We start from the raw sequence: 68554 nt of genomic DNA, 5'->3' as shown, positions 1-68554 counted from the left end.
GCTGGTGTGTAGTGGCCCCTGAGGGTCAGGGGCTTTCCTTTGCTCCAGGACACGGTGGCCCTGGAAAATGGTCATCGGTCCCTCTGGGGAAGCCCCGAGAGCCACTTGTTGGCCTCACCCATGGCTGAATGGCAGGCTCCGTCCTCACCAGTCCTGGAAGCTGCTGGGAAGAGCCAGGCACCCCCGTTACGGTGACGGGTTGGGGCTTGACCGAAAGTCCTAGAATTGTCCTGCCTGCTGGTTTAGCAGTTGTGCATCAGTTTCATTCCCGGGGTCCCTGCCATCGGTTCAGAAAATTCTGATTCCTCTCCTTCCATGATTATGTGCTCTGCGTCTGTCTCTAGCGTTAAGCACTGACATCTGGTACCGCCCCGCCAGGACCCCTCATCCCCAGGGAGATCGGGTGACCCCGCCCGCTCCACGGCAGCCTCCCCAGTCCGCAGAGGACAGCCACCGAGGGCGCTTTGCCCACGCCTCTCCCCACGCCTCTGTGCGCGGAGCGTCCTGAGCTCAGCTGGAGGGGAGGGGTGCGCAGGCTCACGCAATAGGCCCACCGACACCCCCGTTTCTGGGAGCCCAGGCCTTCCCTCCGCAGCAGCGGGCCTCTTCTTCAGGGTCTCCGTCTCTGTGCTGAAAGTCTCCCCTCCCTCTTCTTCATGTTATCTTTCCCACCAGAGCCTTAACATAAATCCTGGCAGACAATCCCAGCATTTGAGTCACATCTGAGTCTGGTTCTGTTGATTTTCATGTCTTGATTGTGGAGGGTTTGTCCTTCTTTTTTGTGTCTTGTAATTACTTACTGAAAGCCAGACATTGTCTTTAGGGCAGTAGAGACTGAGGTTAGCAGTATTTGTATCTGGAAATGGACATTCCTCCTCTTCTGTTTGGCTGTCATTGCAGGGGTCAGGCAGGCTAGGGGCTGACTGGCTCTGGGTTTTGTGGTTGCCGTGGTTACTTTTAGTGTCCACTGACCTCAACTTCCTCTGGCATCGCCTTGTCCTGAGGGTGGAGGATGGTTTGCTGGAGGGATTTTCTCCACCTTGAATGCCAGGCCTCCCTTGTGCACCTCGGGAAGAGGCTCTCTCCGGCTCTTGCCCCGTACTCCCCTCCCTGTGATGGACCACTCCAGCTTGTTTGTTGGCGCTGACTGTCCTGGAACGGGACATGGCTGGTAGGGCTTGCTGTTGCCCTGGTCCAGGTCCACATTGATGCAGGCCTCATGTCCTTGGGTCACTTGGGGTGGGACTTATTCAGTGATCCTGTTTCCTCTCCAGAGACAGAAGACCTCCAAGGGGCTGGGCCCAGGATGTATTCTGATAATAAGGATAGTGAAATGATACCTTTAAAGGCTTTAAGGTCAGACTTCTTTCCTTTTTAAGACAAATTTTTAATTTAGTTTTGGCTGGGTTGGGTCTTCGTCGCTGCACGCGGGTTTCTCATTGCGGTGGCTTCTCTCCTTGCGGAGCCTGGGCTCTTGGCAGGCGGGCTTCAGAAGTTGCAGCACGTGGGCTCAGTAGCTCTGAGGCATGTGGGATCTTCCCAGACCAGGGATCAAACCCATGTCCCCTGCATTGGCAGGCAGATTCTTAACCTCTGCACCACCAGGGAAGTCCCTAAGCTCAGATTTCTATACTCAGAACACTAACCTTCAAAAATGGAGAGAGTTCTGGTGTGGACAAGACAAAGTAAGCAACTGTCTTAGACTCTGAAAGCTTAATAATAGCAGGCAGGTTAGGGAGAGGACCCAAAACTTAAAGACAAGGAAGCCGAAATCCCAGCTTTCTTTTTTTTTTTTTTTTTTTTTTTTTTTTTTTTTTTTTTTTTGCGGTATGCGGGCCTCTCACTGTTGTGGCCTCTCCCGTTGCGGAGCACAGGCTCCGGACGCACAGGCTCAGCGGCCATGGCTCACGGGCTTAGTTGCTCCGCGGCATGTGGGATCTTCCCGGACCAGGGCACGAACCCGTGTCTCCTGCATCGGCAGGCGGACTCTCAACCACTGCGCCACCAGGGAAGCCCAATCCCAGCTTTCTGATAGGTTTAGGAGAAGTTATGATTTTTTTTTTTTTTTTTTTTTTTTTTTGTGGTATGTGGGCCTCTCACTGTTGTGGCCTCTCCCGTTGCGGGGCACAGGCTCCGGATGCGCAGGCCCAGCGGCCATGGCTCACGGGCCCAGCCGCTCCGCGGCATGTGGGATCTTCCCGGACCGGGGCGCGAACCCGTATCCCTTGCATCGGCAGGCGGATTCTCAACCACTGCGCCACCAGGGAAGCCCGAGAAGTTATGATTTTGAGGTTGTCCGGCTTTTCTTGTTTTTAGACGGGGGTAATGATCCCAGCTTTCTACATCCTAGGCAGAACTCGCCCTCTGTATGATTTTGCTTCTTACAATTTAATGAGGTTTTCTTAAAGACCTAACATGTGCTCAAACTTTGTAAATATTCCACAGGTGATTAAAAATATTACATAAATTTTTCATTGGTTTCCAAATTCTTTCTCTCTCTATGCATTATCATGAGCTTATTGATTATGTCATTCAGATCTTCTATATGCTTACTTAGTCTTTGTCATTGTGACACCTTTCAGAAAGAAGAGGGACCCTCACCCAAAATTTGGTCCAGTTGTCAAGACTGGTGACACACACACACACACACACACACACACGAGGGTATGGAAATGTTCATCCCTCACACAAGGAGGCTTCCTAGGAAGAGCAGTGCAGGCCTCCCAAGCTGGCCTGAAAATGGCTTGAGAGCCAGGGAAGGAGATGCACTTGGGGCTTCTATCATGCTAGGGCAGGGCCATGGTGAGGGTTTCCGCGTGGGCAGGTGCTTGAGTGGTTTGGATTTCCCAGCGGTACCAAAGGAGGCAGCGCCCAGTCTTTATCTGCCTGCTAAGATGTGGGGAAGAAAGAAAAGAGGCAGGGATGAGGCTTTAAAGATGTCAGCTGTTAAACATCAAAAAAAGAGTCAGACCCTATTTGCATTTTTCTACCTGCTTCTTGGTGGCATGGACCCATTACTAATGTAATAGATCTCTCATTGTCCATTTAATGTTTTGCAGTTGGAAATGTATTTCATCTGACATGAAAACTGTTATAAGCTATAGCATTCTTGCCTTTTATTTTTATCCTTTCTCTACTCTACAGTAGAAGAAAACATAGTTGTATTTTTTTTTTGACCCACGTAGGGAGCCACTGTCCTTAAATAGAACAGTTTAATCCATACATATCTAGTATGATGGCTGGTCTTGACTTATTCTTACTATCTTATTTTGTATGCTGTATTCTACTTTCTTGTTGTAGAGCTGGTATAATTCCTTTGCTTGAATCCTTGCTCTGCTGCTTTTAGTAACCAGGTAAACTTGGATGTGAAACTTGTGCCTCAGCTTCCATATCTGTGAAATGGTACAATAATGGTACCTACCTCATTCCATTAATGTTGAAGGTATGAGAGTGCAGGTCATATAAGTGCTACATAAATGTCTTCTGTTATTTCTATTGTTTCCTTTTTTCTGTTTTTATGATGTTGTCAGATTGGTTGAGTTTTGTTGTTGCATTAGTCTTGCAGTGGTTTGAAAGTTATTTCTCCTGTCCTTGGGACAATCCTCTCCCTCTGCTTCTATTTTCTTCTGACCTACCTTCCAGTTCATAATCATCTCTTCCACTGTGTCTAATCTGTTGTTAAACCCATCTACTGAATTCATAGTTTCAGTGATTGTATTTGTTTTCAAATTTCCATTTCTTTATAGATTTCACTTATCTGCTGAAAATTTCCATCTCATAGTCTATTTCCTTGAACACATTAGAATTATTTTAAAATCTAATAATGCCAATATACTGTTCTCCTGTGGATTTATTACTAATATATACATTTTTCTTCCCTTGGTTTTGGATCATTTGTTTTCTGGTTTTCTTTGTGAATTTTTATTCTGTTCTGGATATTGTCTGTGAAGATATTTTATTTAACCTGAGGCCCAGGTGATGCTGCTGTCCTCCAGAGATTTCCTTTGGCTTCAGGCTGGCAATGGAAAGGAGGCAGATCAGCTTGGTGCAATTTGGGAGTGAGCCATGTGGATGCTGGGTTGCAGTCTGGGAGGATTGATCTACACCTCAGCCTCACTCCTTTGCTGTAGGTTTCAGTGTTCCAGCTGAAGGTCTAGGTTATCATCAGAGCCCCCCGACCAGTTCATCTTGCAGTAGGTCCTGCCCAATTATCGTCTCCCCCAGCCTAGGAGACTCAAAAGCTGTGCTCAGTGTCTCAACTTCTTGTGTGCCGCACATATTAGGGACTGCATTGTGTGTCTCCCTCCCTCCCTCTCCCCCTCCCCTGCACACACAGAGGAAAGCCATGCGAGGACACGGGGAGACGGCGGCCATCTACAAGCCAAGGAGAGAGGCCTCAGGAGATACCCATCCTGTCCACACCTTGATCTTGGACTTCCAGCCTCCAGAACTGTGAGAGAATATTTGTTTAAGCTGCCCAGTCTGTGGTATTTTGTTACGGCTGCTGAGCTGACTAAAACATCATACTAATCGCTAAATATCTCAAAAGGAAAACCATGTCCCTTCTTTCTGGGATCTTCGCTCCTCAAGAAAGTCTTCTCTGTTTTGGCAGTCATCGGGTGTCTTCAAACAGATTTTCAAAATATTTTATACAGATTTTCTTGTTGTTCTATAATTTGCTTTTAAAAAAAACCACATAATGTGTGAGCATCTTTTACTGTTATCAACTACTCTTTCTTACACATTTAATAGTGGCATAGCCTTTCATTATATGAATCAACCATAGTTTAATTCCTTCTTGGAACACATTTAGATACTGTATTTCAACAATTCTAATTGGGGTGTCTTGCATCCATAGTTTCATGTGTGTGTTAAATAAAACAATGTTTTATAATTGCTTATGTCCTAGAGTGGATGGTGGATGATGGGTCCAAGCTCTGCCTACCTGAAGTTACACCACAGCCAATAATCGGGGGGGGGGGGGGGTCTGGTTCCCATTGTCCATCTCTGTCCTCGAAGGGACCAGTTCCTGGAGACTCCCCTCTCCAGGAAGCACAGCTCAGCTGGCCACTGTGCCTGGGGGTGCCCTGGTAGAAGCACCACAGTCCAGGGTGAAAGGGACCAAACCCTTGGACCCGGCTGAGATGGAGGTCGGCTCTGACCACAACTTTCAATGGACGGACTTCGTCAGCCTGTGACATGGCAGCTCCATTCTGGGGGGGCCCCCTTCCCCTCTCCTAAATGGTGCCTCTAGCCCAGGAAGTGAATTCTGAAGAGTCAAAATTGGTTTGTGAAATTAAGGCCCGTGAAAACTTGGCCCTGTGGCCTTTCAGTGTTAACAGGAAATGAGCTGAACCCCGTGGGCTAGGTCGCTGTCTCCCCCAGATGCTCAGCCTCCACTGGCTGGGCTCAGAAGGCCCCAAAGGGGGCTGGACAAGGGGGGACATAGGAGCCGCAGAGACTCAGCCTGGCTAAGCGCAGAGTGGGAAGTGGACGGAGTGAGAGAGACTGTCCACCTCCCTGACCCCCTCCTAGAAAAACCCCGTTTAGGCCTCGGTCCACTGGGAGCTCTGCGTGGAGCAGCTGGAGCTTGTGCTGCCTCGCTGAATGAACACGTGCCCTGTGTCCTTAGTGGACAGAGCTGCCCGATGGGTCGGCCTGGTAGGCCTTCTTCCTTCACCCCCACTTCCTCAGGACCTGACACTCGGCTCCTCTGTGAAGGTGAACCGAGCCTTTCCTAGCCCTGGGGTCGTCCCCCGGGCAGCTCTCTCTCACGCACGTCCGTCCGCAGGGGCCACTGGAGGTAGTTCACCTGGCTGGCTTTATTTTCCTTGTTTCCCTGTGAGACGCACACATCACAGAGGAAGCCAGTGGATACACCCGGTCTCAGGTGGTAGAGCTGCGGTAGGCGAGGGGCCAGTTCGGGGGACTGACGGGCCATTCTCAGGCGCCAAGATAATGTGCCAGGCCTGCCCCCGACCCCGCACCTGTAGGGCTGATGGCCTGGCTCTCCGTGCACCCCTGGGGTCCCAGCGCGCCCCACCCACACAGCTCCCCCCTTCCCCCACGACCCTAGCTGCCCTGTGTTCCCCCGGCTCCCAGCGCGCCCCCCGAAGTACGGACGCCTGACCGCGCGGGCCCCACCGGCTGACGCATTTGAAACCGCTAGGAACCTTGGCCGGCCGGGCACGCGCCCGACGTTCGGGAGCGCGCCTCGTGCACGCGCGCCCCACCGCGTGACCCGCGCCGGCCAACCTGCGCGCGGGGGTTTGGGGGCAAACCGCGGCCCCGCGAGCAGCCGCGGCGGGAGAGCGGTGGGCCGAGAGCGTGAGTCGCCCGCTCGGCGCTGCCTGCTGCCCCGCCGCCCGCCGTCCGCCGAGTGCAGCCATGTCCGAGGAGAAGCCCAAGGTAAGGGCAGGCGGGCGCGGGTCTGGCCCCGGACTCGGCCCCCCCTCCCGCGCCGCCCCCGGGCCCCGGGCCCCGCCGCCCTCTGCCGCCGGCCTCCGGGGCCCAGTTCCAGCGGCGCCGCCAGGCCTCCCCGCCTTCCTCCCCCTCCCCTCTCCACTCCCCCCCTCCCCGCACCGCCCAGCTCCGCTGAGCTCCCCTCCCCCGCACGTCCCGCCCTCCGCCCAGGCCCCGCCCCACGGGGCCGCGCCGCCCTCGAGCTCCGCCCCTGCCCGGGCCCCGCCCCCCGGCTCTCTCCGCCCAGACTCCTCCTCCGCGGTCCGAGCTCCACCCCTCCGGTGGGCCGAGTCCCGAAGAGCGGGCGCCTCTCGCCCGGGCCCTGCTGGCTGCGACCCTCTTCCTCCTATGACATCGCCGCCCGTCGTCCCCAGTCCCTCTCTGGGACCGCTTCTCCCCAGGACCCCTTCCCTCGCCGGGACCCTCCTCCACTACGCCTCTTACGCGGGGACCCACGGTCCGGGCCGGCCTGGGCCCTACTGTCCCGCGTGCGCGGGGTCCCCTCCTCAGTCCTCACTGCGGAGCGCCGAGGGGGCGCAGGCTGGGCAGGGGCTCTGAGAGGCCGGACCTGTCTGGACGCACTGCCGCCTCCAGGGTGTGCGCCCACCTCCCGTCGCTGTCACCTGGTGTGCACTCCGCACTCCGGTGCCCTGGACGGCAGTCCTCGCGAAGGCCCGCGGTTGTGCTAACTAGTCTTGAAAACAGGTTTCTGGAGCTCTTCGTCTGCACTCTTGGGGTCTGTCGTTTTGAAGTGGACCATCTGCTGCGCATTGAGTGCTTTGCGTGCAGGCTCCAGCTGACCCCGCTGATGCTGGAGGTTGAGCTGAAGTTGGGGCCCCTGGTCACGGAGCCCCTCCCTGGTCGGGATCACACGGTGGCGCTCCGGTGGAAGCTGCCCTCTCCTGTGAGAAAAAGTCACCCTCCAGGAGCGTCCTCCCTCCAGGTGCAGCTGGAACTGCCTTTGCTTTTCACGCTTGGGGAGGCCAAATGTAAATGCCCTTTCTTTATGATTTCCAGGTGGCCTCCTCTTACTGTAGTTTATAGGCAACGAAATACACACAGTACCATCGCTTCAGTGTGTTTAAACTCAACTCTCGCACGTGGTCAACGTCCAAGGCCCAGTTCGGGAGAATAAACTTGTTTTAACTGCTTCCAAAGCAACTGGATGGTTGCGCCTTATGCCCCACCAGTGCACACTGTGCCTGCCTGGCACTGCTTCCTACCTGGAGCCACTCTTTCCTCTGGGCCTGGAGAGGAGAGGGTAGGAGGTGCACTCCCAGGCCATCTTGGCAGAAAGAAAACCGTGTGGACCAGTTGGGAAAGACGGTTTGCCTCCCCTGGAGAAGCCCAGGCAGGGGACTGACTGACGCTGTGAACTGTGGTTCTGGTTTTTAGGCTCCCCTCCCCTCCCTTCCTCTCTTCTAAGTTCCTTTGTTTATTAGGGATTCACCGGGGGTCTGGGACAGGCCATTTGTTCTTGGTGTCTTTCTCTGCCTGGTCTGCCCTCTTTCTGTTTGTTTTGTGTTCTGGTCCCTGTGTCTCTTTGCTTTGAACACACCCATATTGTTTCATTAAAAAAGCAAATGCATCCTCTATCCACGTGCAAAAGAATGAAGTTGGACCTTTCTTAACGCCGTATGCAGTTGGATCTCTCTTAACGCCGTATGCAAAAATTAAGTCAAGATGGTTCGAGGACTTAAACGTAAGACCTAAAACAATAAAACTTTTAGGAGAAAACATAGGACAAAATCTCCCTGACATTGGACTTGGTGATGATTTCTTGGATATGACACCAAAGGCACAGGTAACATGAAAAAAATAAACTAGAGTCATGAAAATTAAAAAATTTTGTACATCAAAAGACACCGTGAACAGAGTAAAAAGCCAACCCACAGAAGGGGAGAAGGTATTTTCAAATCACTGTCAACCAAACAAAGAACCGCAGAAGGCCGCAGATAAGAAAAGAATTTCTTTGGGGTGTTAAGAATTGCAATTTGGGAGACACAGATTTGGGTAAAACCGAAAGAGCTTTCCGAGGAAGAGAAAGAATCAGGGGCTTTATAATAAAGGCGAAAGCCACGAGGCTGAGCTCTGACGCAAGGAAGGAAATATGTGTCCTTAAGGGATGGCTGTCACGAGTTGTTTTAGGGTCTGGGTCCCACAGGTATCTTGAGTTTCTGGCAGGTGTCCTGGATGCCTTCATCAGGACAGGACGTGGTCACAGGGTCAGATTCCGTCCGGGCTGAGAAGAGCGTAAGGTCTGTCCTCAGTGGCCTCCTGGCTCCATTTGAGAGGCTCTCTGAGCAACACTGACTCCATTTCCTTCCACATCGTATATCTGATAAAGGATCAGTATCCAGAATATATAGAGAACTCCTAAAGCTCAACAGGAAATAAGCAACCTGATTCAGAAATGAGCAAAAAAACTTGAATAGACATTTCTCCGAAGAAGACACCAAATGGCCAAGAAGCCCATGCAAAGATGCTCAACATCACTGATTATCAGGGAAATGCAAATCAAAACTACAGTGAGATATCACCTCACCCATTAGGATTGCTGCTTTTAAAAAACAAAAGAGAAAACAACAAGTGCTGGCGAGGAAAAGTTGGAATTGGTGGTGGGAGTGTAGAATGGTGCAGCTGCCGTGGAAGGGAGTATGGGAATTCCTCAAAAAGTTAAAAGTAGAATTACCATATGATCCAGCAACTGTGCTTCTGGATATAGACCCAAAATGATTGAAAGCAGGGCCTCCAAGAGACATTTGTGCACCCATGTTCATAGCAGCATTACTGACAATAGCTAAACTTGTGGAGGACCCCAAGTGTCAGTTGGTCCATGGATGAAAGGATAAGCAAAACTTGGTCTATGCGAACAACAGCATATCATTCAGGCCTGAAAAGGAAGGAAATCCTTTTAGGATTTCCCAAACACATGCTGCAACAGAGATGAACCTTGAAGACAGTATTATGCTGAGTGACATAAGCCAGTCACAGAAGGACAAATACTGTGTGATTCTACTTACAGGAGGTCCCTGGGGGAGTCAGATTCATAGGGGCAGAAGAACAGTGGGGGCCGGGGGCTGGAGGGGGAGGAGTTAGTGTTCAGTGGGGACAGAGTTTCGGTTTTACAAGATGAAAAGAGTTGTAGAGGTGGATGGTGGCAATGGTTGTATTTTATACCACTGAACTGTACGCTTGAAAATGGTTAAGGGGGTAAATTTTATGTGCGTTTTAACACGATGAATAAATGGAAAAGAAATCTGTAAATGCAAGGTGGTACCCCGGCTTGGATCCTGGAACAGAAAAGGGTATTAGTGGAAAACCTGGTGAAGTACCAAAGAGCTTGCAGTTCCGTGGCCAGCGGTGTGCCAGTGTTGGTTTCTTGGGTGTGATGGGCACTGCGGTATGTGAGGTGTTAACATGGGCGGGGCTGATGTAGGAGTGCACTGTGCGTCGGTATTGCAACTTTTCTGGAAGTGTAAGATCATTCCAAAATAAAACCTTTATTTGAAAAAAGGAAAAGCAACCGCATCCTCAGTCTCTGGGGAGTGATCATGGGGCCGGCCCCTCCTCCATCGGAGGAGGCTCCTTGCCGGAGGCTCGCCTCCTGGGACCACTTCTGGGGCCAGCCGAGCTCGCCTACTGGGGTCTCCAGGGGCCAGCGTGCTGAGCGGCCTCCTTTCCTCCCCGCCTCCGTGAGGCAGGGAGGCGGCGGGGAGTGGGTCCCGGGGGAGGAAGGGGAAGCAGCAAGGAAGGAGCAGAGAGCCTGCGGCGGGTGGACCTGCCGGAGCCTCAGGAAGAGGACGAGAGCATGTGGCTGGACGGCGTACAAACCCGCTTTGGTCTCCATCTAGACCCGTCTGCAGATTGACTCAGGGGTCAGCTTCATCATTTTGCTAAAAAAGAAACAACTCCTGCCTTCCCCAACGGTACTCTCAGGCTGAGCCTCTGCTCTGAACTCGAGCTTCTTGAATCAACTTCCAGTAGTTTCCAGGGGCCAGAGACCCCCGCTACGGGATCATGTCAGGATAGAATATGGCGGTGACCGCGTCCAGGTGGGACTGGTGGCACAGAACGGACTTGGGGGTGCCACCCCCTAGGTGGCGAGCAGGGAAGCTGTGGGCCGTCTGGACCCCAAGCCACTCGCACCCCGCTTTCCCGGCCGGAAACGTCTGTCGTTTGGTCTCATTCATCCGTGTGCGTAAGTATAAATCATCTGTGCATACGTGCGGTTCCTAGTCTCGTAAGAGCGATCTCAGAACAAAGACGGACTTTCTCTCCATTGTTCTCTGGATCTATTGAGCAGATTTTCCCCCTTGAATTGACAGTCTGTGGAAACACCAGATTGGCAGGGCATTTCCTGACTCAGCAAGTAGAACTTAAAAGTAAGTTCTGTGTAGAAATCAAACAATCACACGAGTGACTGAATTGCTGGGGAATTTTAAGAAGTAACTTGGTTTTAATGACTTCAAAAAAGACCAGCAGCCATGCAAACACTTGCCTTTAAAGTGGTGTTTGTGGGGCGCCGGGCTGGAGGCCGAGATTCATGTCTCTTTGCAGGAGGGAGTGAAGACGGAGAACGACCACATCAACCTGAAGGTGGCCGGGCAGGACGGCTCCGTCGTCCAGTTCAAGATCAAGAGGCACACGCCGCTCAGCAAGCTGATGAAGGCCTACTGCGAGCGCCAGGTGTGGGGAGGGGTCCCGGGGCGTGTGCGCGTGCGCCTGTGTGTCTGTGTGTGTGCGCACCCCGCCCCCCCGGAGGCGCTCCCCTCCACCTGCCCCTCCAGGCTGGCCGGTCCCTCCCTCTGCAGCCACCCGCTTGTCCCCGGTCAGGGGTGGATGTCTGGTGAGGTCTTCGCGGCGCCGATGGAATCGTAGTGGTGGCTTCGCCTGGGGTTCCATCCCTCCACCTTTGCGTCTGTGGGGCCACTGCCCTCGACACCGTTCGGTTTCCAGAGGATGATTGATTCTTGCCCTTTGTTTACTACGTTTCACAATAAGGAGCCGATGCTCGTATGCCCTCCCACGGTGACCACACAGACTGACCGGCCGGAGTGTGGAGTGTGTGTTACCTGTGAGCATGACTGTGCCCTCGGGCCCCTCGTGCTCTCTGATGCTTCTGCCCAATCTCTCCCCCAGAGCCTGTCCTTTCAGGTGAGGCAGCTTTCCTCAGGATACTTGGGAAATACCGGACCTTTTTTAGTTTCTGTTCTTGGCTTTGATAAATCCTTGCCTTGGGCTTTTTGTGGTTATTATTAAAAACACCGTAGCAAAGCTCCATGCCTAACTCTCTCTCTCCCCACTTTTCAGACCTTGCTCCTGAGAGGAGATCACTTTCAACTCCAACTTTTTTTTTTCACTTTTCTTGGGTAAATATGCTTTGCGCTTCTATTCACGTTTTTTGATTTTGGAGATTTTCTTCCCCTGTGAAAGGTGGGACTTCGGCTCTGGCCCGCCATCCGCATATCCACCGCCCGCGCTGGCACACAGCTCCTTCCCTGGACTCCAGACCATCGCTCTGGGATCTCCTGCTTCTGTCCTGACTCGGGCAGTGCCAGCCCTGAGCCGCACAGCGGCCTGTGAAGATTTCTGGCTCCTGTCTGAGTCCTGTTTCTCCTGGTCTGGCGGTGGTTGTGTGTGTCATTTTCTCGGGGCCCACTGTTAATTTATGCCCTGAATTTCCCGCCGTGCTGCACCATCCCCCATGTTCCTGGGTCTTTTGCTTTCCCATCGTCCCTCCCAGGGCCCCTCCCTCCCTGCCCCACCTGGACTACTGCTCAGCCGTCATCCCAGAGCCGCCTCCTGTGGATTTTCTGGATTAATCTTCTTCCCCTGTGTTGATGGAGCATATATTCCAGTATCTTGCTCAGAAAGGGTATGAAAAATACTGCACGTCGGAAAGTGATTTGCTTTATAAACCTTCACACTTGAATGTTTGCGTGCACGTAGGTTGCAGTTCATTTTCTTTCCTTGGAGCTACTGCATCATTTTCGTCTAGTTTCCACCACTGGTGTGGAAAGTTCAATGGCATTCTGATTCTCCTCTGTTTGCGGCTTGGTTTATCTCTGGTAGCTTTTGGGACCTTGTTTTCGTGCTTTGAGGCAGTTTTACCATTTACTCTTCTGGGTACATTCTGGGCCTTTTCGGTCTAGAAACTCATTTTAGTTCAGGAACGAGACCTTCTGTTAGCTCTTTGCTAATTTGTGTCCCTCTTCACTGGAATTCCTATCCAGCTTGCGGTTACCTGCTCCACGTGTGTTCAGTCGGATCATTTCCTCCCATCGTGCATTGGGTTTTGTTGTTATTGGTCTCTGTTCTGGGAGGTTTTTTCAACTTCATGTTCCCACTTTTTATGGACGGTCTTGTTTCTGTCATGATTTCTGATTTTTAAAAGTTCTTGTTCTTTCCCATTTTCTGAGGTTCCTTTTTCCCCGGGGGAACTTTCTGTTGTTTTCTGTCTCCCTAAGAGCTTCAGGTGTGTGTATGCATCTGTGTGCACGTGTGTGCACGCGCGCATGTGTACGCGTGCGTGCGGCTGTGTCTGCACGTCTTTGAGTGCGCACACGTGCGCGCGCGCATGTGTACGCGTGCGTGTGCGCGCGGCGGTGTCTGTGCACATCTTTGAGTGCGTGTGTGCGCGCGCGCACGAGTACGCGTGCGTGTGCGCGCGGCTGTGTCTGCACGTCTTTGAGTGCGTGTGTGCTCACGCGCATGAGTACGCGTGCGCACGCGCGCGGCTGTGTCTCTGTGCACATCTTTGAGTGCGTGTGTGCACGCGAATCCCGGCGTCCTCTGATCCTCCCTCACCCTGTGCCCTCCTCGTCCCTTTCTTTCTTCTTTGCTTTGACTCCTCACACTTTGGTCTTTCCTTAACTGTCCCCTCTCCCTGGGTGACGGCTCGTATTTAAGCACAAAGCACTAAAAACCTGGTGAAAAGCTGCACACCTGGTGTGTGGATGGGGCTTGCATGTTGTCGCGGGGTGGCCTGCCCGGGTGGGTGTTCTGTGGGGGTCCCAGTGTTGCAATCTGTGAGTCTTTAAGTCCCCCCGGAGTGGCCCCCAGGCTCCCACCTGTGCCCTGGGAGCACGGTGGCCGGGGGGGAGCAGCTCGGCGGGGCGCTGGGTGTACTTACTGGGCGTCACTCGCCTGCCTCCGCCGGCCACCTGTCACTGCCCCGTTTGTGCCTGTGTCCCCAGCCCAGGGCTCTGAGTCCACCTCTCCAGAACGGGGACCTTCTGCCCATGGGAGGGACAGTGCCCGACCTTGGGGTTGGGGGCCCTGCTTTGGGAGTCGGATATGGACTTAACAGCAGTCACCCCAAATCAGCTGCATCGCTGCCTCTTACACCTGTGTGCCCGGCCCCTGCCCCTCTCGGGGCTCTTGTTGTCCGCCCCCCTGCCCCCCAGCGCACCGCATCCTGACCTTGGGGTCTAGGGTCCACAGCCCTGTAGCTTCCAGCCCCGAGGCGACGCCCTTTGCCTGCTGGCCTGGCCCCTCTCCTGTTTTCTTTGTCCTTGTTTATGACTTTTTTTGTTTCTTTATGTCACATCAGTAGGTTTCAGGAGGGAGCAGAGATGGGTGTTTTAATCCTGTCTGTCGTGATGAACTGGCTGTGCCCCCGACCACGTCCAGCTGTTCCCTCAGGAGGCAGAAGGGCCGCTTCCCAGCGTCAGGCAGGCTGCTCATCACATGCCTCAGGGTCGCCTGACCTATTTCTGAGAATTGTTTAAAGGGGAGGAAGTGCTGGTGCCAACGGTGTCGAAATTCTGCTCAGTGCCTGGAGGGAAGCGAGAGGGATGGATGAGGGCGGAGCCCCAGGAGCTAGAAGGTGCTAGAACAGCAATGTCTGAAAGGTGGTTCTGGGTGATAGAAAACAACAGAAAGTTCCCCCGGGGGAAAAGGAGCCTCAGAAAATGGGAAAGAACAAGAAAGGTTTGACCGGGGGGAAGTGAGACATGAACTAGGTTGCGGCCCCGCTGGTGAGGCTTCGTAGTCAATTGCGTCGTAAATCTGTATATTCAGAAGTCTGGTGTTTCCACATAAATGTGTGATTCTTTTTGAATTAATGTGTTAGCTGAAAATGTTTAACGATGATCGCTTTTTCTTTTCAGGGCTTGTCAATGAGACAGATTCGATTCAGGTTTGATGGGCAACCAATTAATGAAACAGACACCCCAGCACAGGTAGGAAAGCCAGCCCTGTCTATACTTGGGGGCTCCTTCCGGGCTGCGTTTCATAACTGCCATTTGGAGTACTTGCATTTGAGAGTTACCGATTGCTTCTCACGTAGAGAGAATACCTTACATTTTATTTATTTATTTTTACTTTTGGCCGCACCAGGTGGCTTGCGGGATCCTAGTTCCCCAAACCTGGGCCCTCGGCAGTGGAAATGCAGAATCCCAACCACTGGACCACCAGCGAATACCCACCTTACCTTTTATTTTCTTTATTTATCAAAAAAAATTTTTTTTTTGGCCGTGCTCTGCGGCATGTGGGGTCTCAGTTCCCCGACCAGGGATCGAACCTGTGACCCCTGCAGTGGAAGCGTGGAGTCCTAACCACTGGACCGCCAGCGAAGTCCCGACATTTTCTTAATGGCTTTAATTATGAGACCATTTGATTTTGTAATTTTGAGGGTCGGTTTTCCAACGAGGAAAATGTCTTTTGTCGGCCTCTTCTGTGTCGGGAGAAGGAGCGGGAAGGCTAGGCGCCCGGCAGAGGTGGTCCAGAGACAGGGACAAGGCCTGGACCTGCCCGTCCCGCCGCCGTCCGCAGGCTCCGGGCGAGCGGGGCACATGCGGTCTCCACCCACTGGTAGCCTGGATACTGGGTCTGCAACGTTAGCCAGTTTGTACTTTTCAGTAAAACTTTATAGAGACTTGTTTACTTGTTAACAGGACTGAGTGTTTCTGTCAGGTCCAGTCCCCAGTGTTGGCCGTTCCTCTGTTAGGGGAAGCTTGGGGAATAAGCGGGCTTGTTGGGAACGCAGAGCTCAGCCTCCGTCCCCGGGTGCCCACCGAGGGCAGGCTCGGGGCTTAGGCGCCTCAGGGTGGTGTCCCCGGCGCGGGCGGGGGCAGCTCCGAGACCCTGGCGCTCAGCGGGGTGGGGCCCCTTCCTGTGGCATGAGGACACTCACTGCCCCCTCTGTGCCTGCAGCTGGAGATGGAGGATGAAGACACCATCGACGTGTTCCAGCAGCAGACGGGGGGGTCCGGGGCGGCCGGCTGCCTCTGGGGTACAGCCTCTAGAGCCACCATCCCCTCGTGCCACTGCGCTCGTGTTCGCTACTGAACAGTGGAGGTGTGGCCATGCCCACACCAGGGGGGCTCAGACACCGAGGACATTCCCCAGAAGGACTTTGCTCTCGGATGTACGTCAGTGCGGCCGCGGGGATGTCCACGGCTTCCCCCAGCACACCAGCCCGGTACCTCTGTTTGGGCAAAATGCATGGCGAGGGGTTTTGGTTTCATTTTTACTTTCATTTTTGTCTTTTCTCCCTCCTGTGACATTTCCCCCAAACTTGTGGCCCGAGCGCCCACTTTCCGTCTAGGTGGGGCTCTTACCGCAGGTCTTGGCCCCTACCCATTCCAGTCATGGAGAGAACTCACGTCACTGCCTTGGGGGTGTTTCTGTGGGGCGAGTTTTGGGGACACAGTCGGGATGGGAGACAAACTTTCACTTATTGTTTCTTGCTGGCACAGGTTTTCTTTTAACGCTAAATATTACGAGTGTAAGCTTTGTCAGAATATAGTAAAGTTGAAGGGAAAATACTGTAATGTTTCTTAAAAGGTAAGAAGTTCTTCGGGAACGTGGCCCCGTCGCCACCCATGGCCAGCGGCGTTGTTCAGGCGCGGTGAAAATTGGCTTTCCCCCTTTTTCCTTAACGGAGAAGAAAGTAATTCCCACACGTCTCACCTGGTAACAGTGCCGGGGCCTCAGATTTCTTCCACTATTTGCTTCTGATGAATAATGATACTCTGTATATAAAAGAGGAAGATTTTGAGTATTGCCGATTTTGCAATTAACGTTTTTGTGTAAAAGAGCTGCTTCGAAGTGTGGTTACGCGTGAAAGACGGCTCCGGGTTCTGCCCACGGACTGTGCTCTGCTCCCCAAGTTGGTACGGAGTTTACGTGTTACGTGTGATTTCAGTTCTGTGAAGCATTTGGGGTCTGTCCCGGTCAAACTCCGATAGTTGTCCTGTTGCCCTCGTGTGTGGAGCCACCGCCGCCGGATGGCCCGGCCCTGCTCGCTCGGGTCACCTGGGCAGCGCGACCACCGTCATCTCTTGTTGGGCTGGCATCTCGCTGAAGATGTCTGCTTTTCCTTTGCGTTTTGCTCTTCGGGCACAGGTAGGATGTCTGCTGGCTCTGTTGTGTTTATTCCCGTTTGTACATTATTTGTTGTTCTTTACTACCGTCAACAGTAAATATAGTTTGGTATTCTGTCTCTCGGCTTGTATTCAATACCGCGTCCGGAGCTTGGGCATCGTGTCACGTTCCGTATTTGCAGCGACCCTCCAGCGAGGCCACTCAGACATCGATCTAAAGGCCGGCTCACCGCTGCCCCCCTCCTGCGCCCGCGCAGGCTTCCCAGGCGGGTGGCGTCTCCGCCGAGGACACCCCCTCACCCTCAGAACTCTCCTCCTTCCTCTACCGGGCATCCTGGGTGGAGGGTCACCGTCACTCCGGGCTTCTCGATATTTTTGGTGTTTGAGTGTAAGGCTCTTCCTCGGTGCAGTTGACAACCTACTCACTCATCTGTTTGAAACGGAAGCGAGTTGGCACTGATTTGAGAAGTTCCCTGTGTGCCACGCTGTGACAGCACCAGGGTGCGTGAGGTGACGTAAGCACAAGGTGAAAGCTCCAGGGCAGCCGGGCAATGGAGCACTCGATTCACTCAGCAGCAGCAGGAGGTGGATCAAGGCGCAGCCCAGGGATTTGGGTTGTTTGCCAGATGCCGCGGCGGGTGGTGAAGCCCAACAGGGCAGCCCCTGCACTGGTGCCCAGAGGGACACGCCAGGGTGCCTTAGGTTAGGAGGAGCGCTGTTTCCTTGGGAGCCTTAGAACGGTGCTGCCTGACTGAAGAGCGGGCAATGTCCTGGAGGTTGTCTTTTATCTTAGAAATGTATGCAGATTGTGCATTCGGAATAATCTGTTGATACCGATGTTTTAAAAATATTGTTACCTAAACCCAACTCCCAGAATCTTTGGGTTAAATGGATGCTTCAGTAGGAGACAGGCCCTATTGATGCTGTTATTGGTGCCCTGGGTCCCAGCTGGCACTTTCTCAGTTTCGGTACCACAAGTCCCACATCCCAGGACCCCTCAGTTCCAGGCACATGGGCGGTGCCAGCCTGGCTGTGCTGCACAGCACAGGTGGGGAAGCATGTGTTAATATTGGCTCTGCCACAAGACACAGCTTCCATGGAAAGGAACTGCAAAAAGCACATCCTTTTTGTACCTCAGAACTTCAGTTCCCAAAGAAACTAGTTTATTCTGAACTTGCTGGCCTGTCCAGTGGGCCAAAGCCTCTAAGTATTGATATCACACACCTGCTACTCAGAACCCTGGGGGTACCAGGACCGACTGACCGAGCAGAGAGTTGCCAGACTGAGTGAATAAAATACAGGGCGCCCAGCTACACTTGAGTCTCAGAGGAGACGTGTGGAGGGGGCCTGCTTCCCTGAAGGCGAGGCCGTCCCACCAGCCACAGTGAGGTGAGAGCCTTCTGTTATGATGAGCACCTCATATTGGGGTTTTTTTTCACCTGAAACTAATCCTGCTACAAGCTGTGAATACACACCCTGCTCTACAACAGGAAAATGATGTGACAAAGACAGCAGGGGCGCAGACGTGGACGCAGCTAAGAAGATACCCAGCACCTGACAGGCGCTGTTGTCTGAGCGTCTTGGTGTTGATAACAATGCTTTTCATCGCCCACACGTCCTTGAGGCGGCCAAGCGGAGCTTTCCTTTCGTCTCCATGGGAACCACACCCTCTGACCCCTGCCCGGCTTGCGGGGACGGGGTGTGGTTTGATTGCAGAGAGGGCAACTACTTCAACAGGAGAACATGAGTATTTGTGCAAATCCATTACTCTTTGGAACTGCTCTCAAAGTACTGTGTTGTTTTTTATAAATCACCATGGTCATTTGAAAGGACAGTGTCAGACTGAATTTTTGTGACACCTCTACCGCAAAATATGCACCATCGTGAGGTTTGTGCGAATTGTTTAATTTTATTCAACACGACAGATACCTCCTGCCACGTCCAGGTACTGAGGCTGCATCCAGGAACACACGAGAAGAGAACACCCTGCCCTCATGGGACATGTTTCTGGTTACAGGAGACAGACAAGTTGTGTACTGTGCTAGAAAATTGTACAGGACATTACATTGAAATTCTATAGAGGAGTACGTTGGATATGTGCTGTGAAGATAAAACCTTTTCTTTTTCAAAAGGCGCATATATCCTTGCCACAAAGCACTAAAGGTGCTGACTTTCTCTGAAGTAAGAATGGGGTTCTAAGAGGCATAAATAGATCAACAGATAGATCAGTGGGCCAGTCAGCAGAACCACCATGAATGTTACGGAAAAAAAAGAAGACTCGCGCGTCTAGTTATCCGCTGCACATTACTCGGTGGAGAAGCCAGAGCAGCAGCGGGGCGGGGGGAGGGTGGTGTATGGCCTGAGGAAGATGACAGCCCCTTGCTGGCCTCCTGAAGCAGTGGCCTGGGGGACTGCCAAGGGGGCCGTGGGGAAGTCTGGACCCGCTGCCTCTGGGAGCTGCTGGTCAGCAGGCTGGCGGTTGGGAGGGGAGCCCATCCACACCTGGGGTGGGGGAAGGGTCTGGCCGCTGCTCTGCTCCCTCCTCGAGCTCCCAAAGCTCCTCTCTTGGCCGAGTGGAATCCAGAACCACACCGACAACGGCATAAAACCGCCACAATCGCCAATCTCACTTTTTCGAACCTAAAGCGGTGTGAGGGTAGCCACCGGGGCACCAAATGTGTTCCGCGTGGATTCTCGCTCTGACTGCAGCTGGGCCTGAAAGTCGCCTCCTCTGAACTGCACGGGTGACAGCGAGGGAGCCCCGACACGGTCCACGGTGTACTTTCAGCAAATAGTCTGAACGATAACTGCTCATCCGGCCCGCTAGTGGCCAGCCCTGCCCACCGCCCCCCTCGTCCGCCCTCCCCGCCGTCTCCATCCTCTGTCCACGATCCTCCATCCCCGTCCCCGCCGTCGGGGCCGCCCTGAGGCCACGAGGACGGAACAGGCGGTTCACACACACTCTGCGGGCGCTCGCTGCTTCGGGATCTTCTGCAGAGCTCCCTACCGGAACCCGGATCCCCGGAAGCAGCGTTGATCCCACAAAGCGGCTTAGGGCCCGCCCCCGCCCCGCCCACCGCGCACGCGCCCCGCCCCACGCATGCGCTTCGCGTCCCGGAAGGGCTCCTGTGCCCCCGCGGCGACCCGGAAGCAGCCCGGGCGTCGGGCGGGAGGGAGGAGCGCTGAGGAGGCGAGGCCAACGGCGCAGCTGTTGCCCGGAAAATGGCGGGGACGGCGCTCAAGAGGCTGATGGCCGAGTACAAACGTGAGTTCGGGCCCGCGCGCCGCCCCTCGGCCCCCCGTCGGGCCCCGCAACCCCGCCCGCCTGCTGCTGGCGGCCGCCCCCGACGTCCGGGTGCCGGGCGTGGACTCGGTCCGCCTCCGAGCCCGGCCTGTCTGCGCCGTCGGGGCGGGTTTCGTGTGGTCGCCGGGGGCCGCCCGCGACCCCGGGCGGGGAGAAGCTGGCGCGGCGCTGGTCTGGGGACGCTGGGCTCCGGCTCTGCCAGCAACCGGAGGGCTCCCCGACCCAGCCTCGCGAACGCCGGCGGGCCGGGCGGAGGGACAGCTCACCGGCCTAGTGAGAAGTTGCGGGAAGCGCCCTAGGAGGGTAATCGCGTACTGATGAGGCGGAGGCGAAAGGTCAGATTTGGGTTTTCTCTTTGACGAGGGAACAGGGTTTTTGGACAGCGCCGTCTGCCGTTCTTCCCGGGTAGCGTTGCAAAAGCCTCCGTGCTTTCTTGGCCCGCAGAATTTTCTGATGTTTGGGGAAAGCAAACGGAGAAGCGAGAAGCGTGTTCTCCCTTTTACAGCGGAGGCTCCCTTGGAGGAGTCGCTGTGAGAAGCCGGGGATGGATGCCCTTGTGTTTGCTGGGCGCAAGGTGGGAGGGAGCCTGCTGGGGGTTCACACCTGCCTCTGCTTGTTAGTTGTGGACCTTGACTTCGGACGTCGCCTTCTGCCTTTCCCCGTCTGTGAAGATGGTGCTTAGCCAGGTACCTGACAGCTGGCTGTCCGCAGCGTGAGCTGTTCCTGTTGTCGTTACACTGAGGACACTTTCCGAAGAAACTTGAACATAAACTAAAATAACGAATGTCGCAAAGCTAACTGGTAAATACGCACGCAGCTGAATTTCCTAAACCATCTTGGCTGCCCTGCGCAGGGGGTGTCAGTGTTTGGCTAGAGCAAACCAACAGAGTTGCGAATGCAGGCTCATTAAAAGAAATGGTTAGATAACGCCCTGGATAACATTAGATAACCATCTAGCGTTCTCTAAAGTAAGAATGTATATTTAGAGGAGACTTTGCGGGGGCAGAGTGGGGGAAGAGATGTTTCCCCCTGAACAGAGGGTTGGAGATATGGGGGCCGTTGCCTCTGTCTCCTCTTGGGAAACCTGGCTGGGGGTCAGATGTCTGGGAACACGTGCCATTTCCTGCCGTCCTGGTCTGTGTCGCTGCATCTGTTTTAGTTTATTTGACCCTGTTTCTAGACTGCCAGCAGGTACTATTTTCTCATTTCTGTAGAGAAGGACTTTGTTAAACCCCTGCGTGGGGAATTTAAGTGGCTGTTTCAACCCAGTCTTTTCATTGTTGAGCTTGTATTTCCTAATATTTTCCCCTTTTCTGTGCTTACAAAAGTCCCATCCACGATCTCAGCCATGTTGTCAGTTTGTAGTAATAAAATGTAAGTAGCAGTTGACTTCCAAAGCTGTATCACAGAAGTGTATCCTGTGTTTTTATGTCTAAATATACGACATTTCGGAGTGTGTCGCAGACAGAGCTTTACGGTTGTCTCCCTAAGACTCCCGTGCCCGGTTCCTCAGTCAGACGCTGACCTGGGCACCGTGTGAAGGGACTTTGGAGATGTTGCTTACAGGTAACTAACGAGCTGACATTAAGGTGGGGAGAGTGTCCTGGGTTATGGAGGTGGAACCCCATTGTCACGTGAGGCCCCCAGCGCGGGGAGGAGGCAGGAGACCCAGAGCAGGAGGAGCACCCCCTGCCGTGGCTGGGCCAGGAGCTGCGGAACACGGCGGCTTCTCGAATCTGAGAATGACCCCGGCTGACAGCGGTGAGGGCCCTGGAGCCTCGGTCCTGCAGCCGCAAGGAGCAGGATTCTGCCAACCCTCTGAGTGAACTTGGGGTGGCAGCCTTGTGAGGCTCTCGGCAGAGGACCAAGTGGCCTGTGCGGTGCCCGGGCCCTGACACACAGAAACCGCGAGATCATCGGTGAGTGTTGCTCTCAGCCACTGAGCTTGTGGTCATCGTCACATCAGCCGTGGAAAACGACTCCAGTGTGTTGCTGGGGACGTGCAGTATCTTAGGAACATGATAAAATCCCACTTAGTGATTCTTGTCTTTTGTGTCTTAGCATCTGGTTTGCCCTCCTACCACATTTTTAAGGTGGCACATCCAGTAGAAAGGTAGGCTTTACAGAAGCAACTTCTGTGCGGAATGGGTTTAGGTAGATTTGGATGGGGTTCAGGCCCCCTGTCTTGTATCTGGAATAGTCACAGAGCTGCAGAAACTCAGAGGTGGTAGGACCTTGGATATGATTCCATTCAGGCCCCTAATTTTACAAATTTATAGGAAATTGAATAACAGACAAAATGATTTGCCCACGTTCTTACAATCAGAAAAAAAGAAAGATGGGAAAAGAAACGAGGTGTCTTAAACCAATATCTTTTCTCGATGTTTTATCTTCATGCATCGTCCAGCCTTTTCTAGGAGTATCAGAGATGGGCTTAAGTATTAGTTGCCAGGACTCCCGTAACAGAGTAGCACAAGCTAGGGGCTTAACACAACAGAAGTGTATCCTCTCACGGCTCTGGAGGCCGGAAGTCCCAAATCAAGGTGTGGGCAGGGCGGGGCTCCCTGCAGAGGCTCTAGGAAGGATCCTTCCTTGCCTCTGCCAGCTTCTGGGCCTTGCTGGCAGCCCACGGTGCCCCTTGGCTAGTGGAGCAGAACTGCCGTCTCTGCCCCTGTCTTCCCGTGGTCGTCTTCCCTCTTATAAAGACACCAGTCACTGGTTTAGGGCTCATCCTAATCCAGCGTGATCTCGTTTTAACTTGATTACATCTGCACAGCCCCCGTTTCCAAATAAGGTTACTTTCACAGGTTATGGGGGACACTCTTCAGCCCAGTACGGTGTCTAGTAGGAACCCCAAACGTACACGTGTGGCGCCGAGCCGCTTTGCTCCTGCACCGTGGTTGTCCCACAGCCTTACCTGTCTCCGTGGTGGCCTTATTCTTCGAGCTGTTTGGGCTCAAAACCTTAGATTGGTCTTTTGAGGACTCCCTTTCTTCTGTATCCAAGTGTAGCCTGTTGACCTGCCTCCAGACTTTCTTCATTTATCCGGAGTCCAGTGCTGGCTCAGGCCACTCACCTCCGGCCTGCGTAACTGCAGCCCAGTCCTGACGGCGGTCTGCTTCTCTCTTGCCCCGCTTGGCTCTGTTCTCAGCACAGCAGAGTCAGATGGGGTCGCTCTGTCCTCTTGGGGTGCTGGTCCTTCCTTGCCCTGCTCCCCTGGAGACGCCTTCTCTGAACCACCAGACTCAGCCTGGCCTTCCCATTCCTGTCATCCTTCCCTGTCATTAACCCGTTTGAGTTTTTTAAAGCATCCTTTATTGTGAAGTATGTTACGTATGTACAGGATATAAAAGGTGTACTTTCAGATGAAATAGTGAAGTGAACACCTGCACCTGTGACACGGGCGTAAGAAGCAGGGTGTTAGCAGCACTGAGCAGTCTGGGTGGGCTGCTTCCCGCGCCACCAGGAGTCACCACCGCCGAGTTTTGTGTGACTTGTTCTTTTCTTTTTCTTGATAGTTCTATCACTTAATATCCTTCTACACAACATTTTATTTACTTCTGCGTGTGTTTGTACTTAGGGGAAATAGGATTGCACCGCATGTATTCTGCAGATTGAGTCTTCGCTCAGCACTCTTTCTGAGATGCATTTATGTTGAAACATATAGCTGTGTCTATTTTCACTGCTGCATAGTATTTCGTTTTATGAATAAGCCACAACTTGTCCTTTACTGCTGGGCATGTAGGTTATTTCCAGCCTTTGCTTATTATACAGACTGGCTGCTGGGGACAGTTCTGGTGCCTGTGCACAGTGTGACGCAGCCCTGGCACGCTCACGGGTCGGCCTTGTGGACGACGCTTCCCTGTGTGCGTGTTCTGTGCGCGTCGCTGCGGATGTTCACCGACACCTTGGTGTTGTGCGGGCTCTGTTTCCTCCCACCCGCTGGGTGTGACGTGGTTTCTTGTGGTTTTAATTTGTAGATCATGACCAATGAATGAAGGTGAGCATCCTGTCATGCTTTCCCTTTGTGAAACGTCCGTATCTTTTACCAGATTTCCGTAGTGTGCTCTCTCTTTCTTACTGATTTGTAGGAGTTCTTTATAAATTCCCTATCCCTTTTTATATGCCTAATCCTTTGTTGGTTATATGTGTTACAAGTGTTCTATCCCAGTTTGTGCTTTGTCTTTTCAACCTTTGTGGTGTCTTTTTTTCTAGCCACCCTTTAAAAACAGTTTTATTGAGGTGTAATTGACACGCAGTAAGCTGATGTATTGAAGCGTACATTTGATGAGTTTGGATGTACGTGCACACACCTGTGAAGCCATTGCCACAGTCAGGATGCTGAGTAACCACCGCCCCCCAGTCTCCTCCTGCCTCTTTGTAAGCTGGCTTGGCCTTCTCTCTCCTGCGCCCCCAGGACCCAGGCAATGACTGATCTGCCTTGGGTCACTCCAGCAGTTGTTTTGTCCTTTCTTTGTCAGCGGCCCTTCACTCAGCATAATCATGTTGCAGTTCACCCAGCTTGTTGCTTGGGCCGGGAGTCCCTTCAAGACCACAGCTTGTTGCTGCATTCACCTGTTGGTGGACCTTTGGATTGTTTCCAGTTCTTGGCTATTACAAATAAACCTGCTGTGAACGTTTGGGTTAGGGTTAGGGTTAGGGTTAAACCTTTCTTTCCGTGGACGTATTCTTTTGTTTCTGTTGAGGAAGTTCCTGGGTCATATTTGAGGTGTGTGTTTAATTTTTAAGAAGTAGCCAAACTGTTTTCCCAAGTGGTTGTACCATTTTACATCCCCACCAGCCGTGTATCGCGTTCTACTTCCTTGCTGACCCTTGGTATGGTCAGTTTTAAAGTTTTTAGTCATTCTTTTGGGTGTGTAGTGACATGTCATTGTGGTTTTAGTTTGTGTTTTTATATGCATCCATATATCTTTTCTGATAATGTGTCTTGAATCTTTTCCTCAGTTTTAAATCAAGTTTATTGTTTCCTTATTAAGTTGTAAGAGTTCTTTATATAATGCAGGTACAGGTGTTTTGTTGGATATTTTGTAAATATTTTCACTTAGACTGTAGTTTGCTTTTTTAAAAATTGTGGTAAGAAACACATACTGTTGTCCTGTTGCCGTCTGAAGTGTACAGTGCAGTGTTGTGAGCTGTGTGCATGTGGTTGTGTGGCAGGGCTCTGCAGCTCCTTCACTAGGCTGGACGGAAAGACTGTCTCTTGAACGACAGCTCCTGTGGTTTGCCTCGTAATTTTCATAACATTGCCTTTAAAAGAGCAAAGATTTTAAAATTTTCAGTGATATCCAATTGATTGACTTTTAAAACATTTCTTGCTTTCTGTGTTGTGTTTAGAAAATCATTGTCTAACAGAAGATCACTAAGGTTTTCTCCTATGATTTCTTTATACTCTCAGCTGTTACGTTTCAATCTGTGATCCTCGTCAAGTAAAGTTTTGTGTGTGGTATATGAGATAAAGGTCAAGGTTTATTTGCAGATGATTTGCAAACGGCCGTCCAGTTGTTTGGGCACTGTCTTAGTTTGCTTGGGCTGCTGTAACAAAGTACCACAGGCTAAGGAGCTTAAACCACAGAAATTATTTCCTTGCAGTCAGAGATCCAGTTGCAGCAGGGCTGGTCCCTCCTGAAGCATCTCTCCTGGGCGTGTGGACAGCCACCCCCTCCGTGTGTCCTCACAGCGTTTGTCGCTCTGTCCATGTCTGTGCCTAATCTCCTTCTTATAAGGACATCTGTTAGACTGGATTAGGGCCCACCCCGATGACCTCATTTAATTACTTCTTTTTTAAAGACCCTAGTTATACACTCTTCTGCACTTTTTGTCATTTACTATGTCCTGGAGTTCATTCTGTACTAGGACGCAGAGGCGTTCAACATTCCCTTTTACAGCCGCAAAGTGTTCCATCAGTAGATGTATCATAATTTGACTGGTCCCCTATTGATAGACATTTGGGTTGTTTCCAGGTTTTTTTGCTATTACAGAAAGTCCTGAAATGAATAACTTTGCGCATGTGTCTTTTCTTGCCGAGGGGTGGGTTCTGAGAAGTAAGGCTACTGGTCAGGGTTTATATTTACGTTTTGTTCTGCATGGTGTCTATTTTTAAAGCCACTATTTATTTACAGCAGTGTTTTTATTAGCTAATTAACATTCTCAAGGAATCAGTGGCAAAGAATGGTCATTGCAAATTTCTCTGATATTGTTAAGATTTTGTTTCTCTTTTTGAGGTTGTTTTCATCATTAAACATGAAACTATATGGTTGTGGGTGTGTGTTTTAAAAACAAAAAACAAAACAAGGAAACAATGTAATCCAGAAACATTCCCTCCGACTGGAGAACTCGGTTGCTGTAATTCTTTTCTGACCGGCAGGTGCCGCTGTTGACCAAGGATGCCGGTGGGCAGGCTGCTGGAGGTGGCAGTTGTGACCCTGAAGGGAGGGTGTCACGGAGGGGAGTTCCCAGGGGATCTCCGCAAAGGAGAAGTAAGGCCAGCTCTTTCTGGTGTACGTTCCTCCTCGAGGCTCCAGGTGTCCCGCTCCCTTCCCCACCGACCTTCTATCCTCCGCCCCTCTTTAGCACTTTGCAATTCATCCGCCTTAGTCTGGCACTGGGCTTTTTCTCATAGAAGATGAGAAGTTCTGGGGATGCCGTGTACAGCATGGGACTGTAGTAAATAACTCTGTGGTGTGTGTTTGACAGTTGTTAAGAAAGTAGGTCTTAAGAGTTCTCAGCACGAGAAAAAAATCTGTAACTCTCTATGGTGATGGACGTCAGCTAGACGCATTGTGCTGGTCATTTCACAATAGATGCAGTTATGGAATCGCTTTGTTGTACACCTGAACTTAACATAATGTTCCATGTCAGTTATACCTCAGTTAAAAAAAAGAGAGCCCACATTCAACACCACCTGCCCAGCAGGCCTTTGCGGACCACCTGGCCGCGGCTTGCTGTCACTTCGTTGGGTTCTTCCCCGCGCTCCTCAGTCTCTGAAACACCCTTTGTGCTTAGATGTCTCCGTGTTCGCTGCCTGCCTTCCACCACTAGACTGAAGCTCACTGGGCGCAGGACCTTGTCTGTCTCATTCAGCACGACACCCCTGCTGCCTGGAAGAGCTTTGCAGAGAGGAAGTGTAATTGATATTTGTTAGTTGATATGTGATTAGTGGTCGGCTACTTCTGGTCATACTGGCCAAGTGTGGGCGCTCAAGCCATTGCCCTGCGGCTTGTCTGGCTCCTCAGAGCTTCATATATCACCACGAAGCAAGCGTAAAGAGAAAAAGAACACCTGGAATTGAATGATTCTGTGATTAGAATTGTAACTATAACATTATATAGGGGCTTCCCGGGTGGCGCAGTGGTTAAGAATCTGCCTGCCAATGCAGGGGACACGGGTTCGAGCCCTGGTCGGGAAGATCCCACATGCCGCGGAGCAACTAAGCCCGTGCGCCACAAGTACTGAGCCCACGCGCCTAGAGCCCGTGCTCTGCAGCGAGCGAATGAGAAGCCCATGCACCACAATGAAGAGTAGCCCCTGCTCGCTGCAACTAGAGAAAGCCCGCGTGCAGCAACAAAGACCCAACGCAGCCAAAAATAAATAAATAAACAAATAAAAACAAAACAAAAAAACATTATATAGCAGAATAGAGACACATGACCAACTTTTAAACCACCAGTCAGAACAATATTTTCGTGACAATGGAGAAATACTTAGATTGTCCTTGTCTTACAAGATTTAGATTCATCGAGACTCTTCAGCAGTGGTATTGGCGAATTCTCCTCCTTACTCTTGCTTAAGCTACTATCCTTGGTCAGAGCCCATTCTCTGTCCCTTTTGGGAGAGTTGCCACATGTTACAATATAAAACTCCTTAATCACATCCAGTGACATTTCACCTGCTATTTCCCCGTGTTTTTCCAGAAGTTGACACATACGGGGATTGTTATAATTTGTTTTAAGTTGCTCTGCATGTTGGTTGCTACCTAGATTCTGAAGCTAGTCTTCTAAGTCGTGACATCAACAGTTAAAAAAAAAAAATTCTTTGACACGTCTCTTGATGCACATGTGCACATATATCTGTGAGTTTGCCCTCTGGAGAGGGATTTCTAGGTCATAGGAGGTGAGAGCAACCTCATTTTCAAAGTAGTTATACCAATTCACACTCCTTCCAGCATTCTCTTTCTGTGGCTCCATTTCTGTGTGGACACCTCGTAGGGTCAGCCCTCTCAGCTGTGGTCACTGGGCGCTTCTGGTTGGGGTAGTACTCTGCTTGTGGGCCCAGTTTGCATTTCCCCACAATTAATGAGGTTGAACACCTTGTCTTAGGTTTATTGGTCACTTAGATGTCTTGTGTGTGTGTGTGTGTGTGTGTGTGTGTGTGTGTGTGTGTGTGTGTGTGTGTGTGAGAGAGAGAGAGAGAAGTGCCTGTTCAAGGCCTGCTTGTGCTTGATTTTCTTTTGGGTTGTTTATATATTTGTGTTGATTTGTAAGGCATTCTTTCGAAGTTCAGATAGTAGCTCTTTGTTGGCTATATCTGTTGCAGATGTCTTCTTCCTCTCCGGGGCTTACCTTTGCATTCTCTTAAAGGTGCGTTTTATTTTGTTTTGGGTTTTTTTTTAAGGATAATGAAGCTATTTTAGTATTATTTAAAATAAGAACAACCTTTAAACTGTATAAAGTGGGCAATAGGGGAGAAGCACGCCTTCCTGAGAAGGGTCCTCCAAGAAGGGTCTTCTCATGGGCAAAGGCAGGAAGGGTGGGTGGGCAGGAGGGAGTGCAGGCCTGGATGTCAAGCAGTGCTTCCTCGGGGCGGGCTCTGCAGGTAGGAGAGGTGGCTCTGGGGCTTGGCAGCCCCTGGCTGGAGTGGAGGGAGCTGGCCTGGCGGTCGGTGCCAGTGACTCAGGCAGGGGTAGGGCAGGGGTCAGCTGGTTTAAAAGAACTGTGGGTTCGAGTGTCAGGAGGAGGTGGTGGCCAGGCCTTGGCTCTCAGAACTCAAGGGGGATGTCAGGCTGCAGGAGGCCCCGGCCCGGGAGTGCTGATCCGTTCCCATCTCTCCAGCGAGTCTCTGTAACTGTGCCCTGGGCAGGGGGTAGCCTTGCCTTGTCTTTTTTGAATGTTAAAAACAAAAATATCTTTTGACATCAGACTTTTTGTTGTTTCTTTCTTTTTTTTGGCTGCGCCGCTCGGCTTGCGGATTTTGGACGAGGGATAGAACCCGAGCCTGCCTCCCTCCCTCCCCCAAGACCGCCAGGGAGTTCCCAGAAGTTCTTGATTTTAGTGCTCTTAATTTTATCAGTCTTTTCCTTTATGGTTCGTGCTTTTTGGTTATTAACTTTACAGTTAGTTCTGTTTAAGAAGTCTTTAAGAGCATGAAGAGATTCTCTGCATTATCCTCTAGGGGACTTACTGTTTTATAATTCATAAAAAATATTAATTTGAGGCAGTCAGCTTTATTGAAGTAAAATTTACACACTATGAAATCTGTCAACTTCAAGTATACCATTTGTTTTTAATTAATTTATTTTTGGCTTCGTTGGGTCTTTGATGCTGCGCGCGGGTTTTCTCTAGTTGCGGCGAGCAGGGGCTACTCTTCCTCATGGTGCGCGGGCTTCTCATTGCGGTGGCTTCTCTTGTTGCGGAGCACGGGCTGTAGGTGCTCGGGCTTCAGTAGTTGTGACTAGCAACCTCAGTAGTCGTGGCTCACGGGCTTTAGAGCACACGCTCGGTAGTTGTGGCTCACGGGCTTAGTTGCTCCACGGCATGGGCTCTTCCCAGACCAGGGCTCAAACCCGTGTCCCCCGCATTGGCAGGTGGATTCTTAACCACTGTGCCACCAGGGAAGTCCCAAGTATACCATTCTTTGAGCTTTGACACGTGTACGCTGTGTATAGCTGTCAGCACAATTGTGACAGACTGTTTCCATTGCCCTGGAAAGTTCCCTTGTGACTGGCCCCTGGTCTCTGGCAATGTTGGATTTGCTTTCTATTACTATAGCTTGCGTTTAGAATTTCGTATAAATAGACACAGTGTGTAGCCTCTGTGTCAGGTTCCTTCACCCAGCCCAGTGCTTTGAGAATCACCCTTGTTGTCACGTGTGCTGGTGGTTTGCTCCTGCCTGTTGCTGCCTAGTGTTCCTGGTGTGGATGGGTCACCCCTCATTCATTTACCAGTGGATGGATATTTGGGTTGTTTCCACTGTGGAGCTATTGTGAGTCAAGTTGCTGGGAACATTCACATACGAGTCCGTGGGGACGTAAGTTTTAATTTCATTTGTTTGTATTCCATTCCTATTTTCAGGTACCATCCTGTTTCAGGACCCCTGATTTGTGTGTCCAGCCTGCACTACTGTTTAGGGCTCTAGTCTCACATCCAGTTTCCTCTTTGACCGTCCGCACTTAGATGACTTACCAGCATCTTTTTTTTTTTTTGCGGCACGCGGGCCTCTCACTGTTGTGGCCTCTCCCGTTGCGGAGCACAGGCTCCGGACGCGCAGGCTCAGCGGCCACGGCTCACGGGCCCAGCCGCCCCGCGGCGTGTGGGATCTTCCCGGACCGGGGCACGAACCCGTGACCCCCGCATCGGCGGGCGGACTCTCCACCACTGCGCCACCAGGGAAGCCCATAGCATCTTTAACTTGATGTTTTCAGAACTAGACTATTTTCTTCGCTCTGAAACGTGTTTCTCTGGTGGGGTTTTCCAACTCAGTAGCACGTGTTCTCCCTCTGGTTCAAGTTCAACGCGCAACTGCATCCCTGACTCTCCTGGTCCTTAGCTGCCTACAGAGTTCAGCACGTGCTGTCTGTTATGTCTGGTTGCAGCCGTGCAGCCGGTATCAAGGCTCCAGGATTTCTTTGGGCTTCATGCTCGCCGGCTCCGCTGTAGGAGCAGGTGCAGCAGGATCTACCTTAGCAGGTGTTGAACACTGCGTCTGGCGCAGCCGGGGGTCAGATCCCAGAGAGGAACGCAAGAGATCTCAGGATTCTTAATGCAGTAGTACCACTTTGATGGTAAAACCATTATTTGTATCATTTTTATTAACTGAATGTATATACACTTTGTGTTAAGATAAATAGACATTTCTGTTGGGGAAGGGGAAGGAGGTACTTCGCTTTGTCCACAGTCTTTAATCCCTGAGAATCGAGAATAAGAAAATATTACAGACTTACAGCACCAAAGCAAGCTAATGAAAGCACAGTGTAAACCTTTTCTATAAACATCGTAGTCAATCAGGTATTTTCCTGAGCACCCACTTCATGGCAGGTGCTCTGCTAGGTGCTGTGAAGCGGCTCACCGACCACCGAGACAGGGCTCCTGTGTGTGCACAAAGTAGTCGAGAAAACCAGTTTTCATTTCTCTCGGGTAGGCAGTCAGTCGTAGAGTTGCGGGGTCTCAGGGTGAGTACATGTTTGCCAGGGGCAGCCAAAGCATGTTGCATTCCCACTGGCGAGGCGTGAGACCCAGCTGCTGAACTTACCAACGCTGGTATTAGCAGTCTTTAAAATGTTAGCTCTTCTGTTCCAAGTGAAGATACTCTCACCGATAGGGCTGTACAGTGTCTGTCAGTGTCTTAATTTCCTTTCCCTCTGACTCAGCGTGCCGAGCGTCTTCTCATGTGCTCGTTTGCCTCCGTGCCCTCTTTGGTGATGGGTCTGCTGCATTCTCTTGCCCTGCATTTCTCCTTTACGCTCTTTCAGCTGCCACACTCACAGCACTTCTGACGACAGACGCGTGGGGGTTCTCCCACACCTGGCACTTCTGTGACCCCAGCTGGGTGTCCCGCGATTGCACTCAGTTGTGACACTACCTACCTGGAGTTAGTGTGTCGGATCCCACAGCCTCAGGGCCCAGTCCCAGGAGACTGCTGCCGCCCCCCCGCCCCCCCCCATTGCACATCCAGGGCATCGCCTGCGCTTCTGACTGCTCGGCTCTAAGTTGGAGGTTTCCATGACCCCCTCCTCGGGCTTGATTAACCTGCCAGAGCAGCTCACAGAACCCAGAGAAGCATCTGACTTGCGTGATTCCCAGTACGCTGTAAAAGGGTAGAACTCAGGAAGGGCCGGATGGGGGAGACGCAGAGGAGGGCAGGGCTGGCGAGGAGCCCGAGGTCCCTGCTCTCTGGGAGCCTCTCGCCGCCAGCCCTCCCTCCACGTGCTCCGCAGCCGGAAGCTCCCTGACCTTTCGCTGGTGGGGCCGGCGGGGTCGTGTGGAGGCTGCCTCACGCGCCTGCTCACCGGCCACTCCATCTCCAGCCCCTCTCCCTCTGGAGAATGGCGGTGGGCCTGAAACCTTCTAGTGACCGGCAGCCGCCCCCGGAGTGGGGGGTGCTCCTGGTGCTCTTGTCGCTTGGGGATTGACGAGGGGCTTGGGGGCTTTGCTGGGGACTGGGGCAGAGGCTCCCGTGTATATTTTCTACTAGCTCTCACGCCCCTTCTCCCCGTTTCCTTATACACTTTGATTTTTGTACATGGTTTGAGATAGGGAAAAGGGTTTTCTTTTTTCACCCCTGTTCTTCTGTCCTTCACCTCTTTCCTGCGGGGCGACCTTCCTAGCAGATGGAGGACGTCTCTGTGCGTGGCCTGCGCCGGGCGTGCTCACTTCTGTTCCATCGTCTGTTGAGCTTCGTGCTGGTGTCTGCTGCCTACTTACTGCCGCTTTGTAATGAGTTTTGCTCAGCCATGGATGGTCCTCAGTTTACCCTTTTTACAGAATGCCTTGGCTGTTCCGGTCGTTCACACGTTCATGTGTGTTTACCTAGTCAGAGTCAGACAAGAAAGCCTGGTGGGGTTTTGGCTGAGGTTGCGCTCGATCCGTAGCTTCAGTCTGAGGAGGATCGATAACTTGGTAATGTTGAATTTTTAGTCTATGAACATGATACAATCTCCATTTATTAAGGTCTCTTAAAATTTTTTGTTAATGATGTTTTCTATTCTGTTACAGATCTTGCACATCTTTGAAAAGCTAATTTCTGCATGTTTCCCATTATAATTGGTGTCTTTTTTAGACTTTTCTAACTTGCTGATATATAGAAGTACAGTTCAGTTGTATGTATTGACCTTGTATTCAGCAACTTTGGCGAACTCACTTTTTATTATAATTTACCTTTTGACTCTTTTGGACTTTGTAGGTAAGTGGACCATCTGTGAATAATGATGATTTTTTTCTTTTCCGGTCCTTAACGCTTTATGTTTACTTGGCAGGGAATGGTTAGTTTTATGTCTCTTCAGAGAACTAGCTTTTGGTTTTGTTGATCTTCTGTGTGTTTCTCACTGTTTTAGTCATGTCCCGGCCCTGCATTCGGCCCAGAGGGGGAGCCCTTGCCCCTCGACCCCTTGCTCCCGTGGCCGTCCTTCTTGCCGAGTCCTCCTCCATCTCCTGGTGTTCTCCTTGCCAGATTTGCCCGCAGGTGTGGTTTCATTCTGTAGCCTCCCATATATCATACAAAGCGAGGAGGCCAGGAGTGGAAAGGACAGCTTCCAGGTTGGCAAAGCCGTAGAACAACTACTAGCCTTAAATTGCTGAGGAATGCTGCTGCCGATGGTTTCTTCCTGTTTCTGCGCTCAGTCTGCTGTTCTGTGGGACCTCACACGTGAGGGGGCTTGTGGATTTTGTAGTCTGGTGTCGGAGGTCGACAGCCAGCCTATACGGTGCTGACGGACTTGATTATACCAGGCTTTTGAAACCTCGGCACGGCCTCATAGCTCTGCTTTGTCACATTCAGAAAGCTCTGTGCCCACTCTCAAAATGACAGGAAATCCCTTCAGTTAGGAAATAATATACCTTGTTTGATTTATGAGCTTTAATCAAAATAACCAGCCAGGAGTATTTTGGAAAGAGAGTTAACAACACCTTTTGTTTGTTTCTTCATTGTAAGTTGAAAGTGTTGACAGTTCTAAATTTCTGCTTTTTGCTGGTATAAAGAACTATTGACATAGTCTTGATCAGAAATGTAACTGCAGCAGGTGTTCACTTGGGACAAGCAGAATTTTAATTTTCATCTGCTAATATGTATGCCATATAATTTATAGCCTTGTGTACGTTTTAATGTTTTTTGTTAAAATGCAACATAATATTCATTTTTTTCCCTAATGGTTTTACTTTTTAACCTTATAGAATTAACACTGAATCCTCCGGAAGGAATTGTGGCAGGTAAGGTAGTGTGAAGTTCGCCTCTTTATCATTTACTCCTAATTGCCAAAGTTTCCTTCAAAGTAAAGTTGTGGAATTTCTTCTTTTCCTGCAGGCCCCATGAATGAAGAGAATTTTTTTGAATGGGAGGCATTGATCATGTAAGTTAATCATATGTGTTGTTTGGTTTTAAGCCCTTACTGGAAATTAGAGCCCTGAATCACATTCTGCACTGTGAGCGATCAGAAGCATCAATGGGAAAAAAGGCCAAGTGCGCCTCTTTCATTGAGCTTTTCCTCCCCTCCCCTCCCCCCCCCTCCTCCCCCTCCGCTTTCCTCCAGTTCCCGGTTCTTCAGCCCCGGCTGCTGCTCCTTTTCTGTGTCCCTTGTCTGGCCTTCCCACGTCCCTGACTTAGAGATTTGGCTTAGTTCTGAGGTGAGCGCTGTGGTTCCTGACCTCATTCTATAGCAAGATCCTGACTGGATTTCATATTTCACTCACAGTGATGTTGCTTGGAAAGAGCCAAATGGACCCCTGATTCCAGAGTATTCTTTGGCCCTATGACCCAGGCCCTTTTTTTCTCATCTTTCTACCTTAGATGTACAATTCTTGCCATTCTTAGACTGTACTTTTAGCAAAATGTGGTTAGGTAGACTTTAGGAAGTTGAGATTTATAATCCATTTCAGTAGTCTCGTTAGTAAAATGAGAAATGAGCTAGAAAGTTTTCAGGTGGGGTTTTGTTGGGCTGAGGCATGCTCTAGTGGGGACGCCTGGAGGATGTGGGGGGGGGGCGTGTAGTGTCAGCCTCATCAGACTTTCTGCGTTTGCCCCGTGCTTGCACTGCTCCCTGTTGTCTGTGGAGCTTAGATTAATACATGAAAATTGGTGGGAAAATGAGTTTTTTCATAAGCAAGTTGTTTTTAAAATCATTAATAAACACTCTCCAGAGAAAGTACAGCGCACCTAACATTTCCTGATCATTTGTTATACCCTAATTGCTTGGGCCCCTGATACCCATTTTTTTTCTGTGTTTAAATGTTTCTGGCATGACGATGACTTCACAGTCTGTGTTTGTATCTAATACGGCCTTGTGTCTTTCTCCCCCTAAGGCACTTACAAATTGCGGGGTGGGTCTCCCACAGTGGTGTCCTTCGTTTGATGTGACAGGGCATTGTGCCCTCGGGTCGGCTATAGCTTTTTATCTTTAGGGAAACAGTACCCCGCAGGGCAGCTGTCCTGGCTGAGGTGCGCAGATGATTGGACGGCCTTTGTGAGCACGCAGGTCAGCGGCCCCTGGCAGTTTTTCTGTCCCACGGGGGACTATTGAGAAGCCCTTCCAGGGACCCGGAGCCTTCCAGTGTGGTTTTCTTTTAAGGGTTTATTGTTAAGAATCTGTTAGGATAAATATTACTAATTATAGATAACGTAAAATTTAACCAATATTTTGAAAACTTATCTTAAAAAGTAATTAGAACTATTTTTAGGTAGAACACTTTTATGTTTGAATAAGGCTTTTGCGTTAGTATGGAATTCCCCTTCTTCAAGATCTGGTGAGTTTGTGGGTTTTGGTCCTGTTCCAGATCCTTTCACAAGCAAGAGGCCGTTTACAAATGTACTTAAAACATCTATTAAGGAATTAACTGTCCTATTGATTTGTCTCGCTCCGCTGTTTTGGCAGACAGCTGGCTGAGTTTCACTCCTTAGTGATAGGTTTTCTCTCTCATTTTATTCTTTGATCGTTTCCAGAGTTTCTTCCATACTCTGGTGCTTCTGAAAACCACACTTGCCTCCGTTTCTGGGAGTCTGGTGCTGTTGCAGTAGTGCTTACCTACGGAGCCTCAGCTGTGCAATGAAGAGAACATTTTTCAGATGTTCAGGCAACAATTACTGAGTGCCTGTTACATTAGGGCCCTCGTCTGAGGATACAGGCGTGTCCTAGGTGACCCCAAATCTCTACCCTGAAAGAACAAGATTAAGGGACCAGGATGGGGGACACAACAAATTAACCAACAGCAATAAAATCACCACAGCCTGTTCTCTGATTAAAAGGAGACAAGAACTCTAGTGACTCCCGGCCGGGCTTAGGGCAGACCTGTGACCTGTGACCTGTGACCCAGTGGGAGCGGGCTGGGGCTTCTGGTCAGTGACACTGACGGCTGCGGGTGGCTGGCCTGGCTTTATGGTCTTGGGCAGTCACTCTGCCTCTCTGATCTTCACTTATTTGGATCAGTACAGAGCCTCGACACCTTTTTAGACCAGCGGCTTCACTTCCACCTCTTCCAGCTCCAGGGTCTCTGGCCCTTGGCTGTGGCGGGGCAGCTGTGGAGGGTCGACGCAAGCTTCTGCAGGACAGCGGTTTATCCTCCGTGGCTGGAAGAGGCGTGAAGCCCCTGGCGTCTTGCTGCCCCGTTTCTGTCCTGCCCCAGGTTTCTTCAAGCAGCCGCATGGTGACCTCCCTGCCTGGTCTGTGGCCGAGCCGCTGTCCCGTCTCTAGATCAGGGCCCCGAGGCTGTGGTGAGATGAGAAGGCCCTTCCCGTCCCCAACGGTTGGGGACCCTTGGCTGACCCCATCCCCGCATCTCTGCTGGCGCACTTGGGTCCCAGCTGGTTCACACCTGCAGCAGGGAGGATTCCCCCGGCTGCGGCCCCTCCTAGGCTGTGCTTGGCTCATGCTGGGTGCCCGGCCACGGTCACGGCACTGCCCTCTACACCAGGCTTCCTTCTTTACAGAAGCCTGGCTCCTGTCAGCATTGTGCCTGCTCACATAAACCTGAGGTACTACAATAGATGTTTATAATTTGCTCTGTATGTTCCCTGACCCAGCGGTTCCCGCCCGGGGAATGTCTTCGTCAGACATTCTGTTAGGAAAACCTCTGTGTGAGGAAGTTTATGACAACATTCACTGCCGTCATAAAAGAAAGTGGGAACATCATTGTCCAGTATAAGTTACGGGCATCCAATCAGCGGGATGCTGGCAGCACTGCCACGGTTTAGGCAGACGCTGGACGACGGGTCTAGACCAGTGTTGTCACCAGATGTGGCCCTGCCCCCAGGGACTTTGGGCAGTGTCTGGAGACATTGTGGCTGTCACACCGGGTAGCAGGGGGAGATCTCTACTGGCCCCGGGTGGGAGAGCGCTGAGCGCCCCGCCGTGCCCAGGATGCCCGAGGTGGCAGTGGTGCTGAGGCCGAGAGACCCTGGTGTGGCCGGGTGCATTCAATAGCTTTATTGAGATAGAAGTTACATTCAGAGTTTCACCTGTATTAAGTGCACAAGTCAATGATTTTTAGTCAATTAAATTTATAGAGTTTTGCAGTCATCACACTTCTCTTTTAGAGCATTTCCAAACACGTGCTCCTGCCCCTGTGCACTCAGTGCCTACTCCCCCCCCACCACGGGCACCCTCTGATCTGCTCTCTGACTGTTGATTTGCCTTTCCTGGACTTCTGCTGCAAGTGGGATCACACCATACAGCATCTTCGGTGTCTGGCTCCTTTTTCTGGGCGTGGTGTCTTCGAGGTTCCCGGCGCAGCCTGTGGGAGCGGCTCCTTCCCGTCACCTCTGAGCTGTGTCCACCGTGAATGGACCCGCTCACCCGTCGACGGGCATTTGGCTGCTTCCCTCTTCGGCTGTTGTGACGGTGCAGCTGCGAACACGGGGCCTAAGTCTGTGGGGACGGGTTTCCCCCTCCCTCGGCTGGAGGCACAGGAGTGGGCCTCCTGGCGTAAGGTGTCACCATTTTACACTCCCACCCGCAGTGCTGAGTTCTCAGCTCTCCACTTCCTTACCCTCTTGGTGGTATCTGATGCCAGCTGTCCTGTTGGGTGTGAGGTGGGTCTCATTGTGGGTTCGGACTGCATTGCCCTAAAAACTGATGCTGTTGAGCATCTTTTCATGGGCTTAGGAGCCATTCACCTATCTTTTTTGGTGAACTTAAGAACTTTTGCCCTTTTTTTTTTTTGCGGTACGCAGGCCTCTCACTGCTGTGGCCTCTCCCATTGCAGAGCACCGGCTCCGGATGCGCAGGCTCAGCGGCCGTGGCTCACGGGCCCAGCCGCTCCGTGGCATGTGGGATCCTCCCAGATCGGGGCACGAACCCGTGTCCCCTGCATCGGCAGGCGGGCTCTCAACCACTGTGCCACCAGGGAAGCCCTTGCCCATTTTTTAATTGGGTTGTCTTCTTATTTGGTCCTAAGAGTTCTTTATATATTTTGGATACAAAGTCCTTTATCAGATGTATCAATATGATTTTCAGATATTTTCTCCCAGTCTGCAGCTTTCCTTTTCCTTTTCATTTTTCTTTTCTTTATGTTTTAGGCCGAGCTGTGCGGAATGCGGGATCTTAGTTCCCTGACCAGGGATCAAACCCATGCCCCCTGCATTGGGAGCGTGGAGTCTTAACCACTGGACCGTTAGGGAAGTCCCTCCTTTTCATTTTCTTAATGGGGTCTTCTGAAACACAAGGTTTTCATTTCTAATGAAAGGCAGTTCAGCAGTTTTTCCTTGTATAGATTATGCTTTTGGTGTCATATAACCCAAGGTTGAAAAGATTTTCTCCTGTGTTTTCTTCTAGAAGCTTTATATTTATAGCTCTTAAATTTAGGTTTGGGCCCATTTTGGATAATTTTGGAGTATAGCATTAGGTAGGAGCCAGGTTCATTTTTTGGCATGTGGCTGTCCAGTTGTCTTGCACCACTTGTTGAAAAGAAAATCCTTCCTGCATTGAATCGCCTTGGACCTTTGTCGGAATCAATTCCCTAAGTGTGAGGGTTCACTTTGGACTCTGAACCCTGTTCCATTGACCTGTGCTTGACCCTCCGTGAGCACCGCACACCCCGTCACTGCGGCTCGATGGTGAGCTTTGAGGTTGGGGGGCGTTTTGTTCTCCTCTTTCAAGACCTCTTGCCTGTATTCTGGGTCCCTTGCGTCTCCTTTGGAATCTGGGGATCAGCTTGTCCTTTTCTGTGAAGAAACCAGCTGGGATTTGACAGGGATTGTGTTGAGCCTTTAGGTCAGTTTGAGGAATGTTGACAGTTTAACCATCTTGAGTGCTCCAATCCACGTGCCTGGAGTGTCTCCCCACTTATTCAGGCCTTTAAAAATTCCTCTCAGTGATGCCATGATACGTTTTTAATAAAAAACGATCCCGTTTTTGCGGATGAAGGTATGTGAGTGGATGCACTTGGAGGGGAAGCCTGGGAGGGTGACCGGACTCTGTAGTGGCGCCTCAGAGCTGATTCAGGAAGGGGGTAAGGAGGCGTTTGCTTTTTACCTTATTTACTTATGTATTTGAGTATTTCTAACATACATATTCTTTCTAGTTAGAGTCAAAGTTTATGTTGCAGAAGTTATTGTCCATGTCAGAATTCACTATGAAGTTCTTGTAATTGATGAACTTATTTAGTGAACTTTAAATATAGTTCAAATATATTTGAGTTAAAGTTTTCAGAAATTGCTATTGCAAGCAAAAATTAGGGGGTGACCATAGGCTCCTTTCAGACGGATTTAATCATGAAAATAATTATATGGAAGGAAGCCTGTATTTGTTACCACCGTGCTTTCCTGCGATGGAAGACCCCGTCCTTTTCCCCCCTCACGGTTTAACCAGCGCTGGTTCTCTACATCAGCGTTGCTAGGGTGCTTAGCACACAACAAAAGAGGAAAGCGGCTCTTGGGTCCATCCCCAGAGACTCGGCGCTGAGTCAGGGCTGGTGCCAGATGGGTGTAGACACATAGTCCGGCTGAGACCACCAGGCTCCCAAGGAGACAGGCAGCGAGGGCACTGTCTCCGGGACGACGGCTCCCTGCAGCCCATCCTGGCTTTCCTGCAGGTGTAAAGGTCCTGTGAACGGGAACTTCCGGTCAGTTTCTGTGCAGCCTCGCTGCTGGCGGGGTGACCCTCACGCAGCAGGCGCTCCTTCGGTGACTTGGGGGCTTAGAGGCACAGCGGGGCACCCTGGAGCTGGAGTCGTGGCTTCTAGAGCCCCTGGCCTGGGGGCTGTGCTTGCAGCCCACCTGCACTGGGGAGGTGGGGGCTTTGGCAAGAAGCTTCGGCCGAGCTGCGGAGCCAGGGGCGCGGGAAGGAGGCGAGGCAACGCCCCTGCTCTGACGCCAGGCCCCCTCACGCCACCGCCGGGCGCTCCATGTGGGTTCTGCAGCGAGAGAGCAAGGGCAGTGACCCCTCGCCTGGACTGGAGGGTGTTTGTGAAGCAGTGTGCCCTTCTTTTTTATGCTTCAAGCGGTCATGGCTTTGGAGAATAATTGTCCCTTGGTAATCCAGCTGAAGTGTGCGCTAGTGAATGGGTTTACGGTCTCCATTATTTCAAGCCTCGTATGTATGTTTGAGAATTTTGTCTGTGTGCTGTGACAGACTTGAAAAAGAGCAGCGCAAAAACAGCTTCCTCCGCACCTGCCACAGCTGGAGTGACGTGCAGGCCGCGCTCCTGGAACATGCCTGGCGGGCAGACGGCTCACTGACGCCCAGACACACCCAGCTTCCGCGGTGGAGCGCTCTGGCCTCCCTGCCGCCTTCGGTATGCAGGCCGTGCGCTTCTCTTGTCATCTCCGTACAGTTGAAGAGATGAAAGGCAAAGCTCGGTGCTTCACTCGAGCTCAATGCTGAAAGACTAACCAAGCGTACCTCCAGTTTTTATTGGCTCTGCAAGTGACCGACCACCGGTGATGGCACGTGGCTGCAGGTGTTGAGCCAGCGCTGTCCTTTGGGAGGAGTGAGCATTGCTGGGCCCTGGTTGGGCTTAAGCTGTGGGTGCAACTCCCCCAGTGCTGGCTCCCTGGCCTCTCGTTCCCCTAAAGCCGGGAAGTCAGAGTGCACTGTTGCCTTTACAGAGGAGAGCAAGGGCGTTCTGCTTTACTCTTACTTAATACTAGTCTCAGAAAATAAATAAAACACTCACCTCAGAGCTCTGAAATAATTTAGGCCGTTATTTTAATCAATTAAGATAGAAAATAACTTGCAGGCTTTGAAGAGTTTGTAATTGCCTCAGATAAATTTGATTTTTAGGTGAGGCCTTCTTTGGTGAAAGAGGAGTGAGGCTGTTCTGAGTATGACAGGAAAGCTTGTCCAAAAATAACACTAATTATATCTCCCGTCGTGGTCCAGGAATTTACTCGATAGCTTTTTCCATGAAGTCAGTGAGCAGGCCCCCGTGCACGTGGGCTCACCTGTGTGCTGGGCCAAGGCACTGGGCATTCTGGAAGAGAAAGAAGCCCCTGTGTCAAACCAGCAGCAAACCAGAGCATTTGAAAATGGCTGTGATATTTCAGATGTGGGAGCACTTTCGGAAATGTTTGATCTTGCTTCTGAAGCTGTGGACGACCTAGTGGGTTTTGCTTTGTTTTTTTTATTTTAAAGAAGGCTCTATTATGAGAAAGAAAGACCCGAGCAAATATCAAAGTCTTGAGAAAATACCATTTGGCTCAGTCCAAAAACACTTAGCTACCCAGACATTCTTTTCTGTTCTCACTTGGTGGTGCCGGGAATACCAAGGCGCTGCGAGCATTCCTGGTGTGGCCGCAGCCCCGATTCACAGGCTCCCGGGTTAGCAGCCTGAGCTGCCCTCTGCCCTCCGCTGAGCCACCCGGTCCGGGACCTGGCCTGAGTCAGGTGATCCTCGCTGAGGTGACAGCACTGCTTCCTGGCACCTTCCCTCGGAGGGCCAGCGCAGTGGTGTTTATCCTCTACTGTGGGTTGTAGGCTGGAAGAGGGGCAGGGGGGCGCAGGCTCCGCCTGCCGTCGGCGCTGACCCCCTCCAGAGGGAAGGGCTTGGAGGGCGGCTGTGGGGAGCCCCGGCCCCCGAGCTCGCCTCTCCGCGTGGCCGTCCTGTCCCTGCTTCCTGCCGGGGCTCTGGGCGCTGCTGTCCGGGACACTCATCCCTCCACGACAGAGTAGCTCTCCACTCTTGGTTTCCCCAGAAGTAGCAGGGACACAGTTTTCAGAATCCAGATGTGTGTCTTCAATTGAAAAAGACGTGGCTCCACCAAACCTTTGCTGCCTTGTTCTTGTTTGGGCCATTTTACCACCCCCTCCCCACCCCATGATGCAGTTCTGGCCTCCACTGCACTGGTGCCGTCGAAATCCCTAGGCGTTGTCACCAGGTGGAAGTGAAGCCGCCTGCACAGTTTTCTTTGAGAATTTTTTGTCTACTTGAACTGCTGCTGTAGCGCGGGGTCTCGGCCCCTGTGCTGGTCATTGGGGCTCGTGTGTTACGCGCTTGGGGCCTTGCCGTCTCCGCACCCAGAAAGAGAACGGGGTTCGTCTTCGTTGTTGAACTGACCGGTCTTCCCAGAGTGCTTGTCTGGTGTTGCTGTGTGTAGCTGTCATTCAGCAGCTCTGCCTCCTGACAAAAATGTACAGAGGAAAGATGGTGTTAGATTTTAAACTAGATTTTAAACTGCTGTCGTGCATGTTTTATAAAGGACGTTTGTAAGGGGAGGAGGCGTTCCTCTCTCTGTAAAGGTGCGAGCTGGGCTGCTCTCCCTCTCCCTCTCCCTCTCTGGCTGGGCTTCACGTCTTGTCTATTGGTCAAGATAGTGTTAATTTATTTATACATATAGAGCTTTAAAATTTGACAGGACTTTGGAAGTGGTTTGGCCCGTTTCTGCCATTTTCCACATGAGGAGGACGTGAACTCGGGCAGGCAGGCAGGCATGAGCCTGGTGACGGTGAGGACTCAGGTGACCACGTCGTCCCAGGATGCGGCACGAGCCCAGGCGTGCAGGGCAGGGCTTGCGGCTGACGCACACGCGCGTGAGCGTATCATCAGTGATCTGTACGCGCTCTGTACGCGCTCTGTGTCTGTTTCTTGAAGGTTACAAAACCACTTCTCGGGCGCATTTAAAAATTAAAAGCAGCCTTTGAAGTAACAGCTCTTAACCCCTCCTTCGTTAGTACAATAGAATCCTGCTCTAACATGTACCAGGATTTGTATCTTTATCCTAAAATGTAATTGTACCACATAGAAAAACAGAATCCCTGCGATCCTGCAGTGTCGGCTGCAGTTCTTTTCTCTGATCCCGTCATTTTCAGCAGGTGTTGCTGCCCCACTCTCAACCTTATTAATGTGAAAACTGCCTGTGATCTGGTCTTTGTGATTTAAACCTGATTGGAACGGAACAATGACACATTACTTTCCAACCATAAAAAAATACCAATTCATGGTTATTATAATATTTAGATAATCTTTTCATGCACATTTGTAAAGCAGTAGGTATTTCCTTAACTCGTTTCTAAAGTGTGGTAGACATTGAAAAAAATCTACCTTGAAGTTCTGTCTCTGTGTTTTGTATCTTTTAGGGGCCCAGAAGACACGTGTTTTGAGTTTGGGGTTTTTCCTGCCATCCTGAGTTTCCCACTTGATTACCCGTTAAGTCCTCCAAAGATGAGATTTACCTGTGAGATGTTTCATCCCAACAGTAAGTGCTTTTGAAGTAGTTTCGATGGTTCCAGGAGAGGCCTAGAGACCGTGCACATGTGGGCATTCATGGTATACTGCTGTTTTGCTCTGTGTGTGGAATTTTCCATAATACAAAGTTTAAAAATTCATTATGGTCAGAAGAGTTGATTGAGGAAGTCAACAAGTTCAAAGTGATTAACCATAAAATACAACTATGAAGAGGATTGTGGGTAATTAAATAAATGATAAGGGCCTCCCTGGTGGCGCAGTGGTTCGGAATCTGCCTGCCAATGCAGGGGACACGGGTTCGAGCCCTGATCCGGGAAGATCCCAGATGCCGCGGAGCAACTAAGCCCGTGAGCCACAACTACTGAGCCCACGTGCCACAACTACTGAAGCTCAAGCACCTAGAGCCCGTGCTCCGCAACAAGAGAAGCCACCACAATGAGAATCCCGCACACCACAATGAAGAGTAGCCCCCGCTCGACGCAACTAGAGAAAGCCCGCGCACAGCAACAAAGACCCATCGCAGCCAAAAATAAATAAGTAAATAATAAGATTATATTGAAGGTGCATACATTCTTTAGAACGATACCTGTGATGTGGTTTAAAGACAGATACGGCCAATAAACTGACTGAATCATGTGTGTACTAAGAATAGCCTGATAATATTATTATTATTATTTTTTTTTGTGGTACGCGGGCCTCTCACTGTTGTGGCCTCTCCCGTTGCGGAGCACAGGCTCCGGACGCGCAGGCTCAGCGGCCATGGCTCACGGGCCTAGCTGTTCCGCGGCACGTGGGATCTTCCCGGACCAGGGCACGAACCCGTGTCCTCTGCATTGGCAGGCGGACTCTCAACCACTGCGCCACCAAGGAAGCCCCTGATAATATTTTTTTTTTTTTTTTTTTTTTTGCGGTATGCGGGCCTCTCACTGTTGTGGCCTCTCCCGTTGCGGAGCACAGGCTCCGGACGCGCAGGCCCAGCGGCCATGGCTCACGGGCTTAGTTGCTCCGCGGCATGTGGGATCTTCCCGGACCAGGGCACGAACCCGTGTCTCCTGCATCGGCAGGCGGACTCTCAATCACTGCGCCACCAGGGAAGCCCTGATAATATTATTTTTGATGCTCAGGTAATCAATGCAGATAGTTTTTAAATTTGGCCTTACTGTAGGTGGGTATGTGTTACTTTTATTTTGCAAAATTATTTTTGAGAAGAGCCATTTAGTAGGTCTACCAATGTCATAAAAATTGGTCGGTCCATAAATACTTAAAAAAAATAATCCAGCAGATTCCCTGAGAGTTCCTGGGATGGGCTGGTGAGCAGACTGTCAGAGGCGTGGGGCTGCACGGTCAGGAGCTCCCAGTCTGAGGGCAGCGATGGACGCTGGCCAAGGAATCACACAGAGAGATGTGAAACCACATGGGAGGCCAGGGAGGCACCTGCAGGGGTGGTGGTTGAACCCACCACCTGCAGGAGGAGCTGTAGGAGTTACCCAGGGGTCTGTTTGGGGTGGGAGGGGGTCTAGCAGGTGCAGAGGCCCAGTGTGAGGGGGGAGGGGGAGGGGGAGGGGGGAGGGACCAAACCAGTTCAGGCCTTTTGGTCAGCAGTAAGGATCTTTTTTTTTCGGTACGCGGGCCTCTCACTGTCGCGGCCTCTCCCGCTGCGGAGCACAGGCTCCGGACACTCAGGCTCAGCGGCCACGGCTCACGGGCCCAGCCGCTCCGCGGCATGTGAGATCTTCCCGGACCGGGGCACGAACCCGCGTCCCCTGCATCGGCAGGCGGATTCTCAACCACTGCGCCACCAGGGAAGCCCTACATTAAGAATTCTGATGTTTATCCGAGGAGCAGTGGAGACCCGCTGAGGGGCTGGGAGTGAGCGTGAGGGGCTGCGTGACCGGCACGGCCTTTGAAGGGTGACTGTGGTACCGGCTGGAGGTGGAGCGGAGCACGTGCTGGGCCGCTGCCGTGGCCTGGAGGGGAGAGCGCCAGCCGGGCACCAGCGGGAGTTGTTGGCGCTGAAGCACTGTGGCTGGGCGGGGACTCGGGAGGGTTAGGAAGCGATGCTGCGGTGGGGGGGCGGGGTGGCAGGGACACAGCTGCTTTTTGATGTTTCTGGGGTCAGAGGTGTCATCGCGTGGTGCTTTCACCTTGAGGAAGTGACACTGCAGTTGGAAACTCTGTAACACCTCCGCTCTGTCTGTGGCAGAGAGAACTGTCCAGAGCATTCTGGGTGCCCTGGTCCCATGTGTGTGGACTTCAGACGGACATCCTGGTTCTGAGACAGATCGCACATGGTTTCCTAACCCTTCATTGAGAGGTTGCAGTACAGTTTCAAAGCGCAGAAACCACTAGAACAAGGGATGCATGGGGAAAATGAGGGACCAGGTGTAAAAGAAAGGCTGTTTATAACGACTCACATTTCTAAATGGTCACAAAATGCTGAGTTCGTGAGTGAGGGTGAATTACATAAATTTATTTAAAATTGTCTGGTATTCTTATTATAACTTAATAGCCTTACAGTTTTACAAGTGATTCCTGGATATCTGAGCATATACTAAATCTGAGAATTTCCCCAAGTATGTGTAAAAGAAAGATAACAGATGTTTTTGACCTTCTTGACAGGACCAACCCCAGACTTTGAATTGAAAATTTATTTTTCTTGAATCACATCTTGAGGGTCTTGTTAGTGATGCTGTTGATGGGAGATGCATTTAGATTCAGGCACAGCTGATTTCCAGAGAAGACAGGAGGTGGTTTTTCTGTTACAGTAAGTTACCAAGAGAAATCTCGATATCTGTCTCTCTGGATATTTAAGTAATTCCTGTAGCGTTTTTCCCAGCTGTGGCAACATATATTTTACACAGTCCATTTCAGGGATTTAATGGCAGAACGAGGGATATCTAAGAAGCTTTTTATGAAGAGTGTTTTGAAGAGTGCTAATTACATGAGATGTTTTAGTGGAATATCCGGCTGCCAGGTAGCCTTTCATTTATCCCCTTCGGATATAATGCTTTTAAAATCCATATGAAGGTGGAGGCACCCCATGATACTAGAGCTGTTCAGACCGGCCCAGCACCCTGTCGATGCGTGAGTGGTGCCCTTGGAGCCCGGCCGGGCCCACGGGGAGCGCGTGGACATGAGCGTGGCTGTGAACGTGGCGCCGGGGCCGCAGGTTGTGCCGCGTGCAGACAGCTCCATCTCGGTGTCTGCACCGCTTGCGGCCTCTTCTCTGTGGGCCTGACCGAGCGCCCGGTCGGGGGCCCGTTCCCCCGGCTCACTGGGTGTGCTCCGACCCCGCAGTCTACCCTGACGGCAGAGTCTGCATCTCCATCCTGCACGCTCCCGGCGACGACCCCATGGGCTACGAGAGCAGCGCCGAGCGGTGGAGCCCTGTGCAGAGCGTGGAGAAGATCCTCCTGTCGGTGGTGAGCATGCTGGCAGGTAACGCCCGCCCCGCCGCCTCCTCACTCGCTGCAGGTTCACATCCAGAGGTGGAGACCCGACACTTGGTGTCCCTCTCGTTCCTCATTAACCCTTGTCTTATAACGCCCTGTCCGCCGAGAGGAGTCGCTAGAGCACTCTTGCCTTTTCTGCTTCTTCCTGTAATGTTACTCACACACACTTTCCCAAGCGTAAGCTGTGTTTATAATTGCGGATGTAAAGGTGGTCTTGTGTGTATCACATGGTTGGCCATGAGTATCCGTGGGCATTTCCTTCATTCGGTGGGCACTGTATTGCAGACACCGTGTCCTGGGGTGTAAAGCTCAGGTGACACTGACCCCAACCTTAAGGCCCCATGTTCTAAGGGAACTTTCACAGCACCAACTGTCGCAGGCCACTGTGATAAATCCTGAGATCAGGGTACAGGGGCCACTTCCCGCGGCGAGTTTAGAACACGTGGGAGTTAACAAGGTTGGGGGTGGGGCACAGACCCTCTGGGGGCGTCGCCAGGACTGGTATGGCTGGAGCCCGGCTGGGGGCGGGGCGCCCTGTGGACCTGCACTGGCCCGGATCTGATGCTCGCTCGTGGGGCTGTTAGACCACGGATCGCCCTTGCAGCCCATGTGCTTGAAACAGGCGGGGTGGGTCCCAGGCCAAGAGGATGGGGGAGGTTGGGGGGACCTTGGAGACTCCAGCTCTAGGGCTCAGCGTTCTTGGGGGGGGGGCTCCTGCTTCTACCGTCGCTGCGGGGTGGAGGGGTGCTGACTTTGGGGACAGGACTCCAGAGGGAGCAGGACTTGGGGAAGAGTTCGGGGTGTTGGGTGAGTGGCCACCTTGACGGGGGCTCTCCGGGGACTGGCCGTGGGGGTGAGGGGGTGCGCCCTCCAGGTAGACAGGGCTGTGGTGGGAGGGAGCTGAGAGAGGAGCGGCCCGGCAGCCCGGGGGGAGAGGGCGCCCATGAAACGGAGGAGCATCGAACTGAGAGAGCTGGTGGCGAAACAGGAGGCCCGAGGGGGAGGCCCACGGCGGCCGCTTGATCTGCTCGGCTGGTGCCTCCTGAGGGAAGCCGCGTTGGCCGGTGTGGGCCCTTGGGAGGCTCGGGTGGAGGAGCCCTGAGGGTGGGTCTGTCCGCTGCCCTCTCGCCACTGCTTAGCCCCGTCCCTCAGGAGAACGCTCTCGTCTCCACAGAACTTAGGTCCTTGCCCGGAGTTCCACATCCCTCGGCACTTCTGGTTTGTCTCTGGTTACCTCTCTGCGAAGATCAGCGATGTTCTTACAGGGGGCGCGAGGTCTTGCCAGGTCCTTTCTTCTTGAGCCCCTTTCACGTGGAGCTTCTCCTTCTCTTTCAGAGCCCAACGATGAAAGCGGGGCCAACGTGGATGCCTCCAAAATGTGGCGGGATGACCGGGAACAGTTCTACAAGATCGCCAAGCAGATCGTGCAGAAGTCGCTGGGGCTCTGAGCCCGGCCCACACGTGTGCACGGCCGTGTGCCCGCGCATGCGTGCAGGCACACCACCGAGCAGTTTTTGGAGTTTCTCCTCCGAAACACTTAGTGACAGTGACACTCTGTGCTGGTACCAAAAAAGGCACGCTTGCAGAACCACAGCATCTAGTTCTTTTCTACCTTTCCCACCCCAGACCGCCTTCTCTTCTGCAGTGATGGTTTCTGTAGGACGATGACAGCGGGGTGCAGTTGAGGGGCCCATGTGGCCTCGTGCTTGCCGAGGTGGCCCAGGGACACGATGAGAGCCGTCACCACTACCTCTCCAGCGGACGTGCCTGCGGACCCAGCACTTGGTGCGGAGCGGGGAGGGGCGTACGCGCCGGCCCCCAGCGACTAGAGCCAGTGACGCCGCTTCCGAAGACACGGGGCCTTGCAGACCAGGAGGAGGGCAGCGGCCGGCTGTCTCTGGGGGCCCCTCCTGGTTCCCTTGTCCCCCGTGAGGAGGACATGACTTTGTTTCAGTACTTTGTTTTACAAGCAGATTTTTTTTCTTGCAATCTAGTTACATTTTTCATTTGTTGTATGTTACAAATAATCACATTTAGAAATACTTTCAGGAAATAAATCCTTTTTAAAAATGTGGACTAATGAAAAATGGGGCGCATAGAGAAGAAGTTTCCTCCTGGCCGTGAAGACCGGCGTTTCCCCGCTGTTATTGATCGCCGTTCACGCTCGCGTCTCAGTTCCTAGTGCATTTACCAGAGCAGAGGCACGTGAGACCGAGAGTTTAGTCAGCGTGTCTTCTGGGTGTGTCGGAGCTTTTCTTTTCCAGTCTGAAAACTGGAAAGTGCTAAGCGTTTGTACGTGGTTGGCTGCAGCAGGAACTTTAACGATTGGGACAGAACCGTTCTTCGCAACTTGGGAAGGGACGCTCCCGTTAGCGCAGAGCACAGAGGTGTGCTTCTCCCAGACCTGACCGGCGCTTGGGGGGGCGTGGCACGCAGGGTCCCCGGGGCCCCTGGGTCGGTGGGGGGTGCTCAGCTGCGGCTCGTGGTTTTGAGGTGGTCTGCATTCCTCCGGCGTGGGTGGCTCAGCCGCGGGGCCAGGGCTCCGTTTCAAGCAATAACAGATCTGTTGCGTGCAGTTGAATATTTGGCCTGTTTCAAACAGGTTAAATTTAAATAGGAGTTTCTATTTTTGAAATAAGGGACAGTCTACAAGAGGTACAGTACATTCTTCTTTATGTTAGCCTTTCCCTTTCATAATGTGCCCGCGGGCAGGAGTCTGTTTTACTGAAACCTTGCTAATTTCTTGGTGTTAAGTGGTACCTGCTAAAGGGCTTCTGTGGAAACCAGACTCTTTCCTTCTCAGAAGGGAATCATTTAAAAGTTGAAATGCAGGCTTCCCTGGTGGCGCAGTGGTTGGGAGTCCGCCTGCCGATGCAGGGGACGCGGGTTCGTGCCCCGGTCCGGGAGGATCCCACGTGCCGCGGAGCGGCTGGGCCCGTGAGCCGTGGCCGCTGAGCCTGCGCGTCCGGAGCCTGTGCTCCGCAACGGGAGAGGCCACGACAGTGAGAGGCCCGCGTATCACAAAAAAAAAAAAAAAAAAGTTGAAATGCAGTACGAGGACTTGTATTCAGAAGGAGATGTGGGGAAAGGAGAGGTATTGTACCTACATAGTACCTGCGGGCGTGTTGGATGAGACGTAGTCCTCTCCATAGAGAGGAAAAGGTGGGTATGGTGGAGAGTGGGCCTGTGGCCACGTCCGCAGGTGGCCACGGGGGCTCAGGAAATCTGGAGAAGGAAGAGAGGCAGTCTCTTTGCAAAAGAAAGTATTTTTATTCATTCGTATTTATTAAATGAAACAAAAGAGAAGGAGTCCCATGGTGTCCTTATTCTGTGACGGAGTTTATTAATTCCTATGGTAAAATAAAGCTATATTTTCCCCCTGTCCCGGGCAGTGTTTTCTCTGTCATGTTTTAATATAATCGTATGGGAATCCGGTGGCCGGCGGGCAGCAGGGGTGCCCCCCCCCCGCAGGTGGCACGGCTGCCAGGACTCCTGGTACCACCTCCTTCCCGAGACACGTGAGCTTTGGGAAGTTTCGCTCTTTCCTGTTCCTTCTGCCCGCTGGTCTCCCCTGGAATTCCCGGGTGTCCCTGTCGGGGTCGGCAGACGTTTTCACCAGCCTCGGCTGACCCTCGGCCTTTCCTTGAGCTGTGAGTGTGGCCAGCAGACAGCCGTCGGGCGAGGAGAGACCAGCAGGCACGGAGGTGTGCTTCTATCCTGCTCTCGGGGCTCCAGTCTCGTCACGGCTGCTGATGTGAGTCTGCTATGTCCCTCGGCCTCCCTCCCCCAGCACCTTCTGCGCCGTGTCCGGGCCAGGAGCTCCACCCGCCCGCCAGCAGCCTGCCTTCTGCCTTTTGCTCAGGGGTTTCCAGCATACTTATTACTGAAGATCTCCGAGGTGATCGTGAGTTGGGGTCCCCGATACCACCCCCAGGTTCAGTGGTTCCCTGGGAGGGAGGCCTCACAGCTGAGATCTATTACAGCCAAAGGCCCAGGGACTCGAGCGCCACAGGGAACGTGGCGTGGGGAGGGGCACCAGGCGCAGGCCTCCCGCGCACCCCCCAGCGGAGCCACACAGCATGCGCTTGACTCCCCAGCAGGGAGCTCCGAGGGGACCAGCGCCCAGGGTTTTTATCGGGGGCTGGTCATGTGGGCACCCTCTGCCTGGCACCAAGACTCCAGCCCCCCGAGGGAGAGCAGGTGTGCAGCGCACGCCATGCTGTGGTGCAGATCGTTTAGGCCAGTGGGGCACTTCGGTCCCACCACGTGGGACCCCCCTCCCCAGGCGCACGTCCCCAGCTGCCTGACGCTGGAACCGACTCGGTGGAGATGAGAGACCAAGGATACTGTCTTTTGCCGGTGGCTTTTGGAAACCCTGGGTGATGTCCTAAACGAATTGGAACCACAGGAAACACTTGCAGCTTCAGGGCAGAGCAGACTCGGGGGTTCTCACCGGGTTCTCCCTCCTGGACTAGTTCCCACCCGTGAAGCGGCTCCCCGGGGCGACGGGTGGCAGGGAGGTCCCACCCGCAGACCTGGGCACCACCTCGCCCAGCCGGCCCTGCCTGCTTAAGGCCGGTGCCCCCACCCCACGTGTGCCCGCACTGGACCCTCGTTATCCGGGGCAGATGAGACCACCCGAGGTGTGGCCGTGTGGGGTGGGCTGGAGCCTGGCCTTCGCGTCCCGCCCCTGCACCCACTGGGCACCACTGGGAGCCCGGCAGTCTTACAGGGACCCTGAGGCCGGGGAGAGGCACGGAGGGCGTCCTAGCCCTGCTGCGCCGGAGCTGAGGTCACCGGGTTGTGACGGGCCGCCAACCAGTGACCAGCCCCTGCCAACCGGAGCCCAGCAACGGGGGAGGGTGGGCGTGAGCCCTCCACCTGTCCACTCTCCTCCGGGCCACGGGGACGTGCTGGAGCTTCCCTCGGCCAAACCTGGCCCAAGGCCCCCAAGAGCAGAGCCTGAGCCACGGTAGCAGAGGGAGGAGGGGCGGGCCGGGCCCCGGGGCTCAGCGCACCCTGCAGGTGGGGCCCGCAGAGGGGGCCTCGGTACCGGCCTTCTGGGCCAGAGCCTGTGGGTGGTCGAGAGAGTGGTCACAATGCGTACTTGGGCCAGGGCCCCTGGGGGTCTTTGGAACACCTCTGGAGAGAACAGAGCCTGCACTTCAGCGCAGATCTCTGTGTCTCCTCTTACCCTGTCGGCCGGGGCCGCCCCATCGCATCAGGACTCCCCGCTGTGGACGTGCGATCAGGGTGGGCGGGCACAGTTAGGTGCCCGCTGGGCGTTCATCTCGCTGCCGCCCAGGGCCAAGGGGACCACGGAGTGGGGCTGCCAGTCGCCGCAGGGAAGGGAAAGCTCCCCCCACGTCACTGTCTTTCAAAGCAGAAGCGGAGTCCTGCGGCCCCTGTGCCATGAAGCCGGAGGGCTCCCGGTCACCGGAGGACAGGACGGCCCCGGAGAGCCTGCCCCCCGACCCCCTCCCCACGCTGAGATGCAGCCCCCACTCCAGGTAGTTTTCGGGGTGTTGCTCAGACTTCACTTGCTCTGATGATGCCTGCCCCGCCCCTGCCGCCCGCCTGCACCCATGAGCACCCTCTTCCTGTTAATCCGTAAAGTGAGTTGCGTTTCTGGATTTTTCTGTAATTGCACCATCCTGTGTTTGTGAGCGAATCCGGTGTGTTCTTCCTGAAATTGTCTGTTCCACCTGATGGGCAGCGTGTGGCTGGGGGGTTTCTGGCTACACTCACGAGGGGGTGGGTTGGCTTCTCCTCTCTGTCTTGGTTTTGGCATCAGAGTCAGACTGGCCTCGAGGATGGTTTGGGGAGTCTTTGTTCTTTTTTCTTACTGGATCACCTGTTTCTTGAAAGTTTGGTAGGACTTACCTGTTAAACTATCTGGACTTGATGGTTTCTTCGGGGAATTTTATTTTTTTTAACATTTAAGCCATATATAGCATTATATTTAAAGTGGATTTCTTATAGATAGCATGTATTGGGGTCTTGTTTCTATGTTTTTATTATTTTTATCCGGTGTGACAGTCTCTCGTTTAATTAGTATATTTTTGTTTAATAAAGTCATCGAGGTGCTTGGATCTGGTCTACAGCTTTATTTGCTTTCTGTCTGCTCCTCTGGTTGGGGTATTTGTGCCTGTTTTCCTGCTCTCTTTTAGGTTATTTGAATCTTTCTTAGTATTCTATTTAGTTTGTTAGCTTTAATATATATTTATTTGTATTAATCTTCTAACGATTGCTCTAGGGATTACAGTAGACATACCTGACTTTGCACAGTCTATGTTAATAGTTTACCACTGGGCTTCCCTGGTGGCGCAGTGGTTGAGAGTCCGCCTGCCGATGCAGGGGACACGGGTTCGCGCCCCGGTCCGGGAAGATCCCACGTGCCGCGGAGCGGCTGGGCCCGTGAGCCGTGGCTGCTGAGCCTGCGCGTCCGGAGCCTGTGTCCCGCGACGGGAGAGGCCGCAGCGGTGAGAGGCCCGCGTACCGCAAAAAAACAAAACAAAACAAAAAAATAGCACAGAATCAAGGGCTTCCCCGGTGGCGCAGTGGTTGGGAGTCTGCCTGCCGATGCAGGGGACGCGGGTTCGTGCCCCGGTCCGGGAAGATCCCACATGCCGCGCAGCGGCTGGGCCCGTGAGCCGTGGCCGCTGAGCCCGCGCGTCCGGAGCCTGTGCTCCGCGACGGGAGAGGCCACGGCAGTGAGAGGCCCGCGTACCGCAAAAAAATAAAAATAAAAATAGTTTACCACTTTAAGTGACACCCAGAACCCATACAGCCGTGCAGGACCCCCCCATTTGTCATCCGTGTCACATGTGCACGGGGGGGGGGGTCACCCAGACGATATTCCGGTTTTTGCTTTCAGGACTTAGTTATTTTAAAGACTTTCAAGGAGACAAATAACGTATTATCCTTGTTGAGATGTTCACTATTTCTGTTTTCTGCACCTGCCTCTGGGGCCTCATCCCCCTGGTGACATTTTCTGCCTCCAGAACGTCCTCCTCGTTTCTTTCTTCCCAGCCTGTTGGTTTTGCCTCTGTTCCTGGAGACGCTGCACCCCATGTAGGATTCAGACTAGACTCGCCGTCCCCGCTGCCTCTTGGCCTCCACATCCGGTGAGGAGCCGTCGTGGCTGGACTTGCCGTCCCTTGAGCACTCCGTCCCTCTGACGGCTTCCAGGCTCCGGCCTCCGTCTCCGGTTCTCTTAATGGGATGAGTCTGGCGCTGGGCCCCTTTGAGTTCGTCCTGTTTGGGTGTCACGGAGCTTTGTCAGTGGGTAGATTTGTGTGTCTGCCGGATTGGAGCAGTTGTCAGCCATCCCTGCTCCGGGGCACTTTGCTGCACCATCTTCTCTCTCACCCTGGACGCCCGGAGGTTACTTTTAAAGTGTGTTTCACATTAGTTTTTGGCTTTGACCGACCGTCCTCTGTATGAACCCACACTCTGTTCGGGGGCCTCGCACAGACCTTGGTGTCAGGCCCATCCAAAGAGCCAAGGCAGCCAGAACCAGGACCCCCGACGCGGCAAGGCCAGCGTGCAGGTGTGTCTGGCCCGGGGACTGCGGCGGGTGTGGGCAGCGACCCGTGCGCGGAGGGCGCCCGGCGTCCGTGGGGCAGCCCGCCCGGGAGGTGCGGGCCACGGCAGCAGGGCAGGGTTTCCCGCCACAGTGATGGAGCGGTGAGCGATGGGGCGGGTCATGGGGGCAGCGGGGGGCAGCGGGGCTACCTTGGCTGCCAGAAGTTCTGCGTGGATGACGGGAGGAGCCAGCCGTGGCCGGTGCTCTGTCTGGCTGTGTGCAGCCCCCCGAGCTCCCCTGCAGGGTCAGCTGGGGGAGCCAGACCATTCCGGAGGGATGGCTGAGCCGGCAGGTGGCCCGGAGTGGGGCTCTGACCAGGGGTGGGGGTCGGGGAGGCTGAAGTCTCAGGGGAGGAGCCAGGCGGGGCGGCCCTGCATCCCACGGTTTCTAGATTGATCTAGAAAGTTCAGTTGTGCTGCTGAATGGAAGCGGGTGGGAGGGCCGCGGGGGCCAGGACGGAGGAGCTGGGGTGAGGACCCCACTGTAGTGACGGCGCCCAGGGGCCCGCTGGTGACCCGGGTCTTGGCGTCCAGGCTTATGGAGGGAGGGGCCGCGGGGCTGGGCAAGCAGACAGTGCCCGGAGCACACACTCACGTCCAGGTGCCTGGACACCCCGAGGGGCCCTCAGTCCCCTCCCAGGGCAGGGCGGAGGCCTGGCCCCAGCGCCGCCGCCCGGCCCTGCCGCTCCGTGCCGCTGGCATCCCGTCCATCAGATGGCGCCCCGTACCCGGCAGCGCTCCACGTTCGTGGACCAGCTTCTAGTATTTTCATGTACCCTCGAGAGAATGATTAAAAAATAGTTAACCTAATTTAGCCTGATTGTCATAAAGAAATTAGCCACATGAATCACCTGCGATTTGCCAGCCTGCGCACGCCTGGCTCCAGGTGATGGCGGTCGCCGGGGAGACGGCTGCCCGCCGCCGGGGGGAGGGGCCAAGCCTCAACCGGAGACCGGGACCCGCCAAAGCCCCGCCCACCGGCTGCTGACCGTAGGTGGCAGACGAGGTCCCCGGCGCATCGGCATACGCCCGGCCGCCTCGGTGGCCGAGACTGGGGCCGCCGCCCGGAGCCCCGTGGGCTTGCCCGGGCAGTGGCCGGCCCCTCGGCCCAGTGCTCCAGGGAGGGGCGTCCTCTGACGCAGGAGCCTGCGGGGTCTCCACATGTGGCCTGGGTGGCCACTCGTGCCGCGGCCAGGTGGCTGCGGGGCTCCGGGACGGCCGGGGATCTGCAGGGGCTCTCGGCTGCGGGCTCCTCCCCTGCATGGGCCCCCTCCAGGAAGGGAGGGGCTCAGAGCCAGCCGGTGGCGGGGACGGGGGAAGGGGGGCGGGGAGGGGGGTGTCTGCTCATGGGAAGGACGAAGGGGAGACAATAAACCGTGAAGTAAGACACGTCTGTCCCCATCCCGACCAGGAGGTGTCGACGGCAAAGTACGAAAACACAGTTTAGTTGTGGCCGCTTGGGTCTGGGGCCTCAGCTGATGAGCTGGTGACGTCGGATGTGTAATCAACACAGACGCGGTTTATTCCCTCGTTGTTGTGCATTTACCCCATAAAATGTATATTCTTTCCCTCATTTCTACAGAATCACTAATCACGTCATGCTCAAGATTTTCACTAAATTAACATCTATTAGCAGTGTTGCTCTAAAATAGTCTTAAAAGCTGTGATAATGTTCAGAGTACAAAACTTGAATACATTTTCATCAAGTAAGTAAAGTTAAATAGAAAGATAAAAGACAAAGGACTTTTCAGGGTTTTCAAAAAGTTCTCTTCTGAGGTATTATTCAAAGGTACCTATTAAAAGTGAAAGTGCAGGGCTTCCCTGGTGGCGCAGTGGTTGAGAGTCTGCCTGCCGATGCAGGGGACGCGGGTTCGTGCCCCGGTCCGGGAGGATCCCACATGCCACGGAGCGGCTGGGCCCGTGAGCCATAGCCATTGAGCCTGCGCGACCGGAGCCTGTGCTCCACAACGGGAGAGGCCGCGACAGTGAGAGGCCCGCGTACTGCAAAAAAAAAAAGTGAAAGAGCAAATTATAACGGATGATTTGCAAAATACAAATATAATTAGTGATTATAACATGGAAATCAAAATTATTAAAATTAAGCTTTTGAAAATCTAATTCTTTTGAAAATGCAGCTAAATCTTACTGAAGGTGCTTTAAAGGAGCAACTTGCCATCTGAATATCAAGTAGAAGGAGGAGCCAGGTGTCCTTCTGGGCCTGCATCTAGAGGATGCTTCATCACGAGAGACGTCCCTGGGTCTCAGCAGCAAGGGCTGCAAATCCGCGAAGCCCCGAGGACACTGAGACCCATCGCCCATCAGAACGAGAGGAAGCGCTGGGCAGCCAGACCCGCACTGCTCTGTGGCCAGGACTGGACAGGTGAACTCACCTGGTCCTCTCACGCCCGGAGCTGCCTCCCGTCATTCCGGGGCCCAGGCCCAGCTCTGAAGCCGCACTAGCCACAGGCCAGCCCTTCCCGGGATGAGGGCCTGAGACCGGGGCCTGGGTGTGCCCGGCTGCACCTGGCAGTGCTGGGTCCCTCGCGGGTGTCCCCTCCCCGCCTTCAGTGGGTGTGACCTGCAGGTGCCTGACACGTGGGCCGGGACCACCCCCGCCGCCTACCCTTCTGGGATGCGGTCACCTCGCTCACAGCCCACTGGCCAGAAGCAGTCACCCACAGGACTCGGGACAAGGATGGGGCCTCCCGGGCCTGGAAGGATTGGGGGGTGGCCGGTCTTAGGTCAGGACTCTCCTCTCACCCCCTCCCTCCCCTGGAGCCTCTCCCTGCACTTGACCGTGGGCTCACCTGGGGCTTGTGATGTCTGCTGGGGAGGAGCAGACCAGCCAAGATTTCACTCAGCTGTATGCATATTTTTGAACTCTGTTTCCTTTTTTTTTTTTTTTTTTTTTTTTTTTTTGCAGTATGCGGGCCTCTCACTGTTGTGGCCTCTCCCGTCGCGGAGCACAGGCTCCGGACGCGCAGGCGCAGCGGCCACGGCTCACGGGCCCAGCCGCTCCGCGGCACGTGGGATCTTCCCGGACCGGGGCACGAACCCGCATCCCCTGCATCGGCAGGCGGACTCTCAACCACTGCGCCACCAGGGAAGCCCTGTTTCCTTTTAAAGTTTGCAAATGCACATGAGTATGTGTGACTGTCCTGACTCCTGTCCCAGCATTCCGTGCCTGCTGTTCCTCCAGGACAGGGTCCCTGGCTCTGCTGCGTTGAGGCCCACCTCCCTAGACTCCATGCGTTCAGGACTGTGGTCACCCAGAGAGTGCAGCCCTTTGCGGGGTGTCCCGCCTCTTCTCAGGAGCCCGGGGTCCTGCCTTCCAACGTGAGGGCTCAGCCAGGCTGGGCGGCCGACGCCCAGGTTCCCAGGCCCAGCTGAGCCCGGGTTCTCAGGTCCGGGCGCCTTCCTGGTCCCTTCCTTCCCCCCCACCCCCACCCGCGGGCTCCTGCTGTGTCACTCGGCCCTGAATGCACTGGGGGGGGTTTCTCGTACCCCCACCACTGTCTGCCCCAGCATCCCACCTTTCCGTCTAGTCTCTTGTCTGTCTCTATGGAGACACGTGGGGAAGGCATGGTACTGCCACGTGAAACGCACGGGCGGCCGCTTGAACAACGGGCGTTCACTTCTCGTGGGTTGGTGCCCGGAGGCCGAGGCCAGCTGCCTGCACGGCCGGGTCTGGTGAGAAGCCTCTCGCTGGCCGGCAGCCTCCTTGCCGTGTCCTCTCAGGGCAGGAGCGGAAGCTCTGCTCTCCCCCTCTTCTCTCAAGGACACGAATCCCGTTGGGGCCCCACCCTCATGACCTCGGTTGACCTAGCTACATCCCAAAGCTCCCGTCTCCAAACACCATCACACTGGAGCTTCGGTGTGTGAATCTGGGGCACATGACGGCCTCCCGCCCCGTGCAGAGAGCCGGGCCTGGCTTGGATTCCCTGCCCCGTAAGTCTTCATGGAACGAGCCGTCCCCTTTCCCAGCACGCTGCAGTGGAGGCTCCCAGCCCCCTCCCCCTCCCTGGCGTCTGGGCCCTGCAGTGCCCACTGGCCTGGTGCCTCCTTGATGGTGTGAATGTCCCAGCTTCGGGAGCCTCCCGCACCAGGGGGCCCCAGGGAGGGGCGTCCTTCTCTGCGGCTCCTCCTCCGTTTCCCTCGGCCCAGCTTCAAGTCCAGAGCCTTTGTCCTCAAGGCGGAGCCGCGTCTGCTGCTGCAGGGCCTCCCGCATCCCATTCCCCGAGGAGCCGCTCTGCAGCCTGTGACGTAGTGATTGAAACTGACCCCAGGAGGACTCGTCCTGAGGTCAGACCGTGGAGTCCCCATGGAGGGCCTCGCAGAGCTGCCCAGGGGTGGCTGAGAACTTAGCTCAGGAGCAGCCAGACCCGTGTTTGGGCCTGGATCCTTCTCGCTGGAGCTAGAGCCTGGCGCTCAGGGGCTCAACATAAACAGGACCCATGACCGTTGTTACTGTCATTTGTCACCGTCGTCGCCCACTATGGCTCAGGGGGCTGACCTCCCTGGGGTCCTCGAGGGCAGGGGGCCTTGAGTAACAGGCACGTTCTACTAAGCTGCCTTCCAAGGTGCCTCCACCGCCACCTCTGCCCAGAGCACCGGTGTGAGTAGCCCCACCCTCACCCTCGTGTTTACATGTACACACACACACACACACACACACACACACACACACACACAGAGGCGGGCCCACCGCGTGTCCAGACCTGTCGCCAGCCCCTCCTTAGCGATGACCCTCCAGGAGTCAGCTGTGCTCGGAACCTGTCCAGCTGCCTGCCCCACCCGCAGCTGCCCTGCGCACCTGGTCTGCCCTGATCCTATCAAAGCTGGGCCTGCACCCAGCGCTCAGCACCTGCGGCTGGAGGAGACTCACAGGCCTCGGAATCTCGTGGGGCTCTGTCCTTACCGGTTAGACGGCCACACGCGCATGCACAGGCACATGCATACATACATGCCCACACGCAAACGTGCACAGAGATGGCTGGGAATGGGGCGCCCCGGTGAGGCTGGACGGAGCGGCCCGGACGTGGCCCTGTGGGCGGCGTGTCCAGCGTGGCTGTCCCTCCGCAGGTGGTGGGGCCGTCGAGGTCCCAGGAGCCACCCGCGTCGTCTTCAAAGGCCCCTCCTGCTGGTGGGGGACAGGTGGGGCAGGGGGCACGGAAGCCAGGTCAGCTGGAGGCTGTGCCAGGGGCTTGAGGGTGGAGAAGGTGGAGACGGGAGGCGCTCGAGGCTGGTTTTGGAGCATCCACGGGATTTGCCAATGGATCCGCGGAGGAGCACGGACTAGGGACTAAGGCTGCTGGCTGGAGCCGCCGGGCGGTGGGGCAGGGGCAGCGGGGCAGTGTGACAGGTGAGGTGCTTGCTTGGGCCCTGGGCCCCTGCTCCCCTATTTTGGCAATGCCTCCCCGCCGCCAGCACCCTTTGGGAATTACCTTCCTCCATGGCTGCCGTCGGTGGGACGGGGAGCCTGCAATCCATGCCTCAGCCTCTAGGGCCGTGCCTCGGGGGCTGGAGCCCTGAGCCGAGGGTCCCAGGACAGACACACCCCGAGCACGTCCCCCTCAGGACAGACGTCCTGTGGCCCTGTGACCCCGAGCCCTCAACCCACTCCCACCCCCAGGGGCAGATTTTGTTCTTTGCAACCCGAGGAACCCGTCTCCGGGGCCTCTGCAAGTTCACCCCGAGAGCGTGTGACACACGCGTCCTGCCTGAGCTCAGGGGACCACGGCATCCCAGGGAGTGAAACCGCTCAGAGTGTTAGAAAGGGCTGGAGCTTCCACGGGGACGTTCCTGCCTGCGGTGCTCACCTGTGGCTTCTGTGGGGGCCCTGCCCTCGCTCCACTTGTGGGCCGTGGCCCTGGCTCGCCTGTCTGGCGCACGCACGCCTGGCGTTTAGTTCTGCCTGTTGTACGCCGATACCCGCCACCGGGAGCGAGGGGTTAGCCCTGCCTAAAAGCACTCTAGTTTCAGAGCGCAAGAAACCAGCGGGGCGCGTGGTGTTCATTTGTGAGCAAGAGCCTCTGGGCAGATGCTCGTCAGCTGGATGTGCGGAGAGCGGAGCACGGAGGGAACACGGCTCAGCCTCTGTGTCCACAGCCCTGCGTCTGTGTCCATCGCCAGAAACGTAAGAGCTTCCAGCGGGGCCCCTCCTGCCGTCCAGAGCCAGTGAGAGCCGGCTGGCGCCCCAGACCAGGGTCTGAGTCCTAGGGGGAGCGCAGCCAGGCCTCGTGGGGCTCGGGGGGGCCCCAGGAATCCGCCACCTCCTCAGTGACGTGCCAGTGGGGCAGGGACGTCATTCACTCATTCATTTGGTACGAACAGTGTGTTCTGCTCCGCCTGGTGGTGCAGCGGGGGTGAACTGCAAGATTGTCGCACAGATCTTGGAAAGGTTTGGCCAAGTGCTTCACAGCTTTGGGCAGGGGCTGGGTGGCTCACATTATCCCTAGACACAGGCTCCAAAGACCCAGCCGCCAGGCCTCTGGACTTTTTCACTCGAGGCTCGGGTGGCCTCTGGTTGGTGGAAGGGCCCCGTAAGCACGGACACCGCAGGATGCGGCCCCCAACGTGGGGCTGGTTCAGGCAGCCTTGCTTCACGTGGGGTCCCTGGCAGGTGACCGGGGGCAGGGCCAGCGCGGTGCAGGCTGCCCTGGCCGGGTGGGAACTCCTGGGACCAGCCTGAGAGGAGTCAGGGGTCGGCTGGGTCAGCGGCGAGCGTCCTGTGTCTGCAGACGCCTGCTCAGGCTCGGCCGCGTGGGGGGAACAAGAGCCGCCCACCGTGAAGGGGACTGCGATCACCCCGCTCCCCCAGACCCGGTCGACATCTGAGCCTGAGCGCTGGCGCCTGCCTTTCCTGTTCCCCATGTCCCCGTTTAGGGGCTGCAGGCAGTGATCTAGGACATGGCATCGGGTGACAGCTCTCGGTGGTGATGGCGCCTGGCCCAGAGCCCCGGCCTCTGAGCTGAGTGCGCACCGGGCGCCCTGGGCCTCAGGGCAGCCCCGCGGGGAAGCTGCACCGTTGCCATCCTGGGGAATCCCTGGGAAGAGGCAGCCCGAGCGCTGGTTCCACCCGGCCCGGAGCGCCCCCCCCCGCCAAGGCCTTGAGAGGGTCTTCCCGTCTGGGACCCTCCTGGGGCCGCGGGGCCGGGCAGAGCCCACCAGCATCACTGACCCGCTGGATCAACGAGGCCTGTGGTCTCTGGTGCTGGGGCAGCTGTGCTGACGGGAAAGGATCTCACACAGCTCGTGACCTAAGTGACCGTGGACGTGTGGGCGGGTGACAGACAGACGGAATCACGCTGTGGTCCCCAGGGGGCTTTTGTTTAGAGAAAATTCATATAACATACAATTACCCGTTTGTTTTGTTTTGTTTTGTTTTTGCGGTACGCGGGCCTCCCACCGCTGTGGCCTCTCCCGTTGCGGAGCACAGGCTCCGGACGTGCAGGCTCAGCGGCCACGGCTCACGGGCCCAGCCGCTCCGCGGCACGTGGGATCCTCCCGGACCGGGGCACGAACCCGCATCCCCTGCATCGGCAGGCGGACTCTCAACCACTGCGCCACCAGGGAAGCCCGAGTTACCAGTTTTAAAGTGACCGTTCGGCGGCATTCGTACAGACATCACCTCTGTCTGGTCCCCAGAGGTGAGCCCCGCACCCATGAGCCGTCACTCCCCTCCCCTCTCCCGTCTGGCACCCCAGAATCAGCTCTCTGCTGCTGCAGGGCTGCCCTCTGAGCACGTCACAGAAACGGAGCCACACACACACGTGCTCCTGGGGCCTGGCTGCTTTCGCTGAGCGTGGGGTTTTGAAGTCCGGCCGCATTGCAGCCTGGCCTGTGGCTTTTACTGAACAGCGGCCCCAGAGGGAAATCCGTGCCTGGCCGGGCCTCCCGCTGGGGCTGTGGGGGGAGGGCGTGGGGAACTGGGCCTCTGCCTCGTTTCTGACCTTCCTTCCCACGTGCAGGCGCCCTGGCGCCTTCTGCAGCGCAGCCCGCCCTGGCCCACGCCTCCCCGCACCTGAGGGTCTGGGTTCTGGGCCTTTCTGCCCCAGATACAAAACCCCACCCTTCCCCCTCCCGCCTCCGTGTCCCTCCTCCTCTCCACAGCCGCTCCCTGTCTGCACCCAGCAGCCGTCACCTGGAGGCCTGGGCCCCCAGCCTGGGTGGGGCCTGAGAATTTGCATTTCTAAGGAGGACCCAGGTGATGCCCCCAGGGCTGCTCTGGATAGTCCCGACCCCCCCCCACCCCGCCTCTGACACAGGCCTGACTCAGGGCCCGGCAGAGCGGGCCTGTGCGTGGCACGGCCGAGAGCAGGCCTGTCTGACACCCAAAGGGCCGCGCGGAGCCCGGGAGCTGGTTCCTCCACGAAGGGCTCCGCGCTGCCCACGCCCACAGTGTAACCGGAGTCCCATTGTTTTGCTGGGAGAGGCTTTTGTGGTTCGTCCTATCACACTGCTCTGCAGTGGAAGTCGGCCAATCGCAACGCGCATTTGAAAAGTTCTGTGAACGTCAGGCTCACGGTGCTCAATACTTTCTTTCGGATTTTTCTGGATTCTCCCTTAAATTAATCTTAGTACAAAATGCAAAACTCAGCATAAACAATATAATTATATATATATATTTTTTGGCTGCGTTGGGTCCTCGTTGCTGCGCGCGGGCTTTCTCTAGTTGCGGCGAGCGGGGGCTGCTCTTCGTTGTGGTGCGCGGGCTTCTCACTGCGGCGGCTTCTCTTGTTGCGGAGCACGGGCTGTAGGCAAGCAGGCTCAGTAGTTGTGGCACGTGGGCTCAGTAGTTGTGGCGCGCGGGTTTAGTTGCTCCACGGCATGTGGGATCTTCCCAGACCAGGGCTCGAACCCGTGTCCCCTGCATTGGCAGGCGGATTCTCAACTGCTGCGCCACCTGGGAAGTCCTAATTATATCTTTTGACAAAATATTTAAAACCACAGTGGGCATTTTTTGGGGGAAATGCATCTCTTGCTTAGATGGCTGTTTGGGTTTTCTGTGGTTCATGTGTCACTGATTGATAGGATCAAATAAGCCTCAGTGGACATTAACACTGAATTGATGACCACGTCATGGGCCGCTCAGAAGTCCGGGGCTCACGCGGGTACTTTGGTGACTGGCTGAGTGTCTCACGTGAGTTGGGGTTGACATCGCATTGCTGTTAGTTTGAGCCACGTCCAATCAGTAGATGATGGGGCTGGATGGAGAAGTGAAGGTGGCAGTCAGGTGACAGGAGGAAAGGCTGTGTCTGAACAGAAGAGGGTACCTGCCTGAGTCCCTGCTCCGTGACATGTCACCCAAACTTAGCTACTCAAGACAGGCACCCGTTTCCTCTCTGTGTCTGAGGGGCGGGCGGCTGGGCGGTTCTGGCTCAGACATCCCGCGAGGCTGCCGTCCACGCCCACGAAGGCTGCCTCGCACGCAGGGTTATAGCCTTTTCCTGATGGTCGTCAGCTGGGTGCCTGAGTGCCCTGCCTCGTGGCCTCTCCAGCGGGGTGGCCTGGACCACTTGACGTGGCGGCTGGGCTCTGAGAGGGGCTGGGGGGGAGACGGAGAGATGAGGGTTGGAGAGAGGTGGGCAGAGAGAGGGAGAGACTGGGTCGCCCCCGAAGCTCCCGGCCCGCGCCCCCAGGGCCGCCCCACCACCTTGGGGCCACATCTCTGGTCTGGGATCTTCGCTTCCTCCTCTGGGGGGCCGTGCGTGGCACATCCCGCACCCCTCCCCTCTGCCCCGCTAACAGCTGGCAGCTGGCCCTGGGGCCCGTGCCACGCGGGGGGTCGGGCCGGGCTCCGGCAGAGGGCACAGTTCGGGTGCAGATGGTCCTCCTTGCCTCACAGGGGCCGGTGGGGAGGGGAGACTGGCCAGGTCTCCCGGGTCCCAGGCCGGCCCCTGCGGAGGGACGTCGTGGGGCAGCGGCCAGAGGCGGTGCATCCGCCTGGTTCCAGTGCCCGGGGTCGGCGGGGGCGGCGAGCTCCCCTCGCTGGGCCTGCAGCTGCCTGCGTGGTGCAAGGTCCCCTAGTGTCCCCCGGTGGGGCCTGGCGCTCACCGCCCTCGGTGCCGTCCGGGCTCCCGAGCCGCAGGCCCCCCCCTCCTGCGGATCCTCCACGCACCTGCCCCCCGACTTGAGGCCCCTCCGGCTGATGGCCGGGGCACCGCCACCCTCCACCAGGTGCTGCTAGCAGCTTTCTTCTCTGTCCTTGGGCTTCTGTGCGAGTAGTTTGTGAAAGTGTCCCCGGCGGGCCTCGCTGGCTCAGAGGGCTGGCCGCTCTCAGTGCCAAGCTCCCACCGGGGGCACGAGGGCCTCCACCGCAAGGACGGTGGCGCTGGCCCGGCCCTAATCCAACAGCGGGCACCCTTGAGTGGAGCTGTAAGAAGAAAGACCAGGAGAAGCCAGTGATCGGGGCAGAGACGCAGCCACCAGCCTGGACACCGAGGCTGCGGGCACGGCGGGCGTGGAGGTCAGCCGCTCGCACACCTGAGACGGGTCTCGGTCCCCCAGGACAGGGAGCCCACGCTGGCCCCCCGCCTCCCACCCCGGGACACCTGCCGCTCAGGGGGCACGAGACTCTCCAGGGTGGGGAGGAGCCCGCGCCCCGGGTCAGGGCACAAGGCTTCCCAGGCACCGGGCTTTCAGAACTGCTGTCCCGGAGCCTCCCCTAGCGGGTGGAGTGAATGGCCCTGGCGGGGGGGGGGGGGGGGGGGGCTCGGAGGGAGGGGCGCCCTCGGGAATGAGGGCCTCGGAGAGGAGGAGGGGCTGGGCACCCCGGGGGCTGCAGCGACCAGGGCCTGGGCCCCACCTGCAGGGCAAGGGGGCAGGTGTGTGGGCCTGGTCAGGGAGGAGTGGGGCAGCTCAGCGGAGGAAGAAGCGGGGTGTGCCGGGAGCCCGGGGAGGGCACGCGGCCTCTGCCCCCCGGTCCCCCACGCAGCAAGGAGGCCGAGGCCGGGCCGCCGTTCGTGGGAATAACGGAGAGACCGCGTGCGTTCTGGCACACGCGCCCGCCGCCGCCGGGCAGGCTGGGGCCCGGCACCCCCACCTCACTGCCTGGGCCGAGTGACGCCCACGCCTGCCCGGGCAAGAGCACATCGCCGGAGCAGATCGCGATGCAGGACGGAGAGTCCTCAGATGCCCCGAGGTCCACGTCTATTTAAGGCAGAAAACCATCTGCGTTCACCGTCACCGCCCCGAAACCCCTTTAAAACGGCGCCCACGGCGCCCAGGGCAGCATTCGCGCAGCCTGTGTCTTCGGAAGACACGGTTTTAAAAATGTCTTAACGTAACAAGGATACGACGACACCCACACGGAGGCCAAAATACTCTGGTCTGGGGCCAACTGGCCATGAGGCAAATGGCCTGTGGATGGTCACCCTGGACCCCGAGCTTTCTTCTCTCTGGTAGGTCCTTCTGGAGGCCCCCCAAGCCGGGCTTCCCTCCCCAGATCCCAAGGTCCCCGTGGCAGGGAGGGCAGGGCCCCTGCTCTTCAGGTGCCTGGGACACCCAGCCCCAGAGCGGCTCTGACCTCTGTCTGCCGAGGGCAGCTGGGGTCCCGAGAGGGTTGCGGCAGACGCCCCCCAAGGGTGGGAGGCAGAGCACGCCCGTCTCCGTCCTGCTTTGGGGCACCCGGGCCAGCACTGATAGGGAGCGGATGAGTCCCGTGGGGCTCCCCAAAGCCTGGTCCGTTGCGTCCCTGAGTTTGCGCGGACCGGGAAGAGGGCGGGCGGCCGGCGGGCGGCCCCGGGTGCAGGGTGCAGGGTGCAGGGTGGAGGTGCACGCCTCCCCTCCCGGACGGACTCGGGTTGATCCGCATCAAACAGTGGGGCCTTTGTTCCTGCCGCTCTGAGCGTGCACGCAAGGCTTTCTTGCTCCTCAGCGGCCGCTAATTACAGCTCTGCCTGCGTCCCCCCATCCCAGCCTTTGAAGTGGGTGCTGCCCGCCGGCCTCGCACCCCGCAATTGCGGCTTCCCTCCAGGCCCTGCTGCTGGCTGCTCCGTTTTCTTGGTCTTTTCCCCAGGTTGTTGGGAGAAATTACAGTGCAGCTCCGAGTGGAAGGTAAAACCTATGCTTTTATCAGGCTTAGATTAATGTGGGTTAATCTGTAAAGAATTTTAAGAACGGGCTTTGTGTGGCAAGGATGGGCTTGGCCTGGAGGTGGGAACTGGTGCCCCTGGCCAGATGGAAATGACGGCCTGGTGGCCCAGGGTGAGGGAGCAGCCCGGTGGCCTCGGCACCGAGGCTGAGAGGTGAGGCCGGGCCTCCACAGGGCAGATGTGCGACGTCCCTTGTCCTGCCTTTGGGGCACAGCAGTCACAGAAATAGCACAAAGCAGAATGCCCTGGCCACCGGACCACTTCGCATCTGCTCCCTTTTTATAACCAGCTAATAACACTAACGTGAGTGATTAAACTAATGCAGCTTTTGGTATTTATTTACTTATTTTAAAATTTATTTATTTTATTTATTTATTTTTGGCTGCGTTGGGTACTCGTTGCTGCGCACGGGCTTTCTCTAGTTGCGGCGAGCGGGGGCTACTCTTCGTTGTGGTGCGCGGGCTTCTCATTGCGGCAGCTTCTCTTGTTGCGGAGCACGGGCTCTAGGTGCGCGGGCTTCAGTAGTTGTGGCACGCGGGCTCAGTAGTTGTGGCGCACGGGCCCAGTTGCTCCGCGGCACGTGGGATCTTCCCGGACCGGGGCTCGAACCCGTGTCCCCTGCATCGGCAGGCGGACCCTCAACCACTGCGCCACCAGGGAAGCCAGCTTTTGGTATTTAAAATAAGCCTGAAGCCTGTTAGTGGGGGGAAAGCAGGGTCATACTTCCTTCTACCCAACTCCACCCCCCCATCTCACATCTGGTCCAGACATAATGGGTGGAGCCTTTAGAGACGACCACTCCAGCAGTAAACAGGCTTCTAGAAACAACCACGTGGGGTTGGGAAGGGGGTTGTGGTGTTAGAAATTCAGCATGCCTTCCTCCTCCAGGCAGGCTCCTGGTGACAGCGAGCTGCCTTCCCTCTTTCTGGAATGGGCTTCCCTGGGCCACATTTGCGGTAAACCTGGCCGAGCCCAGAACCTTCAAAGGAAAACTGCCAGGGCCTCCTTGAACCATAAATATGACATAATAATGCTGAGCTCTTGGACAGGGTTCGTCTAGGTGGAGTCTATAACAAAGAATCCCTTAGAAACTTCTGGGGTATCATTATAGGGCAGGATAGTGTAGAAAACAGTAAATAAGTGCCTAAGGCGTGTGGTAACCTTCTCAAGGGATAGAGGTGCCCACTGAGAATAGATCCTACCGTCTGGATCCACGTAAATGAATCACATTGACCTTCCCTACCACCGTGGTTTCTAGACTAACGTAGGAGACCCTTTCCCCCTCAAGTGACATGACACGGAGCTCGTTTATAAGCATAGTAAAAGCAGAGCTCTGTTTGCAGAGGGGTCAGTGTCCAGGAGCCTCACCTTCTCAGCTCCTCTGCTGTCCCCTCTGCACCCTAGGGTGTGTCCTGAAGGTCATTTATGAAGCACTGCCTTAGCTATAGTAGTCCGGGTTCGCCAGGGAAACTGAAGCAGTAGGAGAGAGAGAGAGAGAGATTGATTTTAAGGAGCTGGCTCCCGTAATTGTGGAGATTAGCAAATCCAAAAAGCCCAAGCCTGCAGGGCAAGCTGGCAGGCTGGAGACCCAGGGAAGAGCTGACATTGCAGCTCAAGTCTGAATACAGATTTCTGGCAGAATTCCTTCCTCCTTGAGAGAACATCAGTCTTTTGCCTGAAGCTTTTAACTGGTTGGAGGAGGCCTGCTCACCTTAAGGCAGGTAATCTGCTGTATTCAAAATCCACTGATTTAAATGTTAATCTC

General features: G+C 54.5%; 2 protein-coding genes across 12 annotated transcripts; both read left to right on the top strand.

The window, feature by feature from the left end:
• The first annotated feature begins 6209 nt into the window (after positions 1–6209).
• Positions 6210–16912, top strand: SUMO3 (small ubiquitin like modifier 3). Of its 2 annotated transcripts, XM_059065396.2 has the most exons (4): positions 6210–6408; positions 11023–11151; positions 14577–14648; positions 15622–16912. In XM_059065396.2, the coding sequence occupies exons 1-4, from the start codon at positions 6388–6390 to the stop codon at positions 15754–15756; spliced, it is 357 nt and encodes a 118-aa protein (XP_058921379.1). In that variant the 5' UTR covers positions 6210–6387; the 3' UTR covers positions 15757–16912. The 2 variants fall into 2 exon arrangements, with proteins under 2 accessions (XP_058921379.1, XP_066891345.1); XM_067035244.1 differs by lacking the exons at positions 14577–14648; positions 15622–16912 and adding an exon at positions 14021–14557 and having other exon boundaries at positions 6264–6408; positions 11023–11189.
• A 3017-nt stretch (positions 16913–19929) lies between these two features.
• Positions 19930–50491, top strand: UBE2G2 (ubiquitin conjugating enzyme E2 G2). 10 transcript variants are annotated; one of them, XM_059065393.2, is made up of 6 exons: positions 19930–20058; positions 34218–34253; positions 34348–34393; positions 43547–43665; positions 46953–47093; positions 48443–50491. In XM_059065393.2, the coding sequence occupies exons 1-6, from the start codon at positions 20016–20018 to the stop codon at positions 48553–48555; spliced, it is 498 nt and encodes a 165-aa protein (XP_058921376.1). In that variant the 5' UTR covers positions 19930–20015; the 3' UTR covers positions 48556–50491. The 10 variants fall into 10 exon arrangements, with proteins under 10 accessions (XP_058921376.1, XP_058921378.1, XP_066891336.1 ...); XM_067035235.1 differs by having other exon boundaries at positions 19944–20058; positions 46953–47077; XM_067035241.1 differs by lacking the exon at positions 19930–20058 and adding an exon at positions 20505–20898.
• The last annotated feature ends 18063 nt before the right edge of the window (positions 50492–68554 follow it).

This window comes from Kogia breviceps, chromosome 5 (genome assembly GCF_026419965.1).
Source record: "Kogia breviceps isolate mKogBre1 chromosome 5, mKogBre1 haplotype 1, whole genome shotgun sequence".
NCBI classification, from domain to species: Eukaryota; Metazoa; Chordata; class Mammalia; order Artiodactyla; family Physeteridae; genus Kogia; species Kogia breviceps.
Note: the sequence above shows the minus strand (reverse complement) of the source record. Positions and strands in the feature narration are given on the sequence as shown.

What these genes read in the sequence shown, in the direction of transcription:
- UBE2G2 (XM_067035235.1), top strand. Translation starts at nt 20,016, where the DNA reads ATGGCGGGGACGGCGCTCAAGAGGCTGATGGCCGAGTACAAAC. An exon ending in GCTGATGGCCGAGTACAAAC is followed by an intron (nt 20,059 to 34,217) that starts GTGAGTTCGGGC and finishes TTAACCTTATAG; the next exon opens with AATTAACACTGAATCCTCCG. An exon ending in AGAAGATCCTCCTGTCGGTG is followed by an intron (nt 47,078 to 48,442) that starts GTGAGCATGCTG and finishes CTTCTCTTTCAG; the next exon opens with AGCCCAACGATGAAAGCGGG.
- SUMO3 (XM_067035244.1), top strand. Translation starts at nt 6,388, where the DNA reads ATGTCCGAGGAGAAGCCCAAG. An exon ending in TGTCCGAGGAGAAGCCCAAG is followed by an intron (nt 6,409 to 11,022) that starts GTAAGGGCAGGC and finishes GTCTCTTTGCAG; the next exon opens with GAGGGAGTGAAGACGGAGAA. An exon ending in GGGCGTGTGCGCGTGCGCCT is followed by an intron (nt 11,190 to 14,020) that starts GTGTGTCTGTGT and finishes TCACATCAGTAG; the next exon opens with GTTTCAGGAGGGAGCAGAGA.